Raw genomic sequence first — 72,089 nt, forward strand, 5'->3', positions numbered from 1 at the left:
ACACAAGGTACAATTAAATCGAACCCTTCATGGTACAATTATTTCACCCCCACATGATACAAATCATTAAACCACACATGGTACAATTAATTAAACTCAACATGGTAAATTAATCAAACCCTTTATAGTACAATTAATTAAACCCCATATGGTACAACTTATTAACCCTACATAGTACAATTATTTAACCCTACATGATACAAATCATAAAACCACACACGGTACAATTAATTAATCTCCTCATGGTAAATTAATCAAACCCTTCACAGTACAATTAATTAAACCCCATATGGTACAACTAATTAAAACCTACATGGTACAATATTCATCAAACCCCACACGGTACAACGTAACCCAATACGGAACATTGTATTGTCACACGGTACTTCTTCTGTGTACCTTCCCAATGAGGCTCCATCTTTAAGCAATACTCTCACGACTACACATTTCATGTCTGATTGGTTGCAGCTTCATCAGTTAGGATGTGGGAGTGTCCAGCTTGTACCCTGATCAACCTGCCGGACAGACGCTACTGCTCCGTATGCTACGCCCCCAACCCCGCCTTCCACGTGGACCCTCCCCCAGAAGATGACTTCCTGTTCGGGGGATCAGAGACAAGTCTACCCGGAGGTCAGCGGCTGTCCTGTACACTTCACCAACACGATTAATCCGATACCATTTAAATATGATCATTCTGTGAAGAGCTGATTTACCTGTAAAACATGAAGGCGCTAATTTGAGGCGAACGTTTGGTTTTGAACTAATAAATAAGCGGTTAATTCAAGGGTAAAATAGATAAGTCGAATTTCTGATACATTATTCAATTTAGCTTCACGGGTGCACTATAGGTCATGAGGAAATATTCTATGTCATGTATATTTATTTATTTTTGTCAGACACAGGTATATTATGGAATGTTAATCATCATTAAATGGAAACGTGTGAGGGAAAAAAGAGCCCCAATCAGAGTGTGACGCACTGGTTGTGACGTGTGATGCATTGTTCAGGTTAATGATTGAGGGAGGGCACCTTCACGAATGCTCTGAATGAAATACAAAATATTGAGATAATTATTTAGACATCTCATCTCACCCTCAGATGTTTCAATTAATTATCTTAACGTACAGGTACAGTCTTTCATACCACTTTAAAATCGTTTGTACATTTGGCTACCTTTTTCATTTGTTTAAATTTGTTAACCTAGTACCAGAAACAACTTTAGCGTTGTATGCACAGATTCGGCTTTCCTTGTGTATGTTGCATATTACTATGATTATCTTAGATTCATTGTTAGAAAATCACGTCTTTCGGAAGAAGCGATTTTAAAAATAGCATATCCGTGTCTGGATCCGTTTAATGCAACCAAACAGCAGTGCATACTGGCTCGCTTGTAACGACAGGGAAGTGATCACCCGACATGTTTGTTATCTGTTGAATGAGTATGGTTTTACGCCGCTTTTAGCAATATTTCAGCAATGTCACGGCGGGGGACACCAGTAATGGGCTTCTCACACTGTACCCATGTGGGGAATAGAACCCGGGTCTTCAGCGTGTCGAGCGAACGCTTTAACCATTAGGCTACCCCACCGCCCCCGTTTTGATGTAATGACGTTGTAGTTAGGGAGATGTGAAGTTGGGTTTAATAGTCGCGTTCGTAGCGACGTGTGTGTGCGTATGCGCGTGCATGTGTGTGTCAATGTGTGTGTCTGCTATTAATAGTACGGACTAAAGCGAACTTTATGCCCTCCAGTCCTTGTTCTATCTCCTTATAATACACCAGGCGGGGTAACAACAATTGCCTCTTGGAACGTATTTTGGTTTGACACGGTGGGGTCGGGTATCGAACCCCACCCTTCCGCTTTCCAGAAAATGCTTTGTCCACCAGACCACGGTCTCTCCATATGCCTCGTGTTGAGGACGCTGTGATATAAATTCCTTGTTAATTCCATATCAGAGTGGACATGTGGCCGGTGCACCTACATCAACACGGACTCAGCAGACCACTGCGGTATTTGTGGTTCAGTTAAACCAGGTCTGATCCGAGACCCTAGGCCTGTTATGGAGGAGACGGAGACAGATTCGCCAGGCTACACATTCGCTTCTCCAACATATCAAGGTAAACTATAGACTGGAGGATACTGTTTGGAGGCTAAATAACCATTTTATGAAATTGCTCCTCTGCGCAGTTACGAAGTTCTAATTCCCGTAGTTATTTTACCATTTTTCGCTAATTTGATTGCCAAGTTAGAAAAAATGCATTTTCTAATGTTCCAAGTTAGTTATACGTTCAGCGAGTATGGCTTTACGCCGCTATAAGCAATATTCCAGCAATATTACGGCGGGGGACACCGGAAATGGGCTCCACACATTGTACCCATGTGGGGAATCGAACACGGGTCATCAGAGTGACTACCGACCAGCGAACGCTTTAACCACTAGGCTATGCCACCGCTCCAGTTATATGTTGAACTGCTTCTTGTATTCCAGGCGCTGGGGTCGACCAAAGCAGAGGCTCCTTCTTAAACAAAGAGATCCGTATTGTTCTTATTGGGCGGACAGGCTCGGGGAAAAGCGCTACAGGGAATACCCTTCTCGGTACGGACTTGTTCACTTCCAGGGCCGGAGGGTCGTCTATCACCAAGAGCTGTAAAGGTGGAAATGCTACCAGGATGGGACGCTACATCAACGTGATCGACACCCCAGGGTTGTTTGACACAGATATGACAAATGTTGCTATTACCAAGGAGATTGTTAAATGTGTTGGGATGACCAGCCCAGGCCCTCATGCTATCGTGCTGGTCACCAGGATCGACCGGTTTACCAAGGAAGAGCAGGATACGGTGGATCATTTCAGAGACGTGTTCGGAGATGGCATGATGAAGTACATGTTTGTGTTGTTCACGAGAAAGGACGATCTGGATCATGAAAAATCTAACATAGATGAATATGTGAAACATGTTCCCGATAAACTCCAACAGATTCTCTCGGCGTGTGGTGGACGATACATCGCCTTTAACAACAATGATCAGCAGTGTGAGAAGGAGGAACAAGTCAGTCGCTTACTGGACATGATTGACCAGAATGTCCGAGCAAATGGTGGGAAGTACTACACGAATTCGATGTTCAGGGAGGCCGAGGCAGCAATGGTGAAGAGGGAGGAGGTTTTCAGGATGGAACTGGAGGAGAACAAGAGGCGAGAGAAAGAGGCTATTGAGAGGGAGTTCCAGGAGAAGTACAACCACGACATGTCTGAACAGCAGGAGATCATTGAACAGATGCAGATGAGTATAACCGCAATGGAGGCTGAAAAGACGACAAGGAAAGGTAACTCTGATGTCTCAGAGCTCCGGAAGCAAATCGCAGTAATGAAGAAAGAAGCCGAAAACGAGCAAGAGAGGCGCAGACGACGCCACGAGGAAAGGATGGAGAACCTGGAACAGAAGAATAGAGACTTGGAGAAACGAGCGCGGGAGAGAGCACGGGAAGCTGTTGAACAGGAGGAAGAGTCTTCTCTTGGGGAGATATGGAAAGGAGTCAAGCACGTTGGGAAGGGGCTTTGGAAAGGAATTACAAGCATATTCTCATAAAGTTACATAGAAAATGAATGTCATACTGATGCAGTATGACTTCAAAAATACTGTTCGCTGTATGTGGACATTGTGGTCTTAATAATGTATGTTCGTCATGATTAGCGACACGCTTACAAGAGTTACCAGTCATATTGCTATAGCACAATTCGTGATTTAAGTTTGGTTTGGGTTGCAAACTTCATCTATGTTTTTTAAATGTCGCTTAGGGCTGGGCAAAATTCATAATTTCACAAAACGTTAACTCAGTATAGAATTCTTTATCACTGATATCAGGTCATGGTAAGATGGAAAACGTAAGTGAATGTTTCTGATATTCAGGACAAACGAGAATGTGACACATCCCTCCAGAAGTCGTTTGACCTACCCGCTGTGTATTTACACATCCGCTTTTAGCTGTTAATATTGTCTTACAGTCCTGTAATGATGTATGAGATGTATGGGAATTCACTTTTACTTGATGTTCATGCACCCTCTCTACTTCAAATAATGTCTTACAGTCCTGTAATGACGTATGGGATGTTACTGATGCCATGAATATGGAACTGTTTCAGTTCGGTGAAACACCGTTAATCTGGAACCCGTTTAAAACATCTACACGAATACAAAGGAACATTGTCAAAGCCAATGATTTGCTATTACAGAAATTTGTAATCCGAACATTTAACTACAAACGAAACGGTCTGGAATAGCGATGTTTCATCAACAAACTATGTTTTGACTGTATTCCAGCACAAGTATTAGGATAATACATATGGCGGTATTGATGCAAACTTTAAAAGAATGTCAATTATAACGTATGCTTGAAAGTTAATGCACCTTTGATGTGAAGGTACTGTTATATTGTTTCCATATTGATGCTCTGTGTGTTGATGGAAGAGAGAAACCCTATATATCTACCCAGCGGTATTGCGTACATCTTCATGGCCAAGAAGGGACAATGGGACTAGCCGACTGGTTAAAGTTTTCGCCCGATGATCCGGGTTCGATTCTCCCACATGGGTACAATATGTGAAGCCTATTTGTGGTGACTCCTGTCGTGATATTGTTGGAATATTGCTAAAAGATAAGGTAATGTCTATACCGCAAGGACATGTTACCTATAACCATTTCAACTCTTTTAAAAGTGAGGCACCTTTGGAGAACATATACATGTCAATACATCCTCGATATGTCCAGGGTATACGGTATCAGAACGTATACCCTGGACATATCGAGGATGATGTCAATAGTGATTGATAGTATATTATGTAGTTTATGTAGGAAATATATTTTGGAATAAAAGACATGATACGATCTTTTAGCGGGAGTGATGCAGTAGTTTATTCCCAATATATATAGGCCACGACTCGAAAACAGAAATAATACTACCTTCATCGATCGTCCTTTGGCACACCACATGGAGTTATCCCACAGATGAGTTAGTGAGGCGCACTCAGCAATAATCCTGCGATATGGCGGCGGTCTGTAAATAAGTGTGGACCAGACAATCCAGTGATCAACAGCATGAGTGTGTCAACCAAGTCAACCGATCCTGTTAGTCACCACTTACGACAAGCATGGGTTAATGCAGATCAATTCTAACCCGGATCTTCACGGGTCTATCCCATAGATGACATCTTTAATCTCAGTGATCATGGGGGCGTCTGACCTTGGATCAGAAGGTCAACGGTTCGAATCTCATAACGGGATTCAATTTTCTTCGGCGGCTATAGTACAATTTTATTCCGAAAATAATTCAAGTTGTAAATTGTAATGTTTAAAAGATAGCGAAGGTTCTCAATAGTCGAGTTAATTGCTCCATTCGTGATATAGTTCCAAAGGATTTACAGCCATGTGTGTTCACACATTCAAGATGGTTAAACTTTAAGGAGACGTTGACTTATCGAGCCAGCATTGCATCAATGTAAAAAGGAGTTCCTGCCTGCTGACCACATTGTCATGTTTTTGTCCGGAGCCAGATAACCTAGTACCCGTGAAGATCCGGGTTAGAATTGGCCTTCAACAGCCGATGCTTTTTGAAAGCGGCGACTACCGGGATCGGGTGGTCATGTGCACTGACTTGGTTCACACGTCATCGTATCCCAGCTGCGTCGATCGATGCTCATGATGTTGATCACTGGATTGTCTGGTCCAGACTTGATTATTTACAGACCGATGTCATATAGCTGGAATATTCTTCTTGACTTCCTGTTGTCACAGCGTCATCTTGACATTTACTGCAGGACTTACGGGGGTCAGACCCCTCTTCGTCTTGCAGCAGGGAGGGGTTCGGGGATGTCGTTTCCATCCTCCTCGCCAACGGTGCAAACGTCACAGAGATAGACGGTTCCGATGAGTCCAACGAAGATTTGTTTGATGACTTTTGTATCAATGACATGCACTTGCTTTGTAACAACCGAGAAGACGGACTGTACTGCTAGATAGATAACGTGTATATCTATCTCAACTTACTGTGACTAAGACTAGCAACATACCGTGGCTCGTTTGTTTTCTCGTTAGAAACGAGATGCTTCTCAGGCTTGCGTCAGTGTGTTTGTGTTCCGTTTATCAATCACGCAGGCCAATTTTATCACGGAATTAGAAGCTGACTCGTTTCAGAAGGCAACGTGCAAGAACAACGTCCAATCTTTGATATATCAGTTGTTTGGTCAACATCAGTTGTATGATATTGCTAGCGTTATAGGTTTGAGTGATCTGTTATATCATAGTAATGACTTTGACATTTGTTGTTGTCCAAACAAGATTTACTTTTGCTTTTAAAGATCTGACAGACCAGAACAGAATTTTATTCTCGTAAACCATACAGAATGATATAGAGAACATACAATCGTTTATAATACAATAACTTATGAGTAGGTATATTGATTTAGAAATGACTAAAAACAGTTTTGGTAAACAGAGAAAGTGTCAATAGGAGTGGGATATAATCTGATTTCATAAGTAAGATAGATTTGTCCATATGTGGATTATGGCAACAATAAGAGGGAAGTATCTTCTTACGTTTAACATTAAGATATGTACATGATAAAATAACATGGAATTCGCCACAAATAACATTATTTTTACCAATTGTACATGTTCTGTTTTCTAGATTAATATTAAACCATCGTCCCGTTTCAATGGGTAATCTTTGATTAGAAGTTCTTAATTGTGTTAACCAGATACGAAATTTTGATAGGAGATCTAAAAGATAAGGTTCTAAAGTGAGTGAGGTTTTATATAAATGATAGTATTTTCCTTTAGATGAATTTTGAGCATCGGCATACAATGCATGTTTGAACTGGTCAATTTATGAAATTTTGACATGCTTTTAGTTGGTCGAAATCAGCATTCTGTAGAGATGGTCTAAATTTCATAATGTGATAGAGAATGTGGGGAAATTTACTAGTTTCAGTTGTAACTTTACACCAGTAGCTGATGACTTTTACTTTTATGTGAACATCAATAGGATGCCCAATTCACCATAAACCATACAATTTGGAGTAGATTGTTTTACTTTAAGAATATATTTACAAAACTTTAAGTGCGTTCTTTCCAAGATGATTGAATTTTCATAGCCCCACACTTCCGAACTGTAAAGTAGGATTGGTAAGACGCATTGATCAAAGAGTTTTATTTGGCAATCGATTGGTATTTGTCATTTTTGGATAATTTTGAAGATGGAAAACATGGCTCTTGATGCTTGTTCCGAAAGTCCTTTAATTGCCTTTGAGAATTTACCATTAACATTAAATAATATTCCCAAATATAGACATTCTCGAACAACCTCATTTTCATCATTAAAAATTACAAATTTAAATTTATTTCTAACATAGCCTTTTGAAAATATCATAATCTTAGTTTTGTTAATGTTAACTTTAAATTTCCATAAACCACAATATTCTGAGAATCTATCCAAAGCTAACTAAATCTTCTGCGTTTTCAGCTAGTAGAACAGTATCATCTTCATATATATAGTAAAACCAGTATTAATATACATACTAAGTTGTTCATAAATTAAGCTATTTACAATAGTAAGACCTTGTACGTGGTTTTCACAGAGGAAGGACTCGAGATCATTTATGTCTAAAGCAAATAAAAACGGGGATAAATTCTCCCCCTGTCTAACACCAGTGTTACATGAAAATAGGGGTGACTTGTCATTGTTAAGTTTAACACATGATTTGATTTGTTGATACATGTTATGAATAACTATAAAACATTTATTACTTACATTAGCCTTGATCAATTTCATCCATAACCCATTTCTCCAAACACTGTCAGAAGCTTTGCTAAAATCAATGAAGGCGCAGTATAATTTCTTATTAAGATTTTTTGTATATATCGATGAGTGATTTAAGTACGAAAACGTGATCTACAAATATCAATTCAATGGACTCTGGGTAGTTTTGAAGCCTGTCCGAAATAATTGAGGCGAATAGTTTGCCCAAGCAGCTTACAATGGTAATACCCCTGTAGTTATCAGGATTGGATGGGTCCCCCTTGCCTTTGAAAATTGGTGTTATATAACAGTTACCCAAGCTTCAGGTACCACACTATTGTTTAAAACACAATTAAAAAAGATTTACGTATGCAGACATCATTACACCAAGCGAGGACTTAATGTATTCGTTGCAGACACAATCAAGCCCACAAGCCTTATCGTTTTTAAGGGCTTTCACAGCACACGCAATTTCACTCTCAGTAATAGGTTTATCTAACATTTCACACTCACCAAGCTCGCTCGTGTCAAGAGTTACAATATCAATTAGACCCACTTCATTTAGGCACTCAATATGATTGAAAAGTTTATCCAACTCAATATTGCTATTTTTACGTTTTGCTGAGAAAGATTTTAGGATACCCCAAAATGACTTGGGGTCTGATTTTTTGGCCAAACGAATTTTGTTTGACATGATACAGTCGTTGACTCAGTGTTGTGAGGTGATCACGGAGGTTGTAGGACTATTAGCGCACTCTAACTGTTAAAGATTATGCATGCCCGTATATAATCAGTGAGCAAGACATATTTTCCCGGTTGTGTTGTTATGTCTACCTATCACGAATTTTGTCACTCATCCAGTTTTGCAGATGTATACTGGTATACTATTTTCACATTCAGTTGACCCGTGAAGGTCCGGGTTAGAATATTGATCTTTAGTAACCCATGCTTGTCGTAAGAGGCGACTAACGGGATCGGGTGGTCAGGCTCGCTGACTTGGTTGACACATATCATCGGTTTCCAATTGTGCAGATCGATGCTCATGCTGTTGATCACTGGATTGTCTGGTCCAGACTTGATTATTTACAGACCGCCGCCATATAAATGGAATACTGCTGAGTAAAACTAAACTCACTCACTCACATTCAATGTTTTGAAATCTATTTGAGTAAGATCATAGCAGTGAACTAACATTTTATTTACAGGCAATATTTCCTTAACACTTGTTTATGCTCTTAGGAACTACACATGAGAATGCATTCTGTTGAAATATTGCGTTCACTGTGTGTCTAGGCCTACTCAAGTGCTAAAGGACTGTTTTTTCCAAACTGTTTCTTGTTCTCAATAAACGTGCTGATGTGTTGTGCTGCAATCCAATAGTGCAGTTATTTGTATGTGAAAGACTTCTACTTGATCCTATTGACTGAGCGCCGCAATTTTGCTCGAAGCAAATGCCAGCCATATTAGATGTGGAATCAGAGTTGGATATTTTGGTGACCTAACTCGGTCGCTTATGGCTATCTAGCCACGAAATACCAGCTTCGTTTGCTTGTAGTGGGTGTTTAAAGTCAGCTCACTCCCATGAAGATGGCCTGTGTCCTAACCCGAACTTCTAACCTCCTGAAGCATCCGAAGTTCAAACTCCGGAACTCTTGAAATAGTCAGCTTGGAATTGTTTACGGTACCTATCACTTTGCATATTATGTCTTACGTAAACAGACACATCTTTGATAGCCAACACATAAAATTGTTGATTCCATCACATGTCAGGCGAGTTTTCATTCTTACAATAATATGGACGGGGACCAAGCAAATTCCAGTAGATTAGCAACTGAAAGTGAATATATGCATGGGTCATAAGCGGTACAGGTCCGTCGGACGTTCTTCGTTTAGAGGTGAGGTGAAATTGGGTTTTACGTCGTGCTTGAGAATATTTCGCTCATATGACGACATGCATGCGTATGTGTGTGTATGTGCGGCTGCTTGTACTAGCCCAGACTGAAGCTGGTTTTATAGTGCTAGCCCACTGAGATACCATGCCGCAGTGAATCATGAATACCCCACTCGGACACATTATACCGACTCCGAGCCGACCAGTCCTTGTACCCATTAATGCCGAGCGCCAGACAGGGACCAACAAGTACCATATTTTAACGTCTTTTGGTATGACGCGGTCGGGGATCGAACCCGCGGCCTTCCGCTCTCCGGGCGGACGCTCTAACCACTACAGCACGGAGGCGGTCTCTTCGTTTAGAGAGTCGATTGGAACCACTGAACAGCATATTATCGGAGTACCTGTTAACGTACCTATTTGTAGTGAATGATGTCGTCCAATGACGTTCGTTGTTGGATACTGGTACTTCAATTCAGTTACAGTTGGAACGTTTCAACCAGGGACCGATCCATCGCACACCCACATTTCATGAAATTAATGGTCATGGATCCAGATTGACAATATTACGCCCGTTATGCATGTGACACTTTAAAGTAGCGAGTGGTATAATGTAACCTTTCATGTATGTAACACCTCAATATGAGCATTCAAATCCTCATCCAAGCTTGTTTTTCAACGACGTTCGAATTGAAGTAACTTCGAGCCATAAACATTTAGGTATAACTCTTCAAAACGATTGTACATGGGATATACATATAAACGATATCGTTAAGAGAGTCAGCCCCATGATAAATTGCTTAAGAAGCCTTAAATATCGACTAACGAGAAACACCCTAAATCGTATGTATACGTCGTTTATAATTCCGATCTTTGACTACTGTAGCCATATTTATGACAATTGTACCAAAACTCAAGCAACAATCTTGGAAAACATGCACTTAGACGCGTTACGTACGATATGTGGAGCTGTTCGCGGCACCAGTCACGATAAAATCTACGCTGAAACATCCTGTTTCTCTTCGCGAAAGAAGAAGAATAGCTAAACTAATCACATTTTTCAAAATGTATCATAACAGATTACCCCACTATCTAAACGAACTCGTCCCTCCCTTCGTCTCTCAAGTCAGTAACTATCCCTTACGTAACGCATCGCATTTGCAAACTATGGCCTACCGTACTGCTCTATATGACAATTCATTTCTACCGGACGCTGTAAGTTTATGGAATGCTTTACCGCAAAATATTAAATCTCTTACAGACATCAATGATTTTAAATCTGCTTTAAGTCATAGAGCTAAAGACATTCATTTCGATCCAAATATAGGTTCAAGAGTTTGTCAAATCCTCCACTGTCGCTTAAGGTTAGGATGTAGCGATCTCAACGCTGACAAACGCAACAGACATATATCAGAGAGAGCAGATTGTTTGTGTGGCCACCCTAATGAAGATGCACGTCATTATTTCTTTGTATGTCCCAGATTTGATGCTGTAAGAATAAATAAATTTTATTATACCAATGGCTTTTCATTAGAAACAATCTTATACGGAACGTCTTCCATGGACCCACAAATTCAATCACATATCTTAAAATCAGTCCATCTATTTATAATTGAAACTAGGCGCTTTAACTGAGCAAGCCATACACTAAAACCTATAATTCTCAAAGCTATACTACTATGGATCCCGACTGCAGATGCCATGAATGTATACAACCATCATGATTTGAAGTTTCCGACTAGATGTCATACCATCTACTTTCATTTTAGATATCATCTTTTCTTGTCATGATACTGTTTCATATATCTATGTATATTGGAGCGGTCTTCATATACGTTCTTTCGAGCTTGTTGACCAATCCAGTTCATGAAAATTCTGTCTTTGCTTTTTCAAGAAATAAATATGTTTAAATCATATGAGCATGAATTAAACATAACCTCCCATGCACGTAACATCTCAATGTTACCGCGAGTCAAATGTGGCCTGCCATGTATGTAACATCTCAATGTTACCGTGAGTCAATTGTGGCCTGTCATGTATGTAACATCGATCCCAATGTTACCGTGAGTCAACTGTGGCCTGTCATGTATATACATCTCAATGTTACCGTGAGTCAACTGTGGCCTGTCATGTATGTAACATCTCAATGTCACCGTGAGTCAAATCTGACCTTTCATGTATGTAACATCTCAATGTTACCGTGAGTCAAATCTGACCTTTCATGTATGTAACATCTCAATGTTACCGTGAGTCAAATGTGGCCTTTCATGTACATAACATCTCAATGTTACCGTGAGTCAAATCTGACCTTTCATGCTTGTAACATCTCAATGTCACCGTGAGTCAAATCTGACCTTTCATGTATGTAACATCTCAATGTTACCGTGAGTCAAATGTGACCTGCCATGTATGTAACATCTCAATGTCACCGTGAGTCAAATGTTGCCTTTCATGTATGTAACATATCAGTGTTACCGTGAGTCAAATGTGGCCTGTCATGTATGTAACATCTCAATGTTACCGTGAGTCAAATGTGGCCTGCCATGTATGTAACATCTCAATGTTACCGTGAGTCAAATGTGGCCTGTTATGTATGTAACATCTCAATGTTACCGTGAGTCAAATGTGGCCTGTCATGTATGTAACATCTAAATGGACTACATTATCTCATTCTTCATCAAACTAGGTCTAAATTATCTCATTCTTCATCAAACTTGGTCTAAATTATCTCATTCTTCATCAAACTAGGTTTACATTATCTCATTCTTCATCAAACTAGGTCTAAATTATCTCATTCTTCCTCAAACTATGTCTACATTATCTCATTCTTCATCAAACCTGGTCTACATTATCTCATTCTTCATCAAACTAGGTCTACATTATCTCATTCTTCATCAAACTAGGTCTACAGTATATATGAGATAATGTAGACCTAGTTTGATGACGAGTGAGATAATGTAGACCTAGTTTGGTGACGAGTGAAATACTGTGGACCCAGCTTCATGATGCCTGAAATACCGCAGACCTAGTTTGATGACACCAGAACAGTCGTTGATCATCTATAGTCATGTCAATTGTTTTGTCAATACTAGGTGACGATCCTCCAGGTCTTGACTTTGGTCGATATTTCTCTTTCCCTCTTGAAGCAGGGATCAAAGGACCTGCAATGCGCTTAGCAGAGTTACTTCTCTTAGGAGTGCCAGTAACCTATGCTCATGGATTAGAAATTGTCCTCCGCATATTTCTGGGTCATACAACACCGGGAACATGGGTTTTACCAGCGCAGTGAATGCCTAAACCTGCATCATATCGGGGGATCCTTCCACAGCAAGCTGATCGGGGAATCCCGGTCAAAACGGCGTCATATACCAGCCCGCTCAAATCGGAGGTAAGACTAATGTATATTTACATTACATACAAATTCCTTTCTGCCAACCGGGACGGGACAATAAACAGATACCCAATCACCCGACGCTCCAACCCGATTCGAAGAATCAAATAAGCGCATTAAAACGTTCTTAGTACTGCAGTGTGTACACAGCGAGGTTAACCAATCATTGCATATATCAATAGTACATACAGCGATGGTAACCAGTCACTGGATAGATCAATACGTACGTTAAAGACGACAAGGTAGTGACGCTTTCAAGATATGTTAATGTGATTCTACGAAGTGCCGCGTCAGTGATCATGGAGCCGAAATAGCTTTTACGTAAGAAAACTGATCGCACGGGCTCACACTCACATGTTCCACCCGACGAAACATGTAGCGCTCTGATTTCGGGTAAGTATGCTTGTTGCTAGTATCTTGCTGGAATACTTGCTTTGTATTTTAATTCTAACCTATTCTTATTGTAATTGTTGTAAATATTGACACTGACAGTATTTAAATGATATGTTCCTGTTGGGACTAATATTTTTTACGTTTTTCTTGCCTTGTTAAAAACGTATTTAGCTCACCTGGCCAGACATCAGAGAGCGTCATTTATCCGTCCATCGATCTTTTGTCGACAGGTTTTATAGTAAAAATGTATATAATTATTTATGTATAAGTTGTGTTGCTTGCAACATGGCTGATATACTACCGATGTGACTACACTCACTCACTCAATAACTTCCTGAACGGACAGAAGAGATCAACCTGTCTTTATTTGACTAAACTTGTGAAATATGTTCAAGATAACGGGTTATAAGATATATTTACTCAGATATTAGTAATGCAGCAACCATTTCCCTCTGCAATTCAACAGTGAGTTTCATGCCTGACGCGCAAACGTTTTATACATTCGATTAGCAAACTATCCAAAAAAACATTGAGGACTCGTCATGCGGCACCGGAAGATGGAACTTCGTTTTTAGCGATTCATGAATGACAATAAATGTTAAACACAATGTAATCTTTGAAAAATTAACCTCGAGACAATATGCAAAGTGAGCTGAACTTCGACTTGATTATTATGTGTGTGACAATGAGAATACCTTTCTATTTAACTCTTCTCTCAACTCTGCCGTACTGTTAACACTATTCGTAATAATACGATTACATATAACACGATTCGATGTCCGAAAAGATTCCATTTGGCATAACCAATTCGATTTCTCAGATTTTAGTACCCTTCCAGGGACGGATACAGCTTTTTGAGAGAGAGAGAGAGAGAGAGAGAGAGAGAGAGAGAGAGAGAGAGAGAGAGAGAGAGAGAGAGAGAGAGAGAGAGAGAGAGAGAGAGAGAGAGAGAGAGAGAGAGAGAGAGAGAGAGAGAGAGAGAGATTTCCGGTACTGAAAGGCCACAGGCTTGTAGTACAACACAATTATATATCAATATTTACACGCACATGTAATATACACGAAGAAGAGAAAATAATCGACTGTAGGTTACATTGTGTTCTGAGATATATTCTGTCCTAAACAACATGGCATAGTAAGCAATCATGGACAAGTTTTGAAGTATAGTATGGTTTTTGTTATTTTACAATGCTGAAAATTCATAAAGGTTTGGATGGGCACAATAATATTTCTTAATATACAACTTTCTCAGGGAATTATAAGCAGGGCAAATTAAAAGAAAATGATATTCATCATTCTTCTATTTGGTTAAGATCACATAGTTTGCAAGTTCTATTTTCTTTTTTGACATTTTAAAATCTTCCACTTTCGATAAATAAATCATGTGAAGAACATCTCAATCTGCTTAACGCTATCCTATACATTTTTACGTTTAGATATGAAAGATAAATTTCGGTGTCAAAAGTACATTTAAACATCTTATAATACACACATTTACTGGAAAGTGATAACTTTTTAAACCATTCTTGCAAATAGATATCTATTAATCTTCGTGTTAGTTCTAAAATAAACTTACTCTCAGAATCAACATACTGATCGTTCCATACAAAACCAAACCCTTTCGAGAACAGAAAATTTCTAACAGAAAAAAACCAATTTGTGTGTCCACTTTGATCGAATAGCATCATCATATTGTAACATTTCTTCGGTAGCCTATAAGAAGGCATCTTCAGTAATTTTAACCAGTATTTTATAACTCTGATATTTGAAAATAAGTGCATCGGGTATTTACCACATTCTCCATACACCATTGTATTCATCGTATTGGATTTAACACCAAGAAATCTTTTACGTGCTTTCAATTGAACTCTTTCGATATCATTGTCATAATTCAAACCTCATTTTTCGGCTCCATTGAATAAAATTGGCTTAATTTTGTCATCAAATATTTTAATGTGTGTGTGTGCGCACACTTCAGGACAAGAAAAGGGTGGTGGTCGTGCGCACCCCTGGGCCTAGATTTTCGAAACTCTCTAAGCGCTAAGATAGTCGTAAGTGCCATATATTAACATTAACTTACTAGTCCAGGAGGAGAATCTCAAAAGGGGCATAGAAATAGGATTTCGTAGCCTCCCCAGTACTGATTATGTTTGACACTATTTTCAGTTAGTATGGTGTCTTGGGCTCATGAAAAGGCCTGTAATACTCTCAGATTGTGGTATCAGTTTTTTTTTACAGGCGATTATGTGTGGTGGGGGTCTGCGAGCATTTTCGTCACATTTGGTTTGCTGCCCGACAACACCTCAAAGTTAATTTTTAATAGTTTTACTACTATCAGTCTGATCACTTTCATTTTGACCTCTGTGTACTGCTAAAGGATGTAGAAATTATTTGACATAATTTTGTTTTGAAAAAATATCAAAATGGCTGCCATTTTGGCCGCCATTTTGTTTTGCCGTGTTTTGCCTTCTCAGCACTTAAATTTACATAACAATGAACACTGAATGTTTCCATTTACATCCAAAGTTGATACTTTTTGATGTGTTTTGACACTTGTTTCTCCTAGAGTGATGGCTTGGGCACAAAACAAGTCAGTTTGTATGGTCAAAACATGGTAATTTAATGTTTTACAGCTTATTCTTTGAGACAGGGGTATTTGTGCAATTCTCCGACTTTTCATGGAAATGTGTGAGGGTGATTTATTTAATGGCAGTTAACATTATTTTTGTTCCTAAAACAAGTTGTTTTTGTTTTCTCTTTACTTCTAGAGTGACGGCATGTTATTAGGAATGTTTACATATTACCCAGAATTCAAAATGGCCGCCATTGTAGTTTAACTACATGTACTTATTGGAGGACTAAATTTGTACTGATATAAAATCCAAACAACTCATATGGTGTCTAATGTTTAATACAGTATAGGAATAGAGCTAAATTTCAATGATAGGGTCAATCAAAGCTTCACACTCCTAAAATATTTGATGAAATAACATTATCCAAAAGTGTTTGAAAACTATGCTTCATGGCCGATAACTACGTCTAAGCTTTGGTTGTAGGTATTCAAATTGTCCTATCAGATAACTCTTAATCACTTTTGATACATCCATAAGCTTGCAATTAACCCTCCTTTTCACTTTCTTTCATTTCATATGTTACTTCATGTCAGAATCGGACCTGTGAAGATCCGGGTTAGAATTGACCTTCAATAACCCATGCTTGTCGTAAGAGGCGACTAACGGGATCTGGTTGTCAGGCTCGCTGACTGGGTTGACACATGTCATCGTATCCCAATTTCACAGATTGATGTTCATGCTGTTGATCCCTGGGTTGTCTGGTCCAGACTCGATTATTTACAGACTGTCGCCATATAGCTGGAATATTACCGAGTGCGTAAAACTAAACTCACTCACTCACTCATGTCAGAATCGGAGTCATCTACTGGCCACAAGTCAAAAGGTGTTACCCATGCCTCTGTGCACACTATATCATTCTTTCTGCTGGCATGCTGACTTTTTGCATTTACACAATGTCAGTTCAACCAATCCACGGGGGAGCAGGATCTCTCGACATCAGAATAGCTGACATCACAAATGCTCCAACCATGGTCAACTGGTGAAAAAATGTTCATGATTGGTTGCAGAGACTGTTTTCAAACATGGACTTGGTAGTTTACTCGTTCAATGTGATGTTTTAGACTGTTGGATGTTGGTGGGGAGGTTTTCATTCAATATTTTGTGTCATCTACAGACATCACTGGATTATTTGGTACATGCATAGAACTCACAAACTGGCCACAAGATGTAATGAGTGTTTCTTGAACATCCAACTTGTCATCCATTTGTTGTGTGAAGCTACTCATCCCTGGGCTTTACAGCCTTTTTGGGAATCAATGTAGAATAGGTTTTCAGGTTCAGTCGATATAAAGGTGACCACAAGTTTGTCCTGGAAGAATTCAATCGACTACTTATGAAGTTATCCCATTGCTCTGCCCCAATCTGTTTAACATGCAAGAGGCTTTGAATCATATCCTTTGGGACAACAACTCCACTTCCAATGTTCACAAGATGCAGACATCATTCATTTGGAAGATTGAATGGATTTGTCATCAACCTTGATGTGAACATGGACATTTCTAGTGTTCATTTTACAATGGCTCATTCAGATGGAACATTAAGAAAGAACATCAAAAGCGGTTTGTTAAATGAACTTTATAAGGAAGCTTTTGGTCCTTCGCTGCTTATACTAGCAGAAGAGAGAATGTTGCCAGTTCATATAGTTGATGGAATGGCAAAATTGCAAATGTTCAGAAAGGGAGCTGCTTCCACATTTGGACACTTGGCTGATATGCATTGGGACAACTTCACTTCAATTCTGAATCGAACAGACTGCATTAGAGTTGATGTTGTTTGGGACAGGTATGCCAGACAAGAGTCAATCAAAGCAGGGGAGCAAATCAAAAGAGGATCGACAACGGAGCTAGAAGTCAAGATTGTTGGCAAAAACAAACCACTGCCAAGACAATGGGACAAACCCATTAGCAGTCATGTCAACAAATCTAGTCTTGTAGCATGTATGAACAAACGATGGTGTTCTGTTGGTCCAGCCATGCTACCTGTTGGTAAAGCCTGAGTCACACCAGTGTAGGTCTTAGGACGTCCTGCCCTGTCCAAACAATAACTGTGAAGTGAGCTCGAACGGGATAGAACGTGTAACTTTTGTATAAATTACAATGCTAATTTGATCATAAACAGTTCTCAGTACATCTGTCTCGTCTTTACCCCGTCCCCAGACAGTTGGTGTTACGTTTAGAGTGGGTAAAATTGCCCGTTCACCCCATGTGGACAACGTTTTCAAGCAGTCCAATCCCGTCCATAGTCACTTTATATCCCTTCTGAACTAAACCTATCTCGTTCTTAATACGCACAACCCCGTTCTAACTCATTCTTCTAAACCAACTCATTTTCAGGCACTTCTTCCCATTCTCACTAGTTTCTTACTCCGTTTCTAGTGCGTGCAATCGTAATAGCAATCACTTCCTGGTTCGATTTATATAAATACCCTGCCCATTCTTATTCCGTTCTCAGTTTCAAGGTGGAAACATTGACATCACCATGTCTCCAAGGAAGAAGAAGGGTGAACATCTAATTTATAAAGGGGTCAGAAGTTCATCAAACATGGGAGGGGTGATTCTCAAGAAATTGTAGAAGGACTCATGATCATCAAGGCGGAGCTCCTCCATCTGTTGATGATAATGTCCCACAGCTATTCACCTCTCAGGTTTAAGCCAGTTCCTCACCCAACACGTTCTTGTGTTTTCCTTCTTTCTTGCTCTACTAACTCATTGTACTCTTGCTCTGCTTCCGATAAAAATTGCAGGAAACCAGCATTCAATATTTTGACAGCTGCAAACTTGTTCATAGAAACTCTATCCCAAATGACGACCATGTTAAAAACGCATGTATGTATACCCTACCTTGTCATATCGTAATGCGTGATGAGAACCCATTGCAAATTGTTAGAACCATGTACTACAAGTTTCTTCAGAACGATTCATCTTGTTTTGAACATATTTGCTTGGAATAGCGACTAACTAGAGTTCAGTGGAGCTCTGCAAACGGGATGGACCAGGTGGAAACTGTGTACAAACGTATTGCAATTGATGCCGGACTGCACTACGTCCACACACGTACCCAATAAGATTGAAGCGCCACGATTCCGTTCGTAGTATGGCAATTCCGTTCTTAGTATGGCAATCTCATTTAAGTACGTTATTACTCCGTCCCATTTTAGAACGTGTAGAACGTTCGACATGGGGAATTGACTTACACAAGTCCTCTGAAAATCACCAACAAACATTGACACAATTGGGTGACAATTTGGATGTTCAAGAAACACTCATTACATCTTGTGGCCAGTTTGTGAGTTCTATGTATGTACCAAATAATCCAGTGATGTCTGTAGATGACACAAGATATTGAATGAAAACCTCCCACCAACATCCAACAGTCTAAAACATCACATTGAACGAGTAAACTACCAAGTCCATGTTTGGAAACAGTCTCTGCAACCAATCATGAACATTTTTTCACCAGTTGACCATGGTTGGAGCATTTGTGATGTCAGCTATTCTGATGTCGAGAGATCCTGCTCCCCCGTGGATTGGTTGAACTGACATTGTGTAAATGCAAAAAGTCAGCATGCCAGCAGAAAGAATGATATAGTGTGCACAGAGGCATGTCTATTTGTATGGCAGATGATTGTTGCCCGAACACCTTTGACTTGTGGCCAGTAGATGACTCCGATTCTGACATGAGTGAGTGAGTGAGTTTAGTTTTACGCACTCGGTAATATTCCAGCTATATGGCGACAGTCTGTAAATAATCGAGTCTGGACCAGACAACCCAGGGATCAACAGCATGAACATCAATCTGTGAAATTGGGATACGATGACATGTGTCAACCCAGTCAGCGAGCCTGACAACCAGATCCCGTTAGTCGCCTCTTACGACAAGCATGGGTTATTGAAGGTCAATTCTAACCCGGATCTTCACAGGTCCGATTCTGACATGAAGTAACATAAGAAATGAAAGAAAGTGAAAAGGAGGGTTAATTGCAAGCTTATGGATGTATCAAAAGTGATTAAGAGTTATCTGATAGGACAATTTGAATACCTACAACCAAAGCTTAGACGTAGTTATCGGCCATGAAGCATAGTTTTCAAACACTTTTGGATAATGTTATTTCATCAAATATTTTAGGAGTGTGAAGCTTTGATTGACCCTATCATTGAAATTTAGCTCTATTCCTATACTGTATTAAACATTAGACACCATATGAGTTGTTTGGATTTTATATCAGTACAAATTTAGTCCTCCAATAAGTACATGTAGTTAAACTACAATGGCGGCCATTTTGAATTCTGGGTAATATGTAAACATTCCTAATAACATGCCGTCACTCTAGAAGTAAAGAGAAAACAAAAACAACTTGTTTTAGGAACAAAAATAATGTTAACTGCCATTAAATAAATCACCCTCACACATTTCCATGAAAAGTCGGAGAATTGCACAAATACCCCTGTCTCAAAGAATAAGCTGTAAAACACTAAATTACCATGTTTTGACCAAACAAACTGACTTGTTTGTGCCCAAGCCATCACTCTAGGAGAAAAGTGTCAAAACACATCAAAAGTATCAACTTTGGATGTAAATGGAAACATTCGGTGTTCATTGTTATGTAAATTTAAGTGCTGAGAAGGCAAAACACGGCAAAACAAAATGGCAGCCATTTTAATATTTTTTCAAAACAAAATTATGTCAAATAATTTCTACATCCTTTAGCAGTACACAGAGGTCAAAATGAAAGTGATCAGATTGATAGTAGTAAAACTATTAATGATCAACTTTGAGGTGTTGTCGGGCAGCAAACCAAATGTGACGAAAATGCTCGCAGACCCCCACCACATATAATGGCCTGTAAAAAAACCCTGATACCACAATCTGAGAGTATTACAGGCCTTTTCATGAGCCCAAGACACCATACTAACTGAAAATAGTGTCAAACAAAATCAGTACTGGGGAGGCTACGATTTGAAATTTTTCAGCTGCCTCCTCCTGGACTATACGACTATCTTAGCGCAAAGAGAGCTTCGAAAATCTAGGCCCTGCTTTCTAGTCTTCTTAGATTGGCATTCTAAAAGTTGGATAGATGAAGAATGAGGACTATTTTTATGGATATACAACTTCTTTATTCTGCATAGGCGACATAGTTTCGACATAGATTCTAATGTCGTTGTCAAGCAAGTGGTACAAGGGACGACGACGAGTTGGAGGGTTTAACGTCGGCTTCTGGCGGGCGCCAATTTCTCCGACGGGGTAGGTGGGATTTAATTTAAATTATTAATAGTTGGTAATAGGGGATACTCCACCGTACCTTACAAATTTAAATGTAGGGGCTTTAACCTATATGAACTTGGAATAAGAAACGTTTAAAACATGAGATGAAAAATAATAAAAGGCCGATCTTATAAAGGGAAAGAGAGGAAAAAACTAGGTTGTTTGTTAGTTAATGAGAGAAAGAGTGATAACTAAATGATAGGATAATGTAAACGGGGGCCTGCGGGGTGGTGGTGAGGATGGGGGGTATATGAAATAAGAAAAGCATAGGTGGGTTTAAATGTAGAAAATACAGTAATGCTGTATTGTAGTAGTTATAAGGGGGCCTATAAAATAAACAAAAAGGGTTTAAGCGTTGGGGTAGGGGGTGGGGGTAGGAGCAGAGAGGGCAAGTTGGCTTGGTTGGGTGGGTGAAGAAGTTTGGGTGATTGGCCTTGACTATGAAAGAGAGAGGTATAAGATGGTTGATGGCAGTTGAAGGAAAACCGGATCGAGATTGCAGTGTATAGGTGAGGGCGCGGACGTAGGACATGGGATGTAATTTAGAGTGATATATATACAGGAGATGTTTGGACAATAGATGAGGGATGAGGCGAAAATGAGTTGTTTATACAATAGAAGAGGTTGATAACACAGGATTAAGTAGGTTGATAGGAAGCCAGTAAAGAACATGTACATGGTTGTATACATAAGAGATTAAGTAGGTTGATAGGAAGCCAGTAAAGAACATGTACATGGTTGTATACATAAGAGATTAAGTAGGTTGATAGGAAGCCAGTAAAGAACATGTACATGGTTGTATACATAAGAGATTAAGTAGGTTGATAGGAAGCCAGTAAAGAACATGTACATGATTATATACATAAGAGATTAAGTAGGTTGATAGGAAGCCAGTAAAGAACATGTACATGGTTGTATACATAAGAGATTAAGTAGGTTGATAGGAAGCCAGTAAAGAACATGTACATGGTTGTATACATAAGAGATTAAGTAGGTTGATAGGAAGCCAGTAAAGAACATGTACATGATTATATACATAAGAGATTAAGTAGGTTGATAGGAAGCCAGTAAAGAACATGTACATGGTTGTATACATAAGAGATTAAGTAGGTTGATAGGAAGCCAGTAAATAACATGTACATGATTATATACATAAGAGATTAAGTAGGTTGATAGGAAGCCAGTAAAGAACATGTACATGGTTGTATACATAAGAGATTAAGTAGGTTGATAGGAAGCCAGTAAAGAACATGTACATGATTATATACATAAGAGATTAAGTAGGTTGATGGGCGGCCAGTAGGGAAGGATGTACATAGGTTGTTTACATAAATGGTAAAGGGATTGTTGGGAAGCCAGTAGTGAAGTGATGTTTACACAATGGATAATGTACAGTGTTACACAATGGATAATGTACAGTGTTACACAATGGATAATGTACAATGGTTGGGTAGGGTTACATGACATTAATTGAGCAACTGATGATAGACCTTGGGGATGAAATATCCTTCATCTCTGTTGATGGCTGGGCAAATCTTTACATGGACAGCTTCAAGTAGTTTTCGGGTTTTGAAATCAGTCACCTTGGTGGTGTTCCAACTAATGTTGTGGTTTGGGTTGGCTTTAAGGTGGTCGGTTATGGCGGATTTAGAGTCTTTGTTTCTTACTAAGGCCTGGTGTTCTTTGATCCTATGGTGACTGGTCTTGATGTTTCACCAATGTAGGATTCGCCGCCGTCGCAATCTATCTGCTAGAATACACCTGCGGGATCTGGCTTCTTTGCCGGGGTGGGTCTGTCTGTGGCCTGCAGGAGGTTCTGTATGGTGTTGCTTCTTTGAAAGATGACATCAGTGTTGGCTTGCTGTTTGAGGAGTCGTGCATAGAGGCAACACCATACAGAACCTCTGTATGATTATGCAAACATGTGGCATCTTACGTTCAATGCAAGCAAAAGTGCAATTATTGTTTTTAACAGCATTTGCAACGGTGCTTTTCCAGACGTCTACATTGGTAGAAACAACATCCCCGTGAAAACAAATGTTGTTTATGCCGGTTTGAACGTCTGTACATCAAGATCATCCTCTGCTCGCACTCTCCAGGCATGTGAAAAACTGCGACTCATTGTAAATATTAATCATAATCATGGCTTATATTTTGGTGGTGTTAACCCCTTACATGCTGTACGTATTTGCAAAATGTAATTGTAATTGTAATACATGTGCTTTGTATGGTTATAATGCCTGGTGTGAGTCATCTCGAAAGGAATATGATAGCTGGAATTAGTACAAAAATATTTCTGCAAAAAGGTTCAAGGTCTATCTAAACGATCCAGTTCAGTTATCGCCAGAAGCTGTTCGGGGTTCATTTCCAGTCATACATAGAGCAGCGAACCCTCATATTCCTCGGGAGGTTAATACGTGCTGATATCAGTCATACATAGAGGAGCGAACCCTCATATTCCTCGGGAGGTTTGTACGTCCTGATATCAGTCATACGTAGAGCAGCGAACCCTCATATTCCTCGGGAGGTTAATACGTGCTGATATCAGTCATACATAGAGCAGCAAACCCTCATATTCCTCGGGAGGTTAATACGTGCTGATATCAGTTATACATGGAGCAGCAAACCCTCATATTCCTCGGGAGGTTAATTCGTACTGATATCAGTTATACATAGAGCAGCGAACCCTCATATTCCTCGGGAGGTTAATACGTGCTGATATCAGTCATACATAGAGCAGCAAACCCATATATTCCTCGGGAGGTTAATACGTGCTGATAGCAGTTATACATAGAGCAGCAAACCCTCATATTCCTCGGGAGGTAAATTCGTACTGATATCAGGACTGTTTTTAAGAAAATGTTCTGTCATAGATTTACAAAGTTCATGTGCGATGACGCTACTTCAATATATCTAAAGTGTAAGACCTCACCCATCTTTCAAATGTTGGCTTTGGTAAGATAATATGGAATACTGGGAGTATATGACTTAAATATGTACTTGGAAACTTCTGTATTTCCAAGTAAACAACTATGGGCCCATCAGGTTAAAACTGTTATTCATGAAGCAGACAACAAATACATTATCTCAGACCTTTCTACAAGAGCAGCTTAAGCACGGTATCATCTTACTTATGAAAACTGTTCGATCAGGTTATGGTATTTTACGTTAGAAAAACATTCATGCTTTTTTGATATTGCAATACTATTCAATCTCACGAATACCTTTGTGGTACGTTTGCCTATGACATTGTTAAACATGTATTTCTTTATTGTAATGAAACGCAGTATGAAAGAGACAGACTGATTGAAGACTTAATTGACATTCTTGATGTAGAAAGTTTTAGTAACCTCTGGAATAATGATGACGATATATTACTCTGTTTTATACTGGGGGGTCTTCCTACTCAGGGCACGAAGACCCTCGAGTATGAAACATGGGCAATGTGCATAAGTCGAATATGCAGAACCATTAAGTTGTGGAAACGATATTTCTATGAATGTGTATAATTTCTGACATGTGTAAATACCATACCTATTACTGTACATCCATATAATTCTATATTGATTTACTTGTTGTAATTTACCTGTGAACCTTGTATTTATCTTCATATGCTATGGACGTAAGTCCCAAAACTTTCAAAGTTAAATGTAAATTTGCCACATTTTAATCGTAGTATTTCTGTTCGGCTAAACTTGTCCTACAATCGCCAGCGGCTGAAGGGATGGTGTAAATCCAATTAGGGTCCATGCAGGTAGCAAAGGCACTGTGTGTCCCCATGGTCCCTAGCATGGTGATCTACCTTCAGTTGTTGGCGATCTATAGCCCAATTTTACATTGTATTGTCCAGAAATAATTTTCTACTTTTAAAGATATATGCTTGCTAGTTTTAACTCAATCTGTGATAATCTAGTGGTTTTACTGTCCTTCGTTGACAGGGTTTTATATATTATATGTATGTATTATAAATGTAGAACTAGTTTTAGTCACGATATGGCTGAAATATTGCCGATGTGACTTTAAATCTTAACTCACTCACTCACTCATATGCTATGGAGGAAATAAAGTATGTCTATCTATCTTAATCCTGTGTTATCAACCTCTTCTATTGTAAAAAACAACTCATTTTCGCCTCATCCCTCATCTATTGTCCAAACATCTCCTGAATATATATCACTCAAAATTACTTCCCATGTACCACTTGCTTGACAACGACATTAGAATCTATGTCGAAACGTCGCCTATACAGAATAACGAAGTTGCATATCCATAAACATAGTCCTCAGTCTTTATGCTTTCTAGTGTTGAGTTCTATCCGGGATTCGTACTTTCACTTTCAGAACTGGGCACCTAATCACCAACACACACAAATTATCTACTCATCCACCACGACTTTCACAATTGATAGTCTAGATAACGTACTTGTGTGCCCCACTGACAAGTGAAAATTGGCACGTCTCCCACGGCCGAAACTATGAACACACAAAGCCTTTCAGAAATTGGTCAAATGCAACATATGCTATATTTGTGATCAACCCAACGCATTGTGTATTCATAGCACTTTCTTTTCACACCGAAACTACGTCTCAAACTTTGGTAACACCTTATCTTGAAAAAATCCGTCGTATGATTCATGGACCGTTACACCGTACGCGTTCTACCTTAATACCACACTGTCCTCTCATAACAGCCAAACACCCTAACACTCGCTTGATCTATATACCTATAACTTTCAATAGGAATGTACCTCATGAACCATTGCGAGCGCCATTCTGCTCAATCTCAATGTTTGTTTGTTGTTGTTTATTTCCGCACTAAGCGATTCCATCTACGTGGCGGCGATGTGTAAATAATCGATTTATAACATTAATAATTTACAGAGCTCCAGATAAGGCTTGTATTTGTGTATTTTACGCAAATAAAGATCACATTTACTCAATTAATTACAAATCAGGGAGTACAAAAAAACGCATAAGAATCACTTAAAACCCAATAGGTCTATAATACCTTGCGTACTTTACTCAATTAACTAAGTTGGCTTGCGTATGATACATTCGTCGTGGCGCCCGAACAGGCTGTCAAACTTTAGGGTTTGTTTGATTTACAATTTGAATGAAGAACGATATTGATTTATAAATGTTTGATTAGTCAAAATACAGATTAAATTTTAGTGCTGAGAAATGAATTGCAACTATTTGAAAATATAAGAATTTTTTAAAACTTAGGTCTTTTGAGAAGGATGTATCTGTATATAATAAGAAGTGTTAATTACCCAATAAGGATAAGAAAAAAGAACATAATTCTTTAAACTAGTGGGAGTATACAAATTGCTAGTTACTCCTAAAACACGCAATAACATAAACAGACAAGGGAGGAAATACCCAATTGCTTGAAAATTATCTGGAGCTCTGTTAGTAATGTTCATGCTGTTGATCACTTAATTGTCTGGTCCACGATTATTTACATTATTTAAATGAGCATGTTTACTGTACAGACATAGTCTTTATTCGTAGATATCAACTCACTCATTCTGCACTGCCAATTGCTTAGATTGATGCACCTGTTGTAGATCACTTGATTGTCTGGTCCAGACTCAATTATTTACAGACCGCCGCCATGTAGCTGAAATGTTATTATGTACGGCGTTAAACAACAAACCAACCATCAACCATACTATACTGGTTGTTGTACATGTTTACACTCCATAAACTCTTAATTGTACTTCCTAGAGGGGCACTGGGTACCCTGGTAGTTAAAGCGTTGGCTCATCACGCCGAAAACACGGGTTCGACTCCCCACATGGGTACAATGTGTGGAGCCCATTTCTGGTGTACCCCGCCGTGATATTGCTGGAATATTACTAAAAGCGACGTAAAGCCATATTAAATCACTCACTCACATTCTAGTGCAGGTTTCAAAGTCATCACTACATCTTCCAATCGTTAAGAAACTAGAACTAAACTGGCTTGGTTTCAGGGCATACGTCGCTGTTTAGCTGCATACGTCATCTAAAGCCCGAAGCATGTGGAGGTGTTCAGTCTGTACCTACGACAATGCCGACCAGCATCTGCTGTGTGTTGTGTGCAACATTGGAAGAAATGATCAGTATCCAGTTCAACACCAGGTGTCCAGTCATGGTTGGGGTAATGACCAGCTGTTTAATATTGTGCGGAAGGGGTGGGGTGCCGGGATGTTTTTCTTAGACATGTATATTCAGAGCCAAGTCTTCTGTACATGTACCTTTTCCTCAGAACAAAGTAACCGGACATATGTTTCAACGACAACTTTTGTTCAGGACAGCCAGTAATACGTTTTGTAAAATTGGTTGTTCAAAACGATGTTTTAATCTTACATTTGATAAGTTTGTAAATGCAATGTACATGTGAAATGGCATCAACACTGTTCCTGATCTTGAACCCGTGAAGATCCAGGTTAAAACTGATCTTCAGCAACCCATGTTTGTTGCAAGAGGCGTGAGTTAGTGAGTTATTATTTAACGTCACATCGGCAATATTTCAGCCATATCGTGACGAGAACATTTGACATTGAAATAGAATAAAAAAGGTAATGGAAAAACCTGCCGACGAAGGACAGTAAAAGATAATCACAGATGTCAATATAAAACTAGCGAACAAAGCTAAAATATTCCACAAGAGGCGACTAACATGATCGGGTGGTCGGGCTTGCTGATTTGGTTGACATACATGTTATCATTCATACTCCATTGCGTAAATCGATGCTCATGCTGTTGATCACTGGATTGTCTGGTCCAGACACGACAATTTACAGACCACAGCCATATAGCTGGAATATTGCTAAGTGCAGCGCTAAACAACAACCAATCAACCATTAAAATATTACCCGAAAAAAACCCAACAGTTATTGATGTCAATTTATTTTAAGATATACAAATGCTATGTATGCCGTGTGTAACTGTTCCCAAACTAAATGGGAATATGTGACGCACATTGCCGGGCTTACAAACTTTCCATTTTTCAGGTGCTGGAGCGAGTATGGGGCCATGTCCGTCCTGTATGTTGCAAAGCGCACTACTTTCCTACATGCTGCATAGCCCTCATATGCATGGTTTCTACGGAAAAACAATTGGTCCTCAAGGTAAAAGACAAATACAAATGAATGTAACGTATTCCACAAGCAATATCCATTTAGAAAACCAGTGACGAATGTACGGTTGCCTCAAGCCTTGGATAACTTGGAGGATTTGCATAGATAACGCCAAAGGTGGATTGTTTACAGTCGTAGTGGATATTATATTTAGTTTGTTGAACTTCTCGCATACGCTGACATTGCCGGCAAGTAACGCGCGGCACTGAACGGGGATTCCATGCAGAATTGGTCCCCCTAATCCCTTCCGGGCAAGTGGATCAGATGGTCAGAATAAGTGACCTCACAATAACAATCCCCGGATTGTCTGATAAAGTACTGTCGGAAATAGATAAAAACTGTTTTTAGCCTGTTACTCTGTATCACTAAAATTCACATAACTGCAAATAGCATATGTTGAAATAACCCACATCGGCCTAACTTGGCGTTCAGTGGAATGCCTAATTGGATATCCAGAAATGTGTGTTTACTGGTAAAATCGAGCAAAACTTAGAAACAATACGAACAATACGTATGACGACGGACCGTCGACTCACACCTGGCATGAAATGCATGTGCTGCCTACAGGTACAAGGGCCATCTCAAAGATATTTATGCCTTTTCATGTGTGTTGAATATTTCTCATCTGTTAACATCTTGAGTGTCTTTAGTTCATAAGGATTATGTGAAAGAGTATGATAACCATAGAAACGTTAAATATTAAATGTCTAAAAATATATAGGTGGCATGGCCACAGGAAGATCGACAGGACTGGATATTGTTGTTATGACAATTTTTTCTTCCCAAGTTTAATTCCCCTAAAGGATTATCTAACCTTAGCTGATATCTCCAGATATCTACCCGGCCAGACCCCAACCACCGTCTGCGACACCCGTCCTGGTTTTGCTTTTGAGACGACCCCTCCTACCTGTTTCTTTTTATAGTGATAGTGAGGCTCCATGGTAGCTACGCCCTTAATAGTTTCAGTATTAAAGTTAGGATCTTTTACATTAGCTATCGTTTATTATGAAGTTAAGTCTAATTTCAAAATGGGCAATTTTTAAAAGTGTCCTTTGTAATACAATATCATCGCACACTAATTTGCATAAAACCATGGTCTGTCCAAATAAGTCGCTTTGGACTGCATTGCTCATTTCTGCACTAATCTCTCATCAGTAAAGTCCTGGTTTACGTTTCCCATCTACCTACCACTGCTTCAGTTAGGCCGAACTTAGTTTAACGGATATTTCACACTTTCACATATTAACGACATAAGATCTAAATTCTATAAAAGGTTGTTTTTTTCAATTCCGACAGTGACCCGTGAAGATCCGGGGTAGAATAGGTCTTCAGCAACCCATGTGCTTGCCATAAAAGGCGACTATGCTTGTCGTAAGAGGCGACAGTCAGTTTCGCTGACTTGGTTGACACATGTCATCGGTTCCCAATTGCGCAGATCGATGCTCATGCTGTTGATCACTGGATTGTCTGGTCCAGACTCGATTGATTACAGACCGCTGCCATATAGCTGGGATATTGCTGAGTGCTGCGTAAAACTAAACTCACTCACTCACTATTTCCGACAATACTTTAGGACTCGAATATCTACTGGCTGCTGCACCACTCAGCTGTCATACTGCCCTTAAACAACAACCACACGAAGAAACATAGTAAGCATGGAAAACACTCATCTTCCTGACTGATAGTTTTATATGATGAATTAATGTTTTCAAGATACCGAAAATTAAAAACAAATCATATTTACAGCATTTAAATGTAAACAGTTGTTACTTCAGGAGGGATGTTACAAGGACACGGAGGAGGGATAGACCCATTTTCAGCCTTTGCGACACCACTCCAATATGAAGGTGAATATTGATAAAAGCGGCGTAAAATAAACTCACTCAGTGACCCAATAATGTTGCAGATAGGCAACGTTTTCAGAGAGGAAAATTTAAACTCAAGATAATTTGGTTGCTAGTCTTTTTTAAAGGATCAAATAAAATAACAGATCTATCTTATGCAGTTATGTTAATATACTAATTGCATTATTTAGGGAAATAGGTGGTTTAATTATCGCTATCAGTGTGCCTATGTTAGGTCGATTGGCCGAGCCAGGGCCCGGTTGCACAAAGCGATCGTAGTATGATGACAACACGATCGCTTCGTTGGACGGGCACCGTTGTTTGATCTGACTGAGAATTGTGGTTTGCCAGCTCCAGTCCTATTCACCAGTACTGTTCAATCCGACATTACCACCAAACTCACTCACACGCACAGTCAAGTATATTGCGCATTACAGCGGTAGCTTTAATAAGATGAATAAAAGATGGTTATAAATGTCACTAGAGACACTAGAGAGCTTACTCCAGAATGCTGGATACTAACCCCACTTTGTAATCGACACCTCTAGCCATGAACAGGGCATCAAATAGGGAACAGTTCCCCATGGCGGTACCGACAAATCCCACCAATCGACCGAAGTCAGCGCTTAGAGAGGCTCCAAGAACAACAGCGGACGGTAGGTCTGTGCAGAATCCATTGCCATTGTCTACAGAAGTTGACGCTTGACCTGAATATACGTCCATGCATCTTGTGTATGTGCACCATACAAACCATGTACATTGCTCAGTCCAGTAAATGTACCACTGAATCCCTGTCGCAGAGACTGACCATGATCCTTAATGAAAGAATGGCGTCCTATGTTTACAAAATATACTCATGGAAACAAAAAAGGGAACACATGAAAGTACATGTGTTCCTTTATTCTTTTCCAGGTATCTTCACAAGGTTATGTATAATTGCAGTTTGGGTGAAAGTTTGGAAATAAATAAAGGAACACTTGTACTTTCATTTGTTCCCTTATTTCTACATAAGTACATATTTGTTTCCACAAGTATATATTTGTGACAAGAGAAATTAATATCATTTATAGTCTCAAAATACTCGAAATCCCAGCTATATCTACTTATTTCGTTACTGCGACACATCTACTTTAAAGCTTCATTCTATGGGACATTTGTCACTAAACCTGACACACTCTATCGTTACAAATTATAGCTGCCTCCACGTCCAGTTGGGATCCTGAAGCCGAGAACAATGCCTCCAACATACCACAGCCTACCAGAGTGACTCCAAGAATAGCCAAAACCTCATCAAGAGTTGCAGAGACGCCAAGAGCATCAGCTCAAGGTAAGACTGCTAAGAATTTTTAGAAATATTCTTTTAACGTTTCTCCTATATCTACAACTTTTTATTACTGAATGTTTAAACTTAGAATCTATTCCTCTATTATCTGGATCTACTGAATGTTCACTGTCAGCAAGTCTAAATGGAGGCATCAGAAACGCAATCATAAATCTGTCTAATTCAAACATCTTAGTGACCGAACAACACGGAATTTCGAAAACACCAACACATGAATCCCCAGTGGCAGGTAATACAACAGTTCATACTCAATGGCCAGGTCTAAAAGTCTCAAAACATAATGGTAGACCTACATTTTAGAAGTTGGTTCCAATATAGAACAATGACAATGGCCAGATCTAAAGATCTCAAAAACATAATGTACGAAACGTCGCAGAGAAAAAGAAGTCGTTATCCATAAAGTTTGTTCTATATCATAATGGTATAGAAAAGTGGTCTGATGAATGACTCTGGACGGTTAGTTCCTTCATATGAAATCAGGGTTTGACTATCCACAGTTGATGGACAAGGAACACAACCAGCAGCAAATTCGAAAAGTGAAAGAAGAATAGTCTTGCTGGGTAAGACTGGCTCAGGAAAGAGTGCAACAGGAAATTCAATACTTGGGCATAAAGCATTTTTATCAAAAGCCTTTGGACTCTCAGTTACCAAGACTTGTAACAGAGGAACTGCTGATAGATTTGGACGAAGATTACAAGTGTTAGATACACCAGGGCTGTTTGACACAAGGATGTCCAATGCTGAGGTTTCCAGGGAGTTGGTCAAGTGTATTGGCATGGCGGCTCCAGGGCCACATGTCTTTGTCCTGGTTCTCAGGATGGATCGGTTCACGAAGGAGGAGCAGGACTCAGTGAATCACTTCAAGAAGATGTTCGGTGAGGGGATGCTGAACCACACGCTTGTGCTGTTCACCCGGAAGGATGATTTGATCCATAACCAAACAACTTTTCAGAGATTCCTGAATGACGCTTCGATGGAACTCAAAAGATTTCTACAGCTGTGTGACAACCGATGTTTGACCTTTGATAACCGAAACCCATCGGATACGGATGTAAAAGCATTCCTTCAAATCGTAGATAGCATCCTTATACAAAACGGTGGCAGTTGGTACAGCAATGAAATGTTTACAGAGGCTGAAAAGGCAATTCTTCAACGTGAAAACGAAATAAGACAACAATTTCATGATGGTACTGGCGTTACATTAGCGAAATTGAAACGTGATTTTGATGAACATATGCAGCAATTAAAAAAGAAATGTTCAAGGGAGATTTCAAGGTTGGAAGGGTTACGTCGACAGCAATGTTCTCTTTCACCCGCTATGTCCACACAGGCAGAGATACAGGGACTGGAAGAACAACTGCAGGAATTGAGGGCTTGTCAAGATGAAGATAAGCGAAGACTTCAAGCAGAATATACAGCCAAGGAGGAAAAATATCGAGAAATAATTGCAAACGCAAATCGTGATTACAGAGAAATAGTCCGCAAGGAGATACAAACTGAAAACAAACTTACCATGCGAAAATTTGGCAAAATGATTTTAAAAGTTGTGACTGTTCTCATCCCAGTTATAGCAGGTGCTTTGGGAGTTCTGTAGACTAATTGGTTGTCTTCTTTCACGTTGACTTTGGAGTTCTATAGACTAACTGGTTGTCGTCTTTCACGTTTACCAATTTCAAACTTAAGTCAACTTCAAACTGAACAATAATGCATTATCATACAAACCTACTTATTGGCAGTTTAGCGTATGATATACTATCTACCGGCATAATACCATAACAATGACTTCGTCGACATCAACATGATGTGACAACTTGGTCTCGTGGCTATATGGCTGGAGAAAGACCCTCACGCAAGCTAATTCAATAGTATTATTCCATGAAAACAATGTACACTACAAGCTGTCTTATACAGGGCGATTGCCTTCAACTGTAATTATAGTGTCGTTAATGACTTTCCAGGAACATGTATACTGAATACACGTCTATTCCATGCTATGTTTGACATGCTATGCTATGATATTAATATGGTGTGCGTGTAAGGGTGGCATTCATTATGCTGTCAACGTCTTTCGTAGGGCAATAGTCAGGCAGTATGATCGTTATTTGTTCTATACAGCTTGTCTTGTTACAATTTCATAAGAGTACAAGCCTATCATAACGCCAAGGTTCTTCTTGGGCTGTGCTTTCCGGAAAGATTTAATAGGTACGTTTCTGGGTTACTTTCGGCCTATATGCACCCAGATATTTCTTAGAAGTATGTCCATTTTCATAGCCATATCCAGTTGTAATCTACATATTGATACACACCTATTGATAAACATCTGTTCCCTTTCTTAACCAAAATGTTATTCTTAAAAAAGGTCAATTGCAGTGCTATACTTCTACATCTGCGGATCAAGTGATAATTCCATACCAGATATATCATACATGAATAGAGATTATCCTTGGCAAAATGAATACATTTTATTGTAAGTCCCAATAAAAACCTTTTTTTATATTTGGTGTGCATTCAGACAGCAACACTGAACTTCTACAGACTACAGAATCTCTGGAGAAAGAAATTCGGATCGTGCTCATCGGTCGCACTGGATCTGGTAAAAGCGCCACTGGCAACACCCTCACAGGAAAGAAGTTGTTCCACTCCAAAGTGGCAGGTCAGTCAGTCACTAGACAATGCAAACGTACCTCCACTCAGCGATACGGGTACAGTCTCGAGGTAGTGGACACGCCGGGATTGTTTGACACAGGATTGTCAAACACGGACACGATTAAAGAGGTGGTGAAATGTGTGGCATTGACATCCCCGGGACCTCATGCCATCATTTTAGTGACGAGAATAGACCGGTTCACAGAGGAGGAGAAAATACAGTGGAACACTTCAGGGCTGTGTTCGGTGAAGGAATGAATGAGTACCTGTTCGTTATCTTTACAAGGAAAGACGATCTTGATGCTGATAGGTCAAGTATAGAAGACTTCGTTCAAGCGGTCCCTCCGGAACTGAAACAGCTCCTTGCTGATTGTAACAACAGATACATTGCCTTCAACAACAGACTTCCACGTCAAGATGATGCCCAGGTACGTACATTGTTCAACATGATTTATGCTAATGTAGAGAGAAACAACGGAACGTGCTACACAAGCGAGATGTACAAGGAAGCTGAGCTTGTGATGAAACGAAGAGAGAAGCAGCTTGCCGAGCAAATGGAGGAACATGCAAAGCAGGAACGGCAAAAGTTAGAGAAGGAATTTGAGGAAACTGTAAAGAAAATGAAGGAGGACAATGAGAAACATGTCAGTGGTCTTCAAGATCAACTCAAAGTTTTAGAAACGACTTCAAAACAATCTGATGAAATAAATGCTCTGAAGAAGGAGATTGCCAATGCAAAGAAACAAGCCGAATTTGACAGGGAAGTGAAGGACCGAGAACACAAGAAGGAGATGGGGGCAATGGAAAAGAAGCTGACAGAGGATCAGAAAATGGCTCGTGAAAAGGCGCGCGAGGAGATAGAGAAGGAGGAATCACTCGGTATTTGGGATGGATTGAAGCAACTTGGCCGAGGAATAAAGAACACGTTCTCACGTATTTTTCAAGAAAGTGACATTGCATACTCAGTGTGATATTTTAATGTAAACAGAAACACTGATATCTTGTACTTTTAGGACTGAAGCAACAATGTTTAACTACACAGATGGATACTGCAGAAAACTATTTATTGACTATATTTATCTCATCTCTATAAGTACATATCGTTAGCACATGTAGGTTGGCTTATTGCAAAACAAGTGGCAAAACCCTTTCCACATCTATAACAAATATCCGATAAAAGCAGAATATTTAATCTGTACTCTGGGAAATGTACATAGAACATGTCATTATCATCATGACAGTGTCTGTGTAGGAACACAGTCATCTGGGAGTTCCAGACCTACCCCTAAAGACGACAAAATGGTTAGTTCAAACACTACCATCAAAATGTTTTGTATAAAGAAACATCAGATACCCATTTGAACTCAAAATCTAAACTTTTGAAAACTGTTTCGCCATACTTAAGATCACAAACAGTCGAAAGCAACCGAAACATTTGAGACAACTGTTCACGTCTTGAGTTTCGAAATGTGGCGTTTCACGTTGACAACAAACTAACAGAATACATAAACTGAAAGTTCTTCTCTACAGATGACTAGACTCTTTGTTAGACATGCCTCAATTATAACAGCATAAAGTTTGTATAGTTTGTATGGTTTTTATATATATACGTAAGTATGTATTTATAAATTGTAATGAAAAGTATAACTACCTGTAAGTACATATATACTCTCCCAAAAAGAAACGAATATAGGAATTTCAACTGTATTTTTATGTATATTTTGGAAACATCTTGTAGGCTTTATGTACATAAACTGAAGGTTCTTCTCTACAGATGACTAGACGCTTTGTTAGACATACCTCAATTATAACACCATACAGTTTGTATAGTATGTATGTATGTACGTACGTACGTACGTACGTATGTAACGTATGTATGTATGTATGTATGTATGTATGTATGTATGTATATATTGTAATGAAAAGTAAAACTACCTGTAAGTACATATATACTCTCCCAAAAAAGAAACGCATATAGGAATTTCAACTGTATTTTTATGTATATTTTGAAACATATTGTAGGCTTTATGAGTCAATTAAATATAGCAAAATTGCACACTGGGAATGCAGACATATCCGTCTTTGGCACCAACTCGAGGAAAGTCAGTTTGAGTGTCACATGGAGACGTGTGGTGGCGCTGAAGTCAATACCTCGTGTGACCACCGTGAGCATCCAGAACTGCACGGCATCGCCTCGGCATCGAACGAATAAGTCTCAGAATCACGTGTTGCCCAATCGCAGCCCACTCTGCCTGTGCCTGTACGAGTTGCTGAAGTGTCGTCGCACCCGTCTGTCCAGGGCATCCCACAGATGTTCGATCGGGTTTAAGTCCGGTGATCTTGAGGGCCAGGGGAGCACATTGATGTTGTGGTTCTGGAGGAAGTCTCTAGTGTGACGTGCTGTGTGGGGCCTGGCATTGTCCTGTTGAAACAACTCCCTCTGGCGATCAATGATTGGAAGGAGGTGTGGTCGTAGGATTTCGTCACAGTACCGTTGAGCTGTCAGGTTGCCCTGGATCATCACCGAATCACTTCTCCTACGGCAGGTGATCGCTCCCCACATCATAACACTGTCCCGGCCGAATCTGTCCACCTGGGGAACGCAAGCGTCGGCGAAACGTTCACGTCGACGTCTGTACACCCGCATTCTTCCATCGCGTCGTTCCAATAGAAATCGTGATTCATCACTGAACCAGATTCTACGCCAATTCGGTAGGTTCCAGGCCTGAACGTTGGTGCACCATTGAACTCGATGTCGACGATGTTGTTGTCGAAGCACAGGGCCAAAATAAGGTCTTCTGGCACGTAAACCAGCCTCTCTCAACCTGTTCCTGATGGTCTGTGCAGAAAGCCTCCTCAATCCGGGTATTTGTCGAGCGGTACTGGTCGCCGTAGCTGTTCGATGACGCAGGTGATGTACCCGGATTTTGCTATAGCGATCCTGCGCCGCAGTGATCGCTCGAGGTCGCCACTACGTGGGGCATCTGCTACCGCATTCTGCCGGCGATATCTCTCCCAGAGCCGTGAAATGGTGCTTTGGTGAACATTCATGCGTCGGGCAACTGCACGTTGAGACTGGCCAGCTTCAAGCAAACCAATGGCGATATGACGGTTGGCTTCACTTAGACGTGGCATTTTGCGTTCGTCAACAATATTCCAAATACAGTGAATAATCGACAGACAGCGATCAACCTTTTATACCCATCATTGAGACTATCTGATCCCTAACTTTCACGTGCATTGCATGTGAATTGTGTATTCTGTGACCCCTACACGCCGAAATTGAAAATCATGCTGTTAAATACGAATATTTTATGGATGGTGCGTTTTGTTGTGATGTTTCAAAACATAAACACCATAGGACTCATAAACAGAGCAAAACATTTTGTAAAATGAATCACGTTTTAATTCATTGCTACATGAAATTGCTATTTTCATGATGCGTTTCTTTTTGTGGAGTGTAAACATATGTATTCGTCATCAGCTAGTAATGAAGTATACAGTGGCATCTATATAAAGGTAGTCTATGATGTATAAATTGTTTATTATGCTTTACTTTTTGTATTGATAAAAACATCAGGTGGAGTGAGTGAGTGAGTTCAGTTTTAGGCCGCTTTTAGCAATATTCCAGCAATATCACGGCAGGGGACACTAGAAATGGGCTTCACAGATTGTACCCATTCGGGGAATCGAACCCGGATCTTCGGCGTGACGAGCGAACGCTTTAACCACTAGGCTACCCCACCGCCCTGAATAAATGAATGAATGAATGAATGAACGTGTTTATTCCCTCAGAGTCGAATCCGAATATCATACACATGCAAATACATTATTCACAATGCATCCATCACTTGCAAACAAAATGGAACAGCATTTGTAGCAAAATGAAATCATACGTTATGTTGCACTGCACTAAACAGCTCGTGAGCAATAGGGAGATTGTGTTTAGTAGATGTACAGTAGATGTACAGTAGATGTACAGTAGATGTATAGTAGATGTACAGTAGATGTATAGTAGATGTATAGTAGATGTACATAGTAGATGTATAGTAGATGTACATAGTAGATGTATAGATATACAGTAGATGTACAGTAGATGTATAGATAGATGTACAGTAGATGTAGTAGATGTAGATGTATGTACAGTAGATGTAGTATGATATAGTAGATGTACAGTAGATGTACAGTGTATAGTAGATGTATAGTAGATGTATAGTAGATGTATACAGTAGATGTATAGTAGATGTAGTAGATGTATGTAGATGTATAGTAGATGTACAGTAGATGTACAGTAGTAGATGTATAGTAGATGTATAGATGTAGATATAGTAGATGTATAGTAGATGTAGATGTACAGTAGATGTACAGTAGATGTATAGTAGATGTATAGTAGATGTATAGTAGATGTACAGTAGATGTAGAGTAGTAGATGTATAGTAGATGTATAGTAGATGCATAGTAGATGTATAGTAGATGTATAGTAGATGTATAGTAGATGTACAGTAGATGTATAGTAGATGTATAGTAGATGTATAGTAGATGTACAGTAGATGTATAGTAGATGTATAGTAGATGTATAGTAGATGTATAGTAGATGTATAGTAGATGTATAGTAGATGTATAGTAGATGTATAGTAGATGTATAGTAGATGTACAGTAGATGTATAGTAGATGTATAGTAGATGTACAGTAGATGTACAGTAGATGTACAGTAGATGTATAGTAGATGTATAGTAGATGTATAGTAGATGCATAGTAGATGTATAGTAGATGTACAGTAGATGTATAGTAGATGTATAGTAGATGTATAGTAGATGTACAGTAGATGTAGTAGATGTATGTATAGTAGATGTACAGTAGAGTAGATGTACAGTAGATGTACAGTAGATGTATAGTAGATGTACAGTAGATGTATAGTAGATGTACAGTAGATGTATAGTAGATGTACAGTAGATGTACAGTAGATGTATAGTAGATGTACAGTAGATGTACAGTAGATGTACAGTAGATGTACAGTAGTACATGTATAGTAGATGTATAGTAGATGTATAGTAGATGTACAGTAGATGTACAGTAGATGTACAGTAGATGTATAGTAGATGTACAGTAGATGTATAGTAGATGTACAGTAGATGTACAGTAGATGTATAGTAGATGTACAGTAGATGTATAGTAGATGTACAGTAGATGTACAGTAGATGTACAGTAGATGTATAGTAGATGTACAGTAGATGTATAGTAGATGTACAGTAGATGTTTAGTAGATGCATAGTAGATGTATAGTAGATGTATAGTAGATATTTCTTTAGATACCATACGAAGTGAGAAAATGACAGTATTATGTATTCCCATGTATCATAGTCAATTGTTTCAGTTAAGTCATGTATATCTGCGCGAAAAACAATGACAGCATAATCGTCGTCAGTATATAAATATATATATATCAACGTCAAGTTTATCAGTCAAGCAGTAGAATACATTATTTGTGTCAGACATAAAACATTCACAGCGCAAGATAACATGCCAATCATAGTCACAGCAATGTCGAGTACAGTGGTTACATTCTTTTGACACATTTGCTCTTGATCCGATTTGGACACAAAGTTGCAGGGGTTGTCATAAATGTGGACAGAGATGGATCAGGACGTGCATTTGTAGGCGTGTGTGAAGTTTGCAGTATGGTGAGAAGATCCAGTGTCCAAATGTTTTCCGGTGTACTTATGTAGGGGATTGTAAATGCAATCAAGATGCACCTGTCATGCACAAGAGGTCACTGTATCTGGCGATACAATGAATTCTCTTTGGCATTTGTGATTTTATGCGAACATTTAATACCTTGTGGAAATAAGTTTGCTTTATATTGCAATGTTTTTACATTTTAACTATTCTGTGAAAGACATCGGGACAACTGCAGCATTCAGTCAAGTGAAAATAAATCACAGTTTTACTCACGACCTTCTTAAATAAAGTAAATATATATAACACATTGAGAGTGACTTTTAGCAACATACCCGCAATATCACGGCGTGGGACACCAGAAATGGGTTTCGTACATTGTACCTATGTGGGGAATCCAGGCCTTCAGCGAAAGGTGAACACTCGTAGGACTGTTGCCTTTGCATACTGGTGAGTGAGTGAGTGAGTATGGTTTTACGCTGCTTTTAGCAATATTCCAGCAACATCACGACAGGGGACACCAGAAATGGGCTTCACACATTGTACCCATGTGGGAAATGGAACGCCGGTCTTCAGCGTGACGAGCGAACGTTTTAACCACTAGGCTACCCCACCACCCCTGCATACTGGTGACTCTGACCATTGTCAATGGTCATAAAAAGTTATATCACGTGGACACACATGTGGAGGAGGTCAAGCTTGCCAATGCTGGTGATTATCCTCTAACAAAAAATATCTTAGTAATAAGTTGATAGTAACCTTATTTCACTAATTAATAAATAATAGCTCCACACGTCGTCCCTTGACTAGAAGAAGAAAGAGAAGAAGAATTGTAGAATGTTTCAGTATAAAAGCCACAGGCACATGTCCATTACACAACAACAATATATACTCATGGAAACGAATAGGGGAAAACACGAAAGTACAAAAGTCCTTTTATTTATTTCCAGATTTTCACCAACAGTGCAATATAAACCATGACAAGAAACCCGGAAAAAGAGTATTGGAACACATGCACTTTCGTGTGTTCCTTTATTTGTTTCCATGAGTATATACATACAATGTGGTGGTGTTGGTGGTTCGAAAGCTGTGCAGATGAAGGGTATTCTGTCATTTTAATGAATTGCTAAAAAAAACCTCTTCACTTTGATATGTCATCTTAATACACACTGAAGCCCTATCGTAATGAAACGTCTTAACACTACTGTGTACTGTTCACAAACGGGTGTTTATAGGTATGTGTGTACTTTAAGAACGATGTTGGGGGGGAAGGCTGCTAGCGACCAGAAGTTTAGCATTTCAATTGATGAAATGCATGAATAGTGCTGACAGGCTTCTGAGAAATCCGCGTAGGTCGAACATATCCATACCACACTATTCACAGTGTTAGGGTTCGAGAGTACTCAACCACGATCAAGAGACGTGATTTACTGCCATCTATTCAAGGACCAGACGCCAAGGACACAAACACGGTTGCAAGCAGAACTACTTACTGCGTAATAGAGAGAGCCCCAATATACATATGTCAGCTCAAATGACACCTATAACAGGTGTGTTTTTGAAGATGTGCCAAGTAAGGGTATAATATATTACACCTATGCCTGGTGGTATCAGGGTTATTCCACCCCACCCTCCACACACTCTCGTCATATTACCCCCTGCCAACTGCTCCCAGGTTGATTTTAAGTATAACATGATACAATATCTATGTAGCATAAGTTTTATTTGGTTTGCTCAACGCCGCTTTGAACTGTGTTTCAATTACATTACGGCGCATAGCCTCAATATTCAGTACCGTGAAGAGCCAGGTTATAATCGGTCAGATACAAACCATGCTTGTCGTAAGGGGAGACTAACGGGATCGGGTGGTCACACTCGCTGGCTTGCGGAGTTCGTTGTTCTTTTTGTTGATCACCGGAATGCGTGGCTGACATTCGATCATTGCCTGCGTGTAGCACTAAACTATTTGAGAGTGACTGCGTGTAACATTTTTACACACGTATATCCCCAGAGTCCAGCGTGAGAGAGTGAGTTGGGAACTACATCACCTTTAGCAATATTCCAGCAATGTCATGTAGGGAATGGAACCACTAGGGTAAATCACCAATCACACATTCCAGAATACAAATATAATTTAGATAAATGCACCAAAAGCCTATAATGATATATGTGGTCTAAAAATATGTATACTCTGATAAATATCCTGGAACTTTTCTCGTACAGAGGTTCATTTTCAAGCCAAATCATATGAGATGACGCTGAAAATAGATGTCCTATGAAAACACAGTCGAGACAAATCGTGCGATTTATCGTGCAACATACTCTGCTCATAGAAGAGATTTCTTATAGATATTGAGAGTTTTTTGTGCTCTTTTGGCAAATTAGTTGCAAGTGTCATGGAAATGGTGGACGTTTTGGACGTTTGAGAAGTCATTCAAGACAGAATAGATATATAATACTCTGTAAATCGAGGTTGTGGCGAGCGCTGCATCATGATTTACTGGCATAGATGAATATTAGGATTGTTTTTATGCTATGTACATGTCAAAGGCTAAATTCAACATTCTTTATGAAAGCCTGGAGCTTTCACGGGTTTAAAACGTAAATCATCTTTTACAATTTCTTTATTCCTTTTAATACTATGGGCTCGAGAATAAATATACAACATGTCATGTATGAAATCAATCAAGTGCATAACATATAAAGATATGAATGATATCTGCGTGGTGACAACGTCAATGGATCAATGTTAGGATCTGACTTTGAATATAAGTTTATAGTCTCTCGGCCTGTTTTTCTCTGCCTTGAAGTTTGGCTCCAGACTTGGTTCAACGCCATCTTCTGGGGATATGTGGAAGTTCTTCAGGAGTCCGGCCAGGATGAGATGCAGCTCTGGCTTGGCCAAGTACTCCCCTAAGCACGCTCTGCGTCCAACAGAGAAGGGTAGAAAGTGTGTGATGGTTGTCTTCACCTTCCCCTCCTCTGTAAGGAACCGTTCTGGTTTGAAGGTTGCAGGGTCCTCCCAGTGGTCTGGGTCGTGGTGAATAGCCCAATGGTTTATCAGAACGTTGGAGTTCTTGGGAACGTCGTAGGGTCCTGTGGAAACACCATAAGAGATTTAACAAACATGCCTGGTTACGTGGTTAATATCGAGTCCATACGTTGATAAGGATCTTTTAGAAATAAGTCAGCGTTTCAGCTAATAGTGCGTGCGTGCGTGCATGAGTTTCTGTGTGCCCATGTTACTCCGTACTAGTACCAGTGTTATACTTCAAGCCAAAGGAGACACCATGACGCAATATACAAAGTACAGATGGGAGACAAATCGGATTGATGGGGATATTATTGCCGAGACCCAAAACATTTTTTTCCATATCCACCTTTACCTGAAATGTGATACTGACATAAGTTATAACCAGTGATTATAATAATAATAATAATAAATGTGAACTTATAATGCGCCTTTTCCATGCACAAGGCCCATGCTCAAAGCGCTAACAAAGTGAGTGGATAATAATACATATATACAATAAGGGACTAGTTGCTAGTCATAATGCAGTGAAAACAGATGAGTCTTGAGAAGTCGTTTGAAGGAATAAAAGTCAACTGCTGATTTAATGGTGATAGGGAGAGAGTTCCAGAGTAGAGGGGCAGAGCAGACAAAGGATTTCCTTCCAAAAGTTTGCAGTTTGAACCGAGGCACAGAGAGTAGGTTCAGATTCTGAGAACGGAGCTGTCTTTCTGGAGTGTACGGGGTAAGGAGTTCCTTCAGGTATTCTGGGCCTATGCCATTTAGGCATTTGTAGACAAAACACAATATTTTAAAGTCAATTCTTGATTTAACAGGCAGCCAGTGGAGGTTTTCATGACAGGTGTTATGTGTGAGCGCTTTGAAGTTCTGCTTATGATTCGGGAGGCTGTATTTTGGACATTTTGCAATTTTGATAGCAGCTTCTGAGAAATACCAAAAAGGAGGCTATTGCAGTAATCAATTCTTGATATAACAAGTCCCTGGACCAGACCGTGTGCTGCATCACGACTGATGAGATGGCGTATTCTGCCAATGGCTCGTAGATGAAAGAAGCATATTCTGCAGAGTTGATTTACATGAGTGTCCATCGCCAGGTGTGAGTCAAGTGTAACTCCAAGGTCTTTAACAGAGTCCACTGCTTGTATCTCTGCATCTGCTACCAAAACAGTTTTGGTGGTAATTTGTTTTTGCATTTGCCTGGATCCAATAACCATCACCTCAGTTTTGTCATCATTTAACTTTAGCAAGTTGTTTGTCATCCATGACTTAACATCTTTAGTGCAGTCTGTTATTTTATGGAGACCCGTGTGAAAGTCCTTGGGAGTTGAGTTTTTCTGAAGTTGAGTGTCATCTGCAAACGAATGATGGCAAATGCCATGTTTGTCAATTACGTCTGCAACATCGGTCGTGTATGCTATGAAAAGAAGCGGACCGAGTACCGATCCCTGGGGTACACCACAGTGGACCAAGGAGGTTTGTGATTTGATGTTATCTAACAGGACAGTCTGACTTCTGCTTTCGAGATAAGATTGTAACCAGATGAGGGGTACCCCATGGATTCCAAATTGGCCCTTGAGTCTTTCCAGAAGGAGTTGGTGGTCGATTGTATCGAAGGCAGCAGAGAGGTCAAGCAAGATAAGAGTAGCTAGTTTGCCTTCATCAACAGCTGTAAGTAAGTCGTTAGAGACTCTGAGGAGAGCTGACTCGGTGCTATGATTTGATCTGTAAGCGGACTGGAATTTATCCAAAAGTGAAAAAGCAGAGAAATGATCCCTGAGTCGAATATTGACTGCTCTCTGAAGTATCTTTGATATAAACTTCAGGTTAGAGACTGGTCGAAAGTTTTTAAGCAAGTCAGAATAGGTTCAAACAGATGATCATCGGATCTTGGCCCGACCAAGGGATGCAACTCTGCACAACCTTTAATAACCGAACCACTCGTGATCCTGGTACAGTTGAAACAGTCAACAGTTTGCTGTTTTGCATGTTCAAAATTTATACGCAAATCTATGCAGCTAACGTACCGTTTATGACATATTTCAAACTGGAAAACAACAGTAACTTAAATAACCCCCAAACCGCAGTTCCAGAACTATTTAGTACATTCCACCGGTCCTTGAGAAATCTTACTACCCTGGAGCCAATGGGCAAGCGTAAATATACCTATTTTAGCGTCCTTTATTGCCCTGTGGGGTAGTCCGAAAGGGACAACAGTGCTGAGTCTCATGCTTTCGTATATCACAGCTTGAAGGTAGCTCAGGTAGGGGCGGTCAACAACGTTAGCCATACATCTCGACTCTGGAAACAAATACATTAGTATAAACAGATGTTGATAAGACGTCTTTCGTCTAAATACATAACCCATGACACCTTAAGATTGATTTTTTTCCAAAATAATAATAAACATAAACTTTCAAATGCTGACTGATAATATGGTGCGTTTTCCGTCGTCCCTACGATATTGGGTAAAATCTGGATGTATCTCAATCATTGACTGTTCAAATCGATTCAACTGCTTTCATCCGAACAAATGAAAGAGATCAGAATTATAGGCTTTGCAATATCCCACTTTGGTTTCTTCCAAACTGACATTACTACGAGTTGAACACTGAAATTGGTCAGTGGTCAATGTCTCTTACCTAGCACCTCGTCCAGTTCCTGGTGGACCTTCTCCTGAATGTCTTGGTGGACAGCCAGATACAGCAGCGTCCACGACAACGTCAGTCGGACAGGGTCGTTACCGGCTGGAGTACAAAGAAGAAACAAGTCTGTGAGTGTTATCACGTCTTGACGATACTTCATCTTTATGGTGGCAATTCAGGTGGAACTTCAGAAGCTGTGGTATTAGTGATCGAGTGAGTATGGTTTTATGCCGCTTTTAGCAATATTCCAGCAACATCACGGAGGGCACACCTGAAATGAGGCTTCACGCATTGTGGCCATGTGGGGAGTCGAACCAGGCCTTCGGCGTGGCGAGAGAACGCTATCCCATTGCGCTTTAGTGACCCACCAGGCTTCATGAGCACTGGCAGCAGAACCTTAAAACCTATTCTGCCCACTGGTACAAATATTGCAGTCCCTCCTCAACAGATAGTGAGATCGGTACCTGAATCAAATGTGTCAAGACCTATATTATAGAATACCCCAACAACTACATGCACAGTCCTACTTTTGTATTACGTATTCTGCATTACTTTTGTAATGCACCCTCTCAAGTTGAGAAAAACGCCGTTAGCATCCAGAAATTGGGCACTTCGTCGACTTACCATTGAACATATCGAGTATGGTATGCACCACGTGATCATCTGTTAGACGCTGAGATACCTCCACTTCCTCTTCCTCATCTTCAAGTTGAGACAACAAGATGGCATCTAACACATCCCGTATGTTCTCTGCAGTAAAAGAGTAACACAATGGTGAATATTGTTCTGGGTATAAGGATTCCCAGTAATACTTCATTTTAATCAAATTCTCGAGCTGTGAATATGATTTCACGCCGCTTTTAGAAATATTCCAGCAATATCACGGCAGGGGACACCAGAAATGGGCTTCACACATTGTACCCGTGTGAGCAATCGAACCCGGGCCTTCGGCGTGACGAGCGAACACTTTCACCACTAGGCTACCCCACCGTGCCGGGTACTTCACAAACAGAACCCAGTAGAGCAAGTTAAAAGCTTGCTTCCTCTCTAGAAATATATATTCAATATAGCCGATGCAAAAGTCCATCAATTAACATAACATCAGTAAGTAATTCAACCTATAGCTCCCCTCGTCACTACAGTTGCAGAACAAAGTCCCATAATTCCCATAACAGCCGTGCAGAACCTTCAAAGTAAGTTCATTTGCTGAAAAAAGGTTCACAAAGGTTTTACTTCCAGAAAATCCAGTCATCAATACTTTGCTTCATAACATACCTGCAGCACATAATGTATGTGCAGACTGTCAGAAGATGAGTAGAACCTGATGGAACTCACCTGGGTTAAATGTTTCTTTGTGAATCTCGACTCTCTTTTCAATGTATTTCTTTAATCGCTTGACAGTCGTGAGCATGTTATTAAATCTTGGCGTCGGCAGCCACTTCAGAGGCGGGACGATATCCTCCCAGAAGAAAGATTCTGTGAGCTTGCTGTAGTCGTCCAAGAGCGCCATATACTTTCGGAAGTCATTACTTCCTACGTCATGCCTACAATCAACATGACATCATGACAACTGTTGCACACAGACCTACAATCAACATTACGTCATGAAAACTGTTGCACACGGACCTACAATCAACATGACGTAATGACAACTGTGTTGCACACGGACCTACGTTAATGAGTGAATGAGTTTAGTTTTACGCTGGTTTTAGCAATATTCACGGCGATGGACACCAGAAATGGGCTTCACACATTGTACCCATGTTAGGAATGGAACCAGGGCCTTCAGTGTGACCAGCGAACATTTAATTACTGGGCTACCTCACCGACCCTACAATAGCATATACACATACAGTCGGGCACCGTTGTCTCGATATTCATGCGACCAAGAAAAAATATCGAGTTATCCGAACTTCGAGACATCCGACCAGGCCATATCATCACATATCACTATGAAAGAAAACAAAACGCTTCTCAGTATGGTTTGATTCGAAACTATAATCCCTTATCAGTCGTGTTTAGTCGTAACAGTGAGTACTTCCTAATTAATTCCTTCTTAATTAATCCTACTTACTAATTACTAATCTACTGTTTGGTAATATATCAGAGTTAGATATGCTTTCTTACATTCTGTCATTCGTATTGAGAGGAACATCAAACATCAAGTAATTGAATGCGAACAAATCGCTCAAATCACATCTGCTTGAATGAGTGTACGTTAATTAAGGCCGCATTTAGTATAGTTCCTACTTAATGACGGTCGAGTCGGGACCCGACAAACCAGTCAGTGGAATCACAACTAACGACCCAGAAGGTGTCTGAAGATGAAGCCAAGTGCAATGCATCCTTATTAATCAAATGTAACACTCACGTCTTGTCGAAGCAGACGCCACACATGATGTTCGCGTCGATGAGGGCGAGGTAGGGCAGAGGATCAACCGCCGTCTTCTCCGTCTTCAGCAGCTCTATCACCTTGGAGACAGACTGGTGAATCTTGTCCTCCAGGTGGAAGCCAGACAAGAACGTGTAGGACCTAAAAATAAAGACCTTAATTTTAATACCGTAACTACTATTGCTCCTCCACCTCCTACAACAACTACTGCTTCTACTTACTACTATAACTACTACTACTGCTGCTGTTGCTACTACTAATGCTGCTACTACTACTACTACTACTACTGGATCTTCATGTCGTAAGCTGACTCCCACCAAAACACTTAAGAACTTGAGGCCGATTCTTACGGTATCAGGACATATCACGGCAGGAATAGCAAAGAATGGGTTCCTATGTGGTGTCTACCAACACGACACACTACTAAGACAACGGACCAAATGTAAAACGTATTCCAGATTCGCAACAGCACGACTGCACCACCCGTGCCCAGATTTGTCACAAACTATCATTTCAGAATATGACTGACTGACTGACTGAGTTTAGTTTGTAGCACTATTCCAGCAACATCACGGCGGGGGACACCAGAAATGGGATTAACACATTGTGCCCATGTGGGGAATCGAACCCGGGTATTCGGCGTGACGAGCCAACGCCTTATCCACTAGGCTACCCCGGCACCAATTTCAGAATATGAACGTCAACAAACTCGATATATGACTAATAGGGATGATAGCCCACCTTAGTGCCATACTCGTCACCTTCCGCTGGTGCTTGAGTGTCGGCGTGTAGTCCGAGAACTGGATGCCCTTCTGACCACAGGTCATCGCTGCAACTGCGAGAATATAAAGTCAGAATTAAACGAAAGTAAAGAATGAGTTTGGATAAATGCTGTTTTGGTCAATGTTCCAGCTCAGTCACTGATGTCAGCGTCCAATAGTTACCTGAGTGAGACTGTGGACGAGCTGTGAATGCAGACTGTTGTTTGACGAATGTTTCATCCACGGCCTCTCTGGTGTTCAGATACATGGTGGCAACACGACCTGCACACATGGATACAACCATTAGAAATACTTATAGACATTTTCATATCCCCTTAAAATACAATTAAATATTGTTAAATTTTTTTACTATAATACTTAAGTTTTAAATTATTTTCACATGAGGTTTCATTCCTTTATGACGTGTGTCACTGGTGCGGCAGGATACGCTCATCTTTTCGCGAACAGTGGTATCATCGCAATTTGTCGGTGAGGTAGCCTAGTGGTCAGAGCGTTCACTCGTCACGACAAGAACTCGGGTTTGATTCCACACATGGGTATAATATGTGAAGCCAATTTCTGGTGTCCCCGTTTGATATTGCCCATTGATATACGTATAATGCAAAATCCATATTCAGTCAGAAGTCTTGGGAATATCAAAGGGTTTTGTCGCTTATATTTATAGGCATATCCCTTAGTGATGAAAACATACAAGCGACCCATTTGTCCGTGGTCAAATGCGTAAAACGACCCTTTGAACGGTAGTATAATATTATCTTTTTTTATCAAGCATGGCAGGTTAATCTGGAGTGGAAGCCTCAACTCTTTACTTGTATAAGCACAATCGTGCATATGTGGTACTCACAAACCAAGCATCATTGTCATGAAAAATGATGGATTCGAACACATTGTGACTGGATTCTGTTCAAAGAGATACATCAATTACGGACACAGAGTATCGCCAGACCACCTGTGTCTCCTTAGAATGAGTGAAAGATTTTGTTTAAAGCAATTTTTAGCAATATTCCCGCAACATCGCGGCAGGGGTCACCAGAAATGGGCTTCACACATTCTATCCATGTGGGGAATCGAACCCGGGTCTTTGGCAATCAGACTACTGCACCGATAACATTGATACATTCAAATTCAATGGATACTGTAGCGGACCACAAGCATTTTCACCATTATGAGGACGGGTCATTTAAAACATTTTTTCAGATCTGACAATACCTTTGTAAACAGTCATATAGGGTCCAAAATATCTTGCCCAGTCATACAGCGTCTCGACTGTATCATCCTTTAAATCTGTGAACATAAACAACATGCAATGGTCTGTAAAACTGCTTACTGCTCATCGTTCGTATAGAACTCTCTTACAGCAGCTACACACGGAATAACTGGCATTACTATAACACACACAATGAAAGACGAACTGTTGCTTGTATTTCTGCTTCACTGTTCCTTCAGTTTGCAATTCATCGAATGTTATCTGCTTTCTCATGTGGAATTATCTATGTTTGTTTGTTGTTTAACGCCTCACTCAGCAATATTCCAGCATATGGCGGCGGTCTGTAAATAATTGAGTCTGGACCAGACAACCAAGTGATCAACTGTATGAGCATCGATCTACGCAGCTGGGATACGATGACATGTGTCAACCCAGTCAACAAGTCTGGCCACCCGATCCCGTTTGTGAGAATGAAGAAAAGAAAAGAACTCAATATCTTCTTATGAATGGACAAAGCCAGCCAAACAACAGTAAGGTCTAAAGGTGCATGTTGTCTCACCGTGGTCAAACGAAACACGTGGGTAGGTACTATACCTACCTAGAAGACTGCCGAGTAACGGAAGGCCCCTGGGCCCCGGGGGTAGTCGTGGGAAAGGACGGGTCCACCACAGGGTGAACAGCCCGGCCGTGATGCCGATGATGGCACATTGATACATCTGGGACAACTCGGAGAAAGCTGCTAATAGCATGTTGTCGGGTTTAAATCACTTCAGCATCAATTGCCCATGCAGGTGATCTGTGAAACAGAATGACACATCTCATAGCAAAACCATTTTGAATGCATTCAACTAAATGCCTCCCTGAAAATTAATCTGTTATCCATGCAACACGTGCCCCTGCACACGAAGGGTAGTTACCTCTGAAAATATACACTAAAATATACATTATAGAATGACCTACCTTTTCATGCTGTGAATGTGCCATGTTAAATAAGCATATTAAGAAGAAATGAGAGTGTTGGAAACCGTCTTTGGAGTAGCATACCTCGGTCTATCCGTTGTTCAAGATAACCAAATTGTCAAAATTTGATCATACTGTCACCCATGTTGTTGTTGGGACAACAGTGTATTCTTCTGTTATATGGGGAGGTCGTTGTTGGGACAACAGTGTATTCATCTGTTATATAGGAGGTTCAGTGTGTATGTCACCCATGTTGGTGTTGGGACAACAGTGTATTCATCTGTTATATAGGAGGTTCAGTGCGTATGTCACCCATGTTGGTGTTGGGACAACAGTGTATTCATCTGTTATATAGGAGGTTCAGTGTGTATGTCACCCATGTTGGTGTTGGGACAACAGTGTATTCATCTGTTATATAGGAGGTTCAGTGTGTATCACACCTTTGTAACTGAAAATAACCCTAATTCATAAAGTAAAACGAACATGCTTTTACAACGTTGATCCAGTTATATACACATAAAAGGCGATGGGTAGCCTAGTGGTTAAAACGTTCGTTCGTAACGCCGAAGACCCGGGTTCGATTCCCCACATGGGTACAATGTGTGAAGCCCATTTCTGGTGTCCCTTGCCTTGATGTTGTCTGAATATTGCTAAAAGCGGCGTAAAATCCAACTCACTCACTCACTCACGCACTCAATGTAAAACATACGAGTCAATTCATCTAGTCCTCTTTATTTCTTGTTCAGGTGGGAAAATCAGTGACAGTGAATTGGCTATTTCGGGAGTCATTAAACCATATGAGATCATTGATATACCTGAGGGTCACGTTACACGTCTTGGTCAAGGTATACGTCGTTTCAACGTTCTCTACCCGAGCTGAAAATCCGATTAATAGGCATAAAGAAACAGATCAGTATGAAAGGGAGCACAATGCATTCTGCCATTACAGTGACAGTCACTAAACTGGAGACCCACAGAGACCCGGTTAGGCATGATCTTCAGTAACCCATGCTTGTCGTAAGAGGCGAATAACGGGATCGGGTGGTCAGGCTCGCTGACTTGGTTGACACGTGTCATCGGTTCCCAATTGCTAAGATCGATGATATGTTCATGTTGTTCATCACTGGATCGTCTGGTCCAGACTAAATTATTTACAGACCGTCGCAATATTGCTGGAATATTGCTGAGTGCGGCGTAAAACTAAACTCACTCACTCACTTTTGTGGATACCCAATACCCGGGAACAGAACAAATATTGCGGATTCATTGTTCGTGACCATGATGATATTAGGGGATTTTACGTAAGCTTTCCCGACATGATGCGTATTTCGAGACGAGTGGACTGAATCCGTGTGCGAAATACGCCTCATGTCGGGAAGATAACGTAAAATCTCCAAACCATCATCATCGTCGTCCTGAATGAAACTTGAAGTTAACGTCATCGCGGTGTCACAGTAATGCTATGTAGGTATAAGTGGTGTGAGTGAGTGAGTTTAGTTTTACGCCTCTTTTAGCAATATTCCAGCAATATCACGGCGGGAACACAAGAAATGAGCGTCACCATGTGGGGGAATCGAACGTGGGGCTTCGGCGTGATGAGCGAACGCTTTAACAACTAGTCTACCCCACCGCCCATCTATGTTGATAGTAACCTTCAATGGTAAAGCCCCTAAATGAAGCTAATGTAGATTTCCTCGGGTTCGGGATCTGAATCTCTCAACTCACTGGGGCCCCTTTTCAACTTAAATGAGTTTATTTGTTACTATTAAAATAATATAGGCTAAGCGTTCGTCTAGTCCTGCTTCAGACTTCAAGATACTCGAATACTGTTGAAGTTCAAAATGTTACTGGAGCAAATTACACAACGGTATTTTGATCAAACCAAAATGGTTATCGTGTATAAAGGTTAACAGTTATCTGTCTGGCATGTATCAGAGACAACAATGTATCGATTGTGTACACTTCACTTGTAATGTATAAATAGAGCATAGATGAAAACAAATTAAGAATTTTCTACCGGTGCCAATGAAATTATATTACCAAGTGACAAGAAATCCTTTAAACATAACATAACATAACATAACATTATTTTACAATAAAATACCAAGCAATAAGTCACAAAGATATAGCTATACATTTCACATACCTTTCCCAATATAAACCTCTGCATATATCACGACTGAGCAAGACGTGCTTCGTTGGACACTGACATCACCTGTATGTATACGCTGAACCAGCAACCTACCCTATCCTGTTAGTTCTAATGCCTGGGGGTAGCCCGGAACTGCGCTCCCCAAGCCATGATATTTTACCACTCGTGAAATAGACCCTTTGTTGTGTCAGCCATATTTACATCCGATAAGAAATGTACCATATCCCTCACAACTCATAAAACAATTTGTCCTCGGGGAAATGGTCGATCTTACGTAACTTCAGCTGCACAAACAACGACGCGAGTCTACCACTAAAATAAAAGCGACTCCGTCATTTCCATATTAGTATAAAATATTTGCTGAAAAGGGAGATGTATATCATGAGCCTGCTATTATTAATCCTTATCATACAGTAATGTCAGCGAAAATAACAGCGTTTATTGCCCAGTTAAAGGGCAAACGCAACTGTTATGCATTCAATTATATATAACCATTTAATGTAGTTTAGGTACACACCAATAATTATATGAATGCTGTATTTATTTATCAAAATGTAATGCATCCAGATCAAAAGTAGAACGAATTTCAGCAAGTGGTGGTACCGTATATAAGTAATGACGTTTCTAATAATAAAGAGATACTTAAGTCTTTTTACTAAATATTATCTAAACGGTGTCACAAAAAAAACTTAAATCGTGTAAGATTAAATGTATATTGAACAGTAGGTAGCGGTTTCTGGGGCTGTTCGTTTTGTGCACAGTGTGTACACTGTTTTCCTGTTTTCGTTATCGTCCAGTGACTTCCGCGTGTGAAGATATATCGTCATCAGCACTTGTCATATGTGCTGTTTCCATAAAGCTAGACTTTATACAACGTTACGGCAGCGTTTACACACTCGTGTACACCGGTGACCTTGCGCTACCCTCGGGCTATATACCGACACACATTGGTGAACCTGTTGTCTCAGGGATCGGATACTGTCACACGTAACCACGTGACATGCATTGAAACTGAGAGCAAAAACCGGTTTAGTCCGTGCTTTCTGACTGTTTGAAGAAAATGGAATCTTTGAAACCAAACACATATATTTTAACACCACACACACACACACACAAACACACACATACATATATTTATTGTAAATTTTAAAACTCCCAAGTCGGTACACAGTAAACTTTGAAACGTACATCCATGATATCTAAAATCCTGTATAATTTCTGCAGTCGTTAAGCCGGCATTAATTCTTAGCATTATCGAACTTTGTGTGCAGATACTAGATACACTGACGAGCAAAAGTAACCACCCATGTTTGTTGATGGGACACTGAAGCCAACAAATAGCTGTAATTCAGTGGATTTATTTTAAGGAGTGACATAGTTGTGTTCGGATATTGAGTCCACAGTGCCTCGGGGACTGTTTTCAGCCGAGGAACGTTTTCGTGGTGGCTATAATTTTCGTCTAATCCAATTTTCACGTGTAAATTTTCTTTTGCGTGCCAATTTACGTAAGTAGACAGAAACAATAATAGCGTATTTCATAATGTACTTTTGTACAATGTATGTTTATTATGCAGACAAATATGACCATGGTATTATTACATAGTATTAAAACATTTCAGAACAAAAAGAGAATATTCATTCAAACCGACGTACGTGTTTTTATCCTTGTCATGCGTATTACGAAAACAACCAGCGTACTGTCGCTGAATTCGCCGACGCAGTAATAGGCAGAGCTACTTGTAGAGCACGAACTGTCTTTTCTAAATTTAGGATGTATATGTATGTTATATAAGGAGCATATATATGTACAACAGCTCTTGGTTGGCAGTCAAGGATATCCTCGGGTAGAAGCGCTCCCTTTTGGAACATACTTGATAATAGCGATAGAATATAAAAGACTGTGTTTATGAAACACTCATATCAAGGATTCGAAATCTGACCATATATCCACATTTTAGTCTTGAATGTGAGTGGCGAGTAGCAGGCTATGATGACCCTTTTGCCTAACAGCTGGTGTTATCGCCTGTTTTCGTTTATCCATCAACACAATTTTCACAGTTATTTTGCCTTTTATTGCGGAAGATAATTATCCTCTGGATTTTACGTGAATGAAACATATTTCATATGGAATGTCCTTAGGTATACACATAACTACATGCAAATATAAATTAATAAATCGATGTTACAATTTACAAGTATCACTTATACAGTATACGCACGCACGCACGCACGCACGCACGCACGCACACACACGCACACACACACACACACATTATCGATATTTTACATACTTACATCGCTACTTTTGAATAAATTCTTACATCGCACGTGTTATGGTATAAATGTTACCTGAACGTAAATACAAATAATAGAACATCATTATATTGTGACACTTTTAAGTATGTAATTGAAAGTATTCGCACCGTATGTCTTGAGAATATATTTCACTTAAACAATGAGTATGTGATGAGATGAAAACGTGTTGTATTATATCAGTGTAAATATATGAATAAAATCAGTTAATGAGTCATGGTTATATCGTTTTACATCTTTGATGTATACAGTATATATGACATGCATGTATACAGACAGCGTACGTCTTTGGTATGTTTTACAGTGAAATGAAATTTAAGCGTGTTGTATTACAGGGGGTATAAACAGGGATCGACACTATATAACGTGTTGTAGATTATCCCTGGTATAAATTAATAATTCCTGTTGTCAGAATAGTTCTAGTTATGAACAAAACCTAACACAACATTTACTCTTGAAAAAGTCAAAACTGGGCTCGGGTTATGACTTAGAGTTTGGTTTAAGTTGGGGAACAGATATTCGTCAGAATAGAATACCTTGAAGTCAAAAGCTGTTGATGACTGCTTGTAACAGATATTCGTCAACACCTGACCTGATGACCCTACATTCACCGTGACCCAGGACATTGCTAGCTTTTCGGTCACGTGATGTCGGAACCTGTCCGCCTGAACACACGTAGCACCTCAATGCTCATATTCAATGCATACACACAGTGTACAATACAATAAGCGCAGTAGATAGGAACGGTGTATATCGAACAATGTCACTTACTAGTGCGAATTTAGAGTTGTCTCCTCTTCCGTCTACAGCCGCATGCCTATCTCCTCAGGTGAAATGTACAATTTGTGTCGCTGTTGACATGCTGTGAGCGCCCCGTACCGTGACGAGGGGAACAACTGGGGCCCTATTTGGGTTCTTTCACGAGTGACGGAGAATCACGCTTAATTGAACCAATGAAATTAGCATCTGAGGAGAAACGTGCCAGTCGAAAGATGATCTGTGTCAAGGTGATAACTTCTGTACCTCATTTTCTGTGTTGATTAACCCCGGAGGCCCTGTAGAGGTTATGTCAAACGTGTTTATTTCAAGAGTTGACAAATACGAAGGGTAATTTATTGGGTGTGCCATAAATGTAGAGCAGGTATACTTATACAAATACTGTTGGAAGTTTTACAATGGGGTAATGTAATGTGTAATGTCCACGTGGTGAAGACTACGGCTGAGTCCGGGAGCTACGTGTAATTCAATCTGTTTCGGGAGATCGGGGTTGTGCCGATTTTGTCTAATGCACCGCAATACGTTGTGCTTTCTTTGGGCTCTCCAGAAACGTTGAAAGTACGCTTGCACTCTGTGTCGTCCCGACAAGTACCAAGCCCTGTAACACACCGGTACAACACAATAACAATACCACACCAGTACAGTACCATGACAGTACCACGCCAGTACAGTACCATGACAGTACCACGTTAGTACAATACCATGACAGTACCACACCAGTACAATACCATGACTGTACCACACCAGTACAATACCATGACAGTACCACACCAGTACAGTACCATGACAGTACCACGCCAGTACAGTACCATGACAGTACCACACCAATACAATACCATGACGGTACCACACCAGTACAGTACCATGACAGTACCACACCAGTACAGTACCATGACAGTACCACGCCAGTACAATACCATGACGGTACCACACCAATACAGTACCATGACAGTACCGTGCCAGGACAGTACCATGACAGTACCACACCAGTACAATACCATGACAGTACCACACCTGTACAAAACCATGACAGTGCCAGACCACTACAATACTATGACAGTACCACGCCAGTACAATACCATGACAGTACCACACCTGTACTATACCATGACACTACCACGACAGTACCACACCAGTACAATACCATGACAGTACCACACCAGTACAATACCATGACAGTACCACGCCAGTACAATACCATGACAGTACCCACCTGTGTACAATACCATGACAGTACCACACCAGTACAATACCATGAAACCAGTACTATACCAGTACAGTACCATGACAGTACCACACCAGTACAATACCATGACAGTACCACACCAATACAATACCATCATGACAGTACCACACCAGTACAATACCATGACAGTACCACACCAGTACAATACCATGACAGTACCACACCTGTACAATACCATGACAGTACCACGCCAGTACAATACCATGACAGTACCACACCAGTACAATACCATGACAGTACCACACCAGTACAATACCATGACAGTACCACACCAGTACAATACCATGACAGTACCACACCTGTACAATACCATGACAGTACCACGCCCATACAAATCCATGAAAGCACCACGCCAATACCATGACAGTACCACGCCTGTACATTACCATGAAATCACCACGCCAAATACAATAACATGACAGTACCACGCCAATACAATACCATGACAGTACCACACCAGTACAATACCATGACAGTACCACACCAGTACAATACCATGACAGTACCACACCTGTACAATACCATGAAAGTACCACACCTGTACTATACCATGACAGTACCACGCCAGTACAATACCATGACAGTACCACACCTGTACAATACCATGACAGTACCACACCAGTACAATACCATGAAAGTACCACACCAGTACAATACCATGACAGTACCACGCCAGTACAATACCATGACTAGTACCACACCAGAACCACATACCATGACAGTACCGCAACACTACAATCAGTTGACGAGACAACACCTGTACAATTCCCATGACAATACCTCACCAGTACCACAATACCAATGACAGTACCACACCTGTACAATACCATGACCATTACCACTACTGTAAAATACCATGACATAACCTCACCTCCACAATACCATGGCAGTACCACACCTGTACAATACCATGACCAGTACCACACCTGTTCAATACAATGACATAACCTCATCTCAACAATACCATGACAGTACCACACCTGTACAATACCATGGCAGTACCACACCTGTACAATACCATGACATAACCTCACCTCCACAATACCATGACAGTACCACACCTGTACAATACCATGACCAGTACCACACCTGTACAATACCATGACAGTACCACACCTGTACAATACCATGACAGTACCACACCTGTACAATACCATGACCAGTACCACACCTGTATAATCCCATGACATAACCTCACCTCCACAATACCATGGCAGTACCACACCTGTACAATACCATGACAATACCACACCTGTACAATACCATGACATAACCACACCAGTACAATAATATGACCAGTACCATTCAAGAACCACACAGGTACAAAAAAAGTACTGCAACACCACCTCAGTGAAGTGAGCCAACACTTGATTCTTTCCCAGCAAAAGTTAATTTACCATGGCATGACAGATTGGTCATGTGAAAGTCATGAACGTGTATTCTGTTACGTGGCGCTCTCCACGCTGACTCACCAACACTCACCCAGACCGTCATTTCAGCAGAGGTCGAGACAACACAGAGTTTATGGTGACCTGGAAGTGTTTTGTGAAGATATACGCGCCTGGCTGACTTGGCTTTTACCTGAGTTCGGTATACCCGACCTTCGTGCCCGACAAAAGCCGATCCCACCAACCCGGCTTTAGACGAGCTAGTTCGTTCATCATGTCAAGGGGAATCGTTTCTCCTCCAAACAGCCTCCGGTTGTATGTGGTCAGCAAAGGCTGTCTTTGCAAAACATTATCATGAACTCTCAGTTTCAGAAATTACGTTAATTTGTAAATGTAATCAATGTGTAGATCATTGTAGGTACGTGCGTGTGTCAATGCGTGCGTATTAGGGGAAGGGTGTGCGTGCTTGCGCGCGCGTGTGTGTGTGTGTGTGAGAGAGAGGGGTGTTCATACGTGTACACAAATACAAAATTTCTACTGTTGATCTTGAACTAGTGCTTCAATATGTTTTGTATTCCTTCTTCGTTTATTGGTGTTGTTCCAGTAAATTTATGACAAGCAGAACTATTATATATATCAGGGGAACATTTGTTTGTTAAATAAATGTTGGATTTTTTATCTGCACCCTTAACTATTGACCCGTAAAATGATTCGCTCCCTCGTGAGCGACAGTCAGGTCACGTGATCACCCTCAGTCTATATTTATACTCGGTTTTGTTTGTGTCGGTCCGTGTCTCACGGTAGCTGATACCTCGAAACATACAGAAGCGGATCTATCTTCATAATCGTAAGTTCCCGTCATTTCTCAGCTATTCGATTTGTTTGTCTTGTGAATACTAACCAACCCCACAGAATATCTCAGGGATATTTTCACTGCACCAGGTGACACAGTTAGTATCTTGTCGGTGCATTTGACTTTCCAGTCGCCATGCCTACTTACATTCAAATTTTCATGTCAACTCTGGTATATCTCACTCAGTGAATGTAGGATGTCGTTTAGACGGAGGTTTGGGCGATATCAATTGCCCGTGAACTATTTGCTTGAGGGTCTAAACTGGTGGCTTACGTCGACTTTTGTCATTTGTAACTTAAGCACGACACGTTACATGTTAACAGGCGCAGTGTATGCGTGCGCGTGTGCGTGTGCGTGTGTGTGCGTGTATTAAAATTTCAAGGTTTATATTTCAGATATTATCAATTTTGGCTATGTACGTTCTCTGGAGGACGCCCCACTCACTGTTAATGCCACATGTTATAGGTATAAGAATTTAACCGGGGCTGTCTTGAATCAAACAAAAATCATCAAATTATTAATTTTAATTTATTGTTTAACGAAATTTCGTACATTAGCTGCAATTCATTGCTACAATCGAGTCTGACCCTCTCTATAGGAAAAATGGCTTTCATTTGGAACAATTCAGAAGGTGATGAAAGTATTCATTGGAAAACATTTACTCTAGTAACCAGCCTATAACACACGATAGTTCGTCGAAAAGCCCTTCTCGAAAACGCTTCAATATTTTCCAACGAAAATTGGCAGACATACCAAGCAGATCCTGAAGCAGTGCCTTTTACTATTTGCGGACTTTTGGGCATTTACTTATTAAACTGTGCCATACCAAGACCAGGTTGTCAAGTTATGGCTTTTGCTATTTGGGGATTTGTTGAATTTATATATCTTCAGTTTCCATGGCAAGGACTTCCAAATCTCAGTTACATAGTATTTTTTATATAGCTCATACTATTCTTGCATTCGGATAGAAATATTAGATAGATCTTCACAGGACTCTCACCAAGGTTGAATTACAGTAATAGTCAGATGATATATTCGTTCGTCTGTACAAGGGATTTGTCTTCCTCTGGTGACTCTTGTTTTCAATTTAGTCAAACATCATGGCTGGGACTTTGGAATGGATTAGTGCAACTGCTTTGGAGTACCGGATCACACTAATGCTGGTTTTGGCAGTGACGGTAATGGTGTATTTTATGACCCGGAAACGTTACAAGCTTCCACCGGGACCAAGTGGTCTCCCGTTGCTTGGCAATATTCTAGGTAAGCTGAACACCAAAGCAGACGGAAAATGTTAAACATATGAAGTCTTCATATTTGAAACTGTCCTGAGTTTAAGTCTGCGCGAATATTCCCTAAAATTTGAATTTTAACTCATAATCCCAGGTTTCAAAGTTATATGCTTCTATAACTTAGAATTTTAAGTGTGGCCCTGCCCATATACGTATATATGTTTCAACGTTTACAAATAATCAGAATACATGTGTTTTGTTACATCAATTGCAGCTATACAAAACAAGTCACTGTTCCGGATGCTGATACAACTGGAAAAGAAGTACGGCCCCGTGATAACCCTTAACCTTGGTAAAGCGGCTTTGTGATTGGTTCAAATTGTTCTAAGTTTCAAGGATACAACCAATGATGTAACGACAATTAATACGATATTCTTCCATGGGTGGCACAGTCGTCTGGTGGGCCATATTTCCCTGTAAAGCATAGAGGCCTTTGTGCACGCCACTGGCTCGTGATTGTGGCTTCGAATCCTAGTTTGTCCCGATTATGTGTTTTGGTGTGTCAGTCCATAATTTTCTCAGAAATGTTTCGTTATTAGAAGTTGATAGGAATTTAAACTTATGATCATTAGGTTTTTGACAATATACAGATGGTAACTATTTGATCTAAGAGCATTTTAGACATTACAAACAAATAAAAGGTGGTGCTCATCTTCTACTCCTAAATTGCACAATGCGTCCCGTTACATTAATATTTTGTCATTTACCTTCATTATACTTTAGTCTCAGTAATCCACATCCAAATGTAATCAATATTGTACGGAGTTTTCTGTGGACAATACGTAATAAATATTTTTCAGGAGCTAAAACAGTTTTATATACAATATCCTGAGCATTTATTTAATAAACAAGTCCATGACTCAAAAGACCTAACATTAACATGGTATGTTTGTCTGTTGTTTAACATCGCCCTCAGCATTATTCCAGCTACAAGACGGCGATCTGTAGGTGATCCAGCCTCAGTCAGCCTGACCACCCGATCCCGAGTCGCCTCAAGCATGGGTTGTTAAAGATTAATTCTAACCCGAATCTTCACTGGTCCAGACTAAGGACTTCTGTTGGTCTGTGAGACCTTTATGGATTTCACCGTGCACAGGCTGTGGTCTTATAGCTGGGGTATTTTGTACTGCGACAAAATCTGTTTGGTGTTTATTATGAACGACAGTAAACATGGCTTGTTTCCCGTAGGTCCAATACGCACTGTGTTTCTCAACAACTTGGAAGTTGTGCAGGAAGCGTACGTAGGGAAGTCTGTGGACTTTGCGGGACGGCCGCAGACGTTCTCAGGTTCGTTCAATAAAAAGCATAATAAAATAATATGATAAAACCAACAAAATAACTTCTTGCAAGCACAATTTATATTTCTCATTCAACAAGCGATGGTAAACATAGCTAAAGGTTAGGTTTACCATTTCTATAAACTTTGGAAAGTACATTTGCAATCACTGTGAAGTCTTACAATGTCCACATTATCTGCGAAGATTTCACTGTTCATGTGACTATTTCAGGATTGGCTTTAACCGAGGGAGGCAAGGACATTGCTTTCACAGATTATGGACCGACGTGGCAACTCCATCGGAAACTGGCACTGAGGGCCCTCAAGTAAGTCGAGAAACAAATGCAGAGGTTCTTATCTTACTGTATCTTATGCCTTTGTTTCTGACGGGTGCCACCGGTGGGGCAGGATGCCTTCACGTTTTCGTCAAGACCTGGTATTCTCACACATGCTCATAATATTATTAAATTTGTACAGTTGAGTCTGCATTCATCAGGGATTTATTATGGGTGCAGAAAGGGTTTTGTCGCTTATATTTTTATGCTTATGGAAAGCCAGCCAAGAATAATGTCAATACTGAAACACTGGAGACATTTATTGGGGTGACATCGGTAAACTAGAACTATGAAAGTTTGTTTTGTAGGCACTACATGAAAGGCGAGAGGTTTCAGGACACGATAACTGAAGTTATGGAAGCTGTGACGATAGAGATGGGGACAGAGACGGGCTCGTTTGACATCTACAGCTACATCAACCTCGCCATCTTCAACATCATCAGCAAGATCTGTTTCAATGAGAAGTGAGCAACATAAATATTACTCCATATTTCTTACAGTTCAGCTGCATGGTGTTTATTTCCGGTGAAAAGAAAATGGTTTCACAATAATAACAAAATACTATTTACCCCATGACTCATTCGGCATACATGAACTGTGATATTAGGATCGTTTAGATATATTCTCATGAAATGTTTTATGTTTGAAAAAGTATATAAAAGCTCCTCTCTGTCAGTCTTTCGTCTTCCCGTCCGCCAAATGGATCACCTTAATACACTTTTACATTTTGGACGGAACATATTGAATGTACAGATATTGCCCTTTATTCCGACATTTTTCGGCACCTGGTCAAATCTATTCCTTCTTCTTAGTATGTGGCGGTTATTTTGTGTTTTGTATGTTTCCCGATGTTTGTACCGAAGTACTACTTGTGAAGGGATGAGCACAACCACTGCAATATGTACGTTGGCATGTATGTTGATATTTGAAGATATAACGCCCAGAAAGATCCGAATTAGACTGACTGACTGAGTTTGGTTTTTACGCCACTTTTAGCAATATTCCATCAAAATCACGGCGGGGACACCAGAAATGGGCTTCACACATTGTACCCATGTAGGGATTCGAACCCGGGTCTTCGGCGTGACGATCCAACGTTGGTCAGATCCGAATTAGAACTGATCTTCAGCAACATTTTCTTATCCTTAGGGGTTGACGGGATCTGGTGGTCAGGCCCCGCTGACCTGGTTGCCAAATAGCATCGTACCATACTTACGTTATGTTCCTCTCGTCAAACACTGGACTGTCTAGTCCAGACTTATTTTAACAGACCCTCTCCAGATAGACCTGGAGTAGTATGGATAGCGGAGTGTATTAAAAAGCCAAACAATATTTTGTTTTAGGTTTTCATCGGACAATGAAGAGTTCCTGAAAATCTGTAAGGCACTTGACATCTTCTCGCAAGAAACAGGAAATGGATTCGCGGAAGATGTATTCCCTCCTTTAAGACTTTATCCAACAGCGAAATTCAGGAAGTTCATGAAACTAAACGATGGGATACTTAAATTCATGTACAAAAGGATCAACGCACACAGAGAAACGTTTATAGCAGGTAAATATTCTGAGCATCATGAGCGTCGAACTACGCAATTTGGATACAATGACATGCATCAACCAAGTCCGCGAGCCTGACCACCCGTATCCTGTTAGGCGCCTTTTACGACAAGCGTATGGGTTATTGAAGACCGATTCTAACCCGGATCTTCACCGGTCTCAAAAGAGTTACCACGTACCAGTTCTTGTATCTATCCGCGTTTAATCGATTAAACTCGACGTCTTTAGAGCAAGACACCTTGTGTCAAGTGGCTACTACAGCTTCGTGAATTAAGCTCCACTTCAATGTAGAACTTTTCTCTCGCACCATCGCTTATGTAATTCAATAATATTGTCCGTCACACAAGATCAGCTGTTGTATCTCGTCTACAATGGTCTGTATGTTGTATAACGTCGCTCTTAGGAAAATGAGGATGCGGGCTTGTATATAATCTAGACTTGTCCTGACTCTACCGTGGTTGATCGATGTTGCGATTGACGAATCCCGGCACAGGGTTACTATGACACGCAATCAACAAGGTCTCCCAGTCTGACCACCAGATCACCAAAGTCACCTCTTACAACAAGCACGAGTTGTTTTGGGCCTATAATAATATCCTCGGGAGAACTTTCAAATTCATTGACATCTCATGAAAATAATTCACGAGCTACTTGTATTTACCGTATGTTTTCCCATAATGATCTGTGACATTAATGGCATCGTATTTTCACAGTTTCGAGATGGTTTTATTGCCTTTGGAATAGTAAAATGTACGACAAATGTTAACGTGACAAAGTCCCATCACAAAGGACCTTCAAAATGTCTCGCGTCCATAATCCAAAACTAATGCATTTCCATGCAGCGGAAAACAAGCGAACTGTTTCGTGCAAAATATCTCGCGATTATTTAATAACTTCGTATGTTTTATCGCTTACTTACAAAAGCAGTATGCGAATTGGAAGAAACGTGTTATTGCAATTAAATCATTATTACTGTACCAAATGCGAATATACAATTAAGTCAACATCGGAGAGTGCGGGAATGTTGGTCGGATCAGTCTGCCAATTTTAAAGTTAAAACGTGAACAATTGATGCCAGATATTCTTAGCAGCACTGGATGGTGGATAGAGGGTGTGCAATATGTATCATAATGCAGATCTTATCCGGAATCAGATTCCAAGTAACTTCTCATTCCATATCAGCGCAGGGATGAACATCTGAAAGAACTGACTGGTGGTACTGTCCACAAATGAAAATTCCCCATTACTGAGGCTGTAATACCCTGAATCCGGCTTCCCAGTGGGTGGGAAGACCATCCATATATTCACACTCTTGTCTGAAGAAAATAATTTGATAACCACTTAAACCTACATCACATGATGATATATCTGTGTCTATCTGAAAACATTCGTTAGAGTGATTCCCTGCTTTGAGAAGATTTGAGTCAAGGCCACTGTACAGGTTTTTAACGAATGGTTTACTTTACAGGTATCAATGTTTCTAAAACCACGCATGCCTCATAAAATATCAATTTCCTTTTGTAAAACATTGAGCTTGTGTCAATAAGTGTTGCCCTTTACCAAGACTTGGTTTTTCAGATGCACAACGTGACTTCACAGACGCCATGTTGATTGCCCAGAAAGAGGCAGAGGAGGAAGAAGACCAGGAGCTGCTAGACCAGATCACCAACACGCATCTCGGCCAGACAGTAGCGGATGTTTTCACAGGTAATCAAAACACATATGAAGCTTTTCAAAAGCATCGCGAGAAACTAGGAAGTACGCTACTACTTGAAACAAATATCTTTGAAACATATCGGTAAATTGATCAGACACAATTATAATAATGTTTGTCAATATAGAATTATGTATCTTCAAGATCGAACGTAACTATATACACAGATATTTAAATTGTGAATATTAAATTCCCACTTTGGTTTACATTTTGTTTACCGTTATTTACGATATAAACTTTCACCTGACAGCGGGCTTGGACACGTCTCGACAGACTCTGTATTGGACAGTCCTGTTCCTTGCAGCCCACCCGGAAGTACAAGCGAAACTCCATGCGGAAGTGGACAGGGTGCTGGGTAGGAAAACCTTCAGAATTCAAATCATTTTCTGTCAGTGCCATTTTCAAATTTAAGTTTGCCAAGTTTATCACAGGCATTTAGACAGCATTTGACATCGATGCTGAAGGATACAGTATCTACGCCACGCCACGCCACGCCACGCCACGCCACGCCACGCCACGCCACGGGTTTTTGTAGCCCTACAACTTTGTAGCGCCTGGTCGCCTTGTTACTTGCAGTGTAACTGATACTCAATCTGGAGTAACGCATTTACGACATTTTGTACATCAGGACGTCTGTTTTCGTTGATGTATCGCAATACAACCGGCAAAAACCCTTTAAATAATGATGATGCAATATTTGTAAGATTCCAACAACATCATGAGGTTTTATTGAATCAGTCAAATAGACACGCATTCTGTATCACCGGTCACAAACACATGAACAGGCAAGTCATGCACTTGAAGGAAAAAAACCACACAGAATTATCATGGTTTATGGAATTGCATTGTACTTTATTTTTGTCACTGACTTTAAAATATTCTCGTCATGTCTACCAGAGCCTCCTTCAAATTGTAATTGTAATAGAAAAAGCCTTGTCGATTGCACTTTCAAAGGTTGTCAAACTTAAAGCCAAAATCCAACTGAAGTAATACAATTGCCAAAATTTGATTTCAACGGCACCAAAAACTGGATTTCACATCTCGTATATTGGGTGTGCATTGCGCGTGATGACCGGATTTGCGGGTAAACACGGATACGGACAAACTTCGACGATCATTTAAATGAAGCTGCCTGTTACAAAACATTATCCAGTTGTAATCAGGTGCTGATTTTCAACTCCTTTGTAAATACCATTGTAAACAATCACCCTTCTTTGTATTTGTAATGAATCTATCTCTGCTATTTGAAAAGTGACATCTTGCTTTGGTGAAGCCGAACATATTTGTGATAAATACCTGATTTGTATTTACTGAATTTGTATCTACTGCTACGACTCGAATTTGGTCAACTAAGATTGCCAATTGTAACCTGTAAATGCATTAGGTGTTCAACTAGTCCTAGTCGTTTAGAAGTATAAACTGTCAGTAAGGACTGTTTCTAAACAATTTTCATTCACAGGTGAGCGGCGAGTACCGATGCTGTCCGAGCGACACAAGCTGCCGTACACCGAAGCCGTGCTCTATGAGAGTATGCGGAAAGGGACAGTGGCGCCTCTGGGTCTCCCCCACTCAACCACTTGTGATACAACTGTCGGTAAGACGGGAGCAGACTGTATGTTAGTCTTTGACTTAACGGCTACGTTTAATATCAGCATTTAAGATTTGCCCTATTATTTGGGTCTGTATATATTGGCAGTAACATAGTACTGATTGGTCATGGTGATGATATTTACAATATGTTCCTCTTAAGGGCACCACAGTTAGAACTGAAAAAGGACAGAATTATTCACACATGAACTGTCCAGGATCAACAAACCGAAGGATCGAACCTCGGACTTGTCCGGATTATGATCCCCTTAGTTTGCTAGTCCGAGACTTACGGATTTCTGCAAGTAACATATCTCATTTCGTACATAAACTGAAATAGTGTTCCAAGCTCCTCACTCACCCACCTGCCCTAAACCCACCCAGCCACCCGCTCACTCACTTACCCAAAATCCAACCCCCAACCCACTCACTCACTCAGTCGCTCACACTTTTCATCTTTTTTTAAAATTTGTTTTTCTTTTCGACATATTTTCGCAGCTGGCTACGAGATTCCAAAGGGACGATGGTGTTTGCCAACATCTTCGCTATCCACCATGATCCAAGACACTGGAAGGAACCGGAAGTGTTTAATCCCGAACGTTTCCTAGACGATTCCGGAAGGTTTGCACCGAAGTCAGAAAGTTGGATGCCTTTCTCTGTCGGCAAGAGGGCGTGTATGGCGGAAGCTTTGGCCAAACCGGAACTGCATGTTGTCTTGGCCTCGCTCATGAGGTGTTTTGAGATTCGACTGCCGGACGGAGTGACCCCTGACCTTGAACCGGACGAAGGAAGCTTTTCATTTACGCCTAAGCGCTATCAGGTTGTCGTCAAAAACAGATTTGCATGAGATTGGAAGATGTGACAATCCAGGTGATGTCCATGTGTACGTGGAGTACTAATTTTACACATAACTGAATTATGCTGCTAATATATGTTGTCAGCTTACGTAAGAATAATTTGGTAGAAAGTAATGGTTGATGGAAACATTTTCCCTAGCATACATTAGTTATCCATCTTTAAATATAAAAATATGTGTGCTTTGTCATATCTAGCTCGTCTGTAAATCGTCGCCTCCAGCTATGTGATTTCATAATCACCTTTTGCCATGTGGTTCTATCGTTACCTCTTACCATGTGTTCCATCGTCACCTATAGCCATGTGATTCCGTCGTCACCTTTAGACATGTGATTCTATCATCGTCTCTAGCCTAGCCATGTGGTTCCATTGTCACCTCCAGCCACGTGGCTCTATCTTCTCCTCCAGCCATGTGGTTCTATCGTCTCCTCCAGCCATGTGGCTCTATCGTCTCCTCCAGCCATGTGGCTCTATCGTCTCCTCCAGCCATGGGGCTCTATCGTCTCCTCAAGCCACGTGGCTCTATCTTCTCCTCCAGCCATGTGGCTCTATCGTCTCCTCCAGCCATGTGGCTCTATCGTCTGCTCCAGCCATGTGGCTCTATCGTCTCTCTATCGTCCTCCAGCCACGTGGCTCTATCGTCTCCGCAAGCCACGTGGCTCTATCGTCTCCGCAAGCCACGTGGCTCTATCTTCTCCTCCAGCCATGTGGCTCTATCGTCTGCTCCAGCCACGTGGCTCTATCGTCACCCTACAGCCGTGTGGCGCTACCGTCTCCTCCAACCATGTGGCTCTATAGTTTCTTCCAGCCATGTGTCTCTATCGTCTCCTCCAGCCATCCATGTGACTCTATCGTCTCCTCCAGCCATGTGGCTCTATCGTCGCCCTTAATCATCTGTTTTCCAGATCAAATGCTATCACCAAACATCACGCCATATGACGTTCAATATGACTCTGGAATTTCGTTGCATGGTTGAAATTTCATTCACACGTATTCTCTTTATTAAGGCAAACAGAAATATGCATGATATATACTGAAGTCACTAAAAGGTGTGTCACCTCCATTTACTTGTGACCGCCTCCGTGGTGTAGTGGTTAGAGCGTCCGCCCGGAAAGCGCAAGGTCGTGGGTTCGATCCCCGACCGCGTCATACCAAAAGACGTTAAAATATGGTACTTGTTGGTCCCTGCCTGGCGCTCGGCATTAATTGGTACAACAAGGACTGGTCGGCTCGGAGTCAGTATAATGTGTCTGAGTGGGGTATTCATGCTTCACTGCGGCATGGTATCTCAGTGGGCTAGGACTATAAAGCCAGCTTCAGTCTGGGCTAGTACAAGCAGCCGCACCTACACATACACACGCATGCACGTCGTCATATGAGCGAAAATTTCTCAAGCACGACGTAGAACCCAATTTCACCTCACCTCACCTCATTGAGCTCGGAAGACGAGGTGCATTGGTTGCATTTAACACTGTACATACCGTGTTCACAGCAATAAAGCTTACTCCTCAGAATAGAGACGTCCCTTTCTTATTGATCCTTAATTGTCATTTGTTCAAATTGTGTGTAAGTAATCCGGAGCAAGCATTTTAGTATTCAATGTGTATTCACTACATGCAACACTACATGTAACAATTGGCTTCAGCCGATATAACTAGCACTAGGCTACAATTTTTTCACCTTTTTCACCAATTTCACCTCACCTCACCATTTACTTGTATGCATGTTTCACCTGTCCCCTGGTACTAAATGGTATGTGGTTCTGTGTGGAAAGTATGTATTTCTTAAGTGTACTACTGTTTAATGGACAGAACAATCAATGTGTCTATTTCCCTTTGGAATCTCTGTAAGTGCTTATATCTGCATCTCTATGTACTTTTGACTGTCATTTTGTACTACATTTTCTAAAAATATCTTGTAATAAAAATCTACCTAAACCTGGAGAGGTTTCCTATTCCTTGAAGTAATTCTTCCTTGGGTACTCTAGCATTTTTTCACCGAAAACATGTCTAATGGCCGTGCAAAGAGTCTTTAATTTAAAAAAATAATAATTTAACAACAAACTTAATTTTGTTGATGCGGTATGCAGTGGTGAGCGTATCACCCCCTTTTATGAATAATGATATACAAAGGCCATGACATACTCAATACAAGATCACTTGGTGAGGGAGGCATGGCCCTGCCTACTGGAGAGAACCGACTGACCGAAGCAAGCACGCTCTCTCGAGCTTAGGTCATGTTGGTAATGCCTGATGAATGTACTCGGTCGGCTCCAAATAGCCGCTGAGCAGATCTCTTCAATGGGCAGGGCAGCTGCGAACGCCTTAGAGGTAGCGACAGCCCTGACCGAGTGAGCTTTCAACCCCTCAGGGGGAGGCCTACCCCTAAAGTTGTAGGCCGTACAATTTGCAGAGACGAGCCAGCGGGAAATAGTTTGCTTATTGGCTGGCTCGCCAACCTTCCCTCCGCCATAGCAGCAAAACAATTGAGACCCCTTGCGGATTTCCTTTGTTCTCTTTATGTAGGCATGGAGAACCTGGCGAACATCCAGCGAGTGAGAGCTCGTTGGAGAGGATCCCGAGGTAGAAGGATGTGTGAAAGCAGGAAGCTCAATAGGAGCTGTCACATGGAAGGTATGAGCAACCTTAGGACGATAAGTATCCGGGAGGCGAATGCTTACTCTGTCTTTGTGGAAAACAGTAAGCGCTGGGTCTGCAGACATAGCATGTATGTCACCCACCCTTCTACCAGAAGTCACCGCCACAAGGAAAGCATTTTCCATGTTAGCAGCTGGAGTGAAAGAGAAGAAAAGGAAGGATCGGAGAGCCAATCTAAAACGATTGTCGAGTCCCAAGGGGGACTTGTACCTCTTGTAGTAGGGCGCACTCTATCCACTCCCGCTAGAAAGTGCTGTACAAGAGGGTGCTGTCCCAGAAGAGCACCATCGACAGGGATGTGAAAGGTAGAAATAGCCGTGGAGTACCCTCGAATAGTCGAGGCCGACAAACCATCGTTCAGACGGGACTGAAGGAACTCCAATACTGTGACTAGATCTGCAGAAAAGGGATCTGGAAACCCTCTGTTGTCACACCAGCGCGCATAACGGGCCCATCTATCCTCATACTGAACGTTTGTCGAACCCCTCCTCGAAGCCAGAATTGTGTCTGCAACTGGTGTAGGAATTCCACGTGCCTCGAGTTGAGACCTGACAGAGGCCAAGCCACCCATTGAATGTGGGGATTCGGGTGTGGCGCTTCGTTCTGAGTTAGAAGGTCCGGTCGAAAAGGTAATAGAACAGGAGGCTGAGCCAGAAACCTGAGAATTACAGGAAACCAGCTCTGGGACGGCCAAAGGGGTGCGAGGAGCACAAGAAACCGAGCTGGCTGGGTGGAAATCTGAGACGGGACCCTGGGGACTAACGGTAGGGGCGGGAAAGCCCACAGTATCTTGCCCGTCCAATCCAGTGCAAAGGCGTCGGAAGCTAACGCCCTTGGGTCTGGGATCCGAGAGCAGAACACAGGAATCTGATTTGTCCCCCCAGACGCAAACAGATCCACCTGGAACGGTCCGTACAACTGGGAAATAACCCTGAATGTCCTTCGATTGAGCATCCACTCGTGTGGGGCTAGGATTCGCCTTGACAGGGCATCTGCTCGGACATTCTCCAGCCCGGAAGGTACACTGGGATCACAGACACGTTGTACCGGTCGCACCAAAGTAGGAACTGCCATGCCTCCGCGAG

At 40.6% G+C, this 72,089-nt stretch overlaps 4 protein-coding genes across 7 annotated transcripts in view; 3 read left to right on the plus strand and 1 right to left on the minus strand.

Moving 5' to 3' along the window:
• The window catches only part of LOC124283297 (GTPase IMAP family member 9-like), a 7,428-nt gene extending 2,538 nt beyond the window's left edge, over nt 1-4,890 (plus strand). For 2 of the 3 annotated variants that reach the window (XM_046719326.1, XM_046719327.1), the window contains exons 3-5: nt 469-630; nt 1,955-2,116; nt 2,488-4,890. In XM_046719326.1, the coding sequence (XP_046575282.1) occupies nt 469-630; nt 1,955-2,116; nt 2,488-3,587 (1,424 nt within the window). In that variant the 3' untranslated portion in view covers nt 3,588-4,890. The remainder of the gene's footprint in view (nt 1-468; nt 631-1,954; nt 2,117-2,487) is intronic. The other variant, XM_046719328.1, reaches the window with a different exon arrangement.
• An 8,462-nt stretch (nt 4,891-13,352) lies between these two features.
• On the plus strand, nt 13,353-35,906 carry LOC124283299 (immune-associated nucleotide-binding protein 13-like). The gene is given in 8 exon segments (XM_046719332.1): nt 13,353-13,466; nt 27,338-27,504; nt 28,361-28,477; nt 30,262-30,333; nt 30,879-30,986; nt 31,526-31,657; nt 34,185-34,532; nt 34,535-35,906. Coding segments are annotated over 7 exon segments (1,653 nt in total). The 5' UTR covers nt 13,353-13,466; nt 27,338-27,383; the 3' UTR covers nt 35,290-35,906.
• Nucleotides 35,907-42,605: 6,699 nt separating this feature from the next.
• Nucleotides 42,606-56,418, minus strand: LOC124283300 (cytochrome P450 1A5-like). Its single transcript, XM_046719333.1, has 11 exons — nt 56,245-56,418; nt 50,647-50,844; nt 50,051-50,125; nt 49,004-49,102; nt 48,801-48,894; nt 48,039-48,200; nt 47,003-47,211; nt 46,292-46,417; nt 45,665-45,769; nt 45,189-45,323; nt 42,606-43,090 (listed from the first exon to the last, which is right to left on the minus strand). The coding sequence occupies exons 2-11, from the start codon at nt 50,795-50,797 to the stop codon at nt 42,744-42,746; spliced, it is 1,503 nt and encodes a 500-aa protein (XP_046575289.1). The 5' UTR covers nt 50,798-50,844; nt 56,245-56,418; the 3' UTR covers nt 42,606-42,743.
• Nucleotides 56,419-59,652: 3,234 nt separating this feature from the next.
• On the plus strand, nt 59,653-68,942 carry LOC124283301 (cytochrome P450 1A5-like). 2 transcript variants are annotated; one of them, XM_046719334.1, is made up of 11 exons: nt 59,653-59,731; nt 60,829-60,997; nt 61,241-61,318; nt 62,215-62,313; nt 62,535-62,628; nt 62,946-63,101; nt 63,981-64,189; nt 65,770-65,898; nt 66,156-66,260; nt 67,365-67,499; nt 67,991-68,942. In XM_046719334.1, the coding sequence occupies exons 2-11, from the start codon at nt 60,838-60,840 to the stop codon at nt 68,098-68,100; spliced, it is 1,275 nt and encodes a 424-aa protein (XP_046575290.1). In that variant the 5' UTR covers nt 59,653-59,731; nt 60,829-60,837; the 3' UTR covers nt 68,101-68,942. The 2 variants fall into 2 exon arrangements, with proteins under 2 accessions (XP_046575290.1, XP_046575291.1); XM_046719335.1 differs by lacking the exon at nt 59,653-59,731 and having other exon boundaries at nt 60,813-60,997.
• The last annotated feature ends 3,147 nt before the right edge of the window (nt 68,943-72,089 follow it).

Source organism: Haliotis rubra, unplaced genomic scaffold, assembly GCF_003918875.1.
Source record: "Haliotis rubra isolate DU_JTF1 unplaced genomic scaffold, ASM391887v1 Scf312, whole genome shotgun sequence".
NCBI classification, from domain to species: domain Eukaryota; kingdom Metazoa; phylum Mollusca; class Gastropoda; order Lepetellida; family Haliotidae; genus Haliotis; species Haliotis rubra.

Coding starts and splice junctions, on each gene's coding strand:
- LOC124283300 (XM_046719333.1), bottom strand. CDS start 50,797: ATGCTATTAGCAGCTTTCTCCGAGTTGTCCCAGATGTATCAATGTGCC. Junction 50,126..50,646: donor GTTACTCGGCAGTCTTCTAG/GTAGGTATAGTA, acceptor TTATGTTCACAG/ATTTAAAGGATGATACAGTC. Junction 49,103..50,050: donor CTATATGACTGTTTACAAAG/GTATTGTCAGAT, acceptor CCATGTGTGCAG/GTCGTGTTGCCACCATGTAT.
- LOC124283301 (XM_046719334.1), top strand. CDS start 60,838: ATGGCTGGGACTTTGGAATGGATTAGTGCAACTGCTTTGGAGTACCGG. Junction 61,319..62,214: donor CGTGATAACCCTTAACCTTG/GTAAAGCGGCTT, acceptor TGTTTCCCGTAG/GTCCAATACGCACTGTGTTT. Junction 62,629..62,945: donor CTGGCACTGAGGGCCCTCAA/GTAAGTCGAGAA, acceptor TTTGTTTTGTAG/GCACTACATGAAAGGCGAGA.